The sequence below is a fragment of the Amphibalanus amphitrite genome, unplaced genomic scaffold (genome assembly GCF_019059575.1).
Source record: "Amphibalanus amphitrite isolate SeventyFive unplaced genomic scaffold, NRLGWU_Aamphi_draft 000165F_arrow, whole genome shotgun sequence".
Taxonomy (NCBI): Eukaryota; Metazoa; Arthropoda; class Thecostraca; order Balanomorpha; family Balanidae; genus Amphibalanus; species Amphibalanus amphitrite.
Genome location: NW_024881660.1, coordinates 335,736 through 407,824, shown reverse-complemented (window position 1 = coordinate 407,824; position 72,089 = coordinate 335,736). Strand labels below are relative to the sequence as shown.

The 72,089-nt window shown below is 49.0% G+C and overlaps 5 non-coding genes across 5 annotated transcripts; 2 read left to right on the top strand and 3 right to left on the bottom strand.

The window, feature by feature from the left end:
- Positions 1–31,482: 31,482 nt before the first annotated feature.
- On the bottom strand, positions 31,483–31,600 carry LOC122383514. The gene has a single exon (XR_006256850.1). It is a non-coding gene; the product is annotated as a U5 spliceosomal RNA (small nuclear RNA).
- Positions 31,601–40,158: 8,558 nt separating this feature from the next.
- On the top strand, positions 40,159–40,371 carry LOC122383517. The gene has a single exon (XR_006256853.1). It is a non-coding gene; the product is annotated as a small nucleolar RNA U3 (small nucleolar RNA).
- Positions 40,372–42,633: 2,262 nt separating this feature from the next.
- On the bottom strand, positions 42,634–42,845 carry LOC122383518. Its single transcript, XR_006256854.1, has one exon. It is a non-coding gene; the product is annotated as a small nucleolar RNA U3 (small nucleolar RNA).
- A 2,648-nt stretch (positions 42,846–45,493) lies between these two features.
- On the top strand, positions 45,494–45,610 carry LOC122383515. Its single transcript, XR_006256851.1, has one exon. It is a non-coding gene; the product is annotated as a U5 spliceosomal RNA (small nuclear RNA).
- Positions 45,611–46,326: 716 nt separating this feature from the next.
- On the bottom strand, positions 46,327–46,493 carry LOC122383512. The gene has a single exon (XR_006256848.1). It is a non-coding gene; the product is annotated as a U1 spliceosomal RNA (small nuclear RNA).
- Positions 46,494–72,089: the final 25,596 nt, after the last annotated feature.

Genomic DNA, 72,089 nt, shown 5'->3' with positions numbered 1-72,089 from the left:
CTCTCAAAAACCAGCTGAACGGGTGCATGTGAACCGCCTTAAGGCCTGTCCGCAAGCGCACTTGTATCGGGCTGCTAGGCAGGCACATGTTTTGTGCAGAGACGGTACGGAGGGCCCACATGTGACACCTCAGGGAACACACTCAGCAGACGAGGGGGATACGGACGGGGAAACCTCCCACTGGGAAGTCCCTCCTCTTCCAGCACTGAGCAGGTACAGCAGCGTCGGCGGGAGGACAAACAGTGGTGTCACTACCGTCCTGGAGACCGCCCGCACCGAGCAATACGCCAGTCCCAGTGACAGTGACGACCGGGCAGAGCAGCCCGACGGCGCCCAGCCTCCACCGAGGACCGAGTCATCGTCGGGTTCCGAGGACTCGGCCGACGCGGACAACGAGCCTATATATGAGGCTGTGGACGAGCCGGTCCCGACAGTAGGACCGAGGAGGTCCACTCGGGTCCGGAGACCGCCCTTCCGGTTCCGAGACCTCTAGTCCTTGTTCAGACATAGACAGCATAACGGTATCCAAGCCGGGAGCGGCTTGAGAAATAGAGTAAGAGTAGCAATATCGTATAAGGTGGGTTAAAGTAGAGTGACTGACGTCCCATAAAGGCCGTGAAAATGAGCTCCGAGCAGATTCCTTTTCATTCCAGTAGAGTCAGCTTGTGCTGGATTGATCAGTAGTCTGCTCAGAATGCAGCTTCTGACTGTCATCTCTGCTCCGGTGATTGCCCTGATAAAACAAGTTACCTTGTGTGTCATGTTTTTAATTAACATTAAATTCACTGTCCATCTCGGCTAGTTTGATGCCGTTGCTGTTGATTCGCAGCGGCAATGATGGTTGAGATAATGATAATTCACCCATCAGGAAAGACCAGCAAAAAATAATTGCGTCTTGATAAAATACCTTGAGATCGAGAGCCGTTTGCACAATCCCTAAATGATTCAATAGTTGCCCTTGTAGCATATCATGCATCCTGCCACTCTGTCGACATGCCCGTCTCAACCGCCGTGAGAGGCTGATGCCAACTTAATGTCATTGAGTAGAGCCCGATATAATTTAGTGCGGCTACTTGTGAATCGCCGAGGAACCCAATGCTTGACGTTGGGAGTTGTCAAAGCCTGTCTCTCCCCAGCTCACTCGCAAGTAAATGGCAATTTGGCCTGTCGTCCCTATCCTTACCCAGTTCGTCCCGAGACCACGCCTTACTAGTATTAGTCATGTCGAGCATTGTTCTTCGGGGTCGTAAAAAAAAGGACCAAAGAGGGCATACAAAGTGGATAAGCCATGGTGTGGTACACCTCGGACTACGACCCAGGCACTTGAGGTTGCATAGACAGCGCAGGCCAACCTGACCTGCGACATCTGTCAATCAGTTTTCTGCTGACCCATGGCAAGCCGCGCCTGCCTACAGCGAATGGTGTCCTCAAGACGCAATCGGGTTATGCGGATATCCCGAACCGGTGAAGCCTACCGGCTATCCCGAGCGGAGACCCGTCATCCACGTAGGCTGCCTGATTGCATATCAGTGGTTCGCGTCACTTACGAAACCGTCACCGTTGTTCTTGGGTATCAACATGCTCGGATCGTCATACGAGGTGCCATTACGCAATCGGGTTATGCGAATATCCTGAACCGGTGAGGCCTACCGGCTATCCCGAGCGGAGACCCGTCATCCACGTAGGCTGCCTGATTGCATACCAGTGGTTCGTGTCACGTGCGAAACCGTCACCGTTGTTCATGGGTATCAACATAATCAGATCACCACACGAGGCGCCAGCCTCAAAGCAGCGCAACCCTGGTCTAGCGCTGCGTAATATCGCAGCATAAATCGTTCCGCTCACGGCAACCCCACTACGCAGCCTTATATGAAGGTCCAAGTCACGGCGCTGCAGGACTGCTCTTAGCATGACGACCTATCATCCAACCACAGTGAGTTATTCCTCAGTATCCTGGCTGCTCAACTACCAACAGCGAGCTACTGGTGCACTCGGGACGCTCACAACTAGTTTGGCACAGTGAGTTGGATTAGCAACGGGCTGAGTTCAAAGGCAAAACAGTTCTCAACCTGGCGATTCCTTTTCAAATTTCATCATGTTTTATCCTGGTCTTGGCGTGCAGTGTCTGGCTCAGAAAAGAGAAGATGTATCAATACATTGATTTGTAACCTGGGCACATGCAGTACCAGATGACAGTCAGGGAGCAGCAATAAGGAGCCTTTCGGTCAATGTCACTGCCAGATTGTGTTTGATCGGTGCTGACTGTAATCTTATATGCCGGCAGAAAACAGAGCTACCTCATGCCCATCCCCCTATGGCGACAATCATTTGTTCTCCATATTGGTGGAAGGGATGTGGAAAACCTCGCGACGTCGCCGGCTCGCCTCGTCGTCCTACCAAGCCGATAGTCACCAGCGTCGGCATCAAGACAGCGCCACATGCCGGCACAAAACCGCGCGACCTGGCTCGCCTCACATCGTCATGTAGCGAGCCGATACCAATTCGACCCGAGCAGGTGGCGGCCTCGACTGCCGGCTACCTCCGTCACAAGGAGCTCCTCATGTGGCTACAGGCCGGCTCCCTGAGGGGAGAAGCAACAACAGCAGCCGTAACCACCACCCGGAGAGAACAAAAACTCCGAAGCAAGAACGCACGGCTGGCGGGATCTGATGTTACAGTGTGCATATTATGTTTTGCCAATATCCCACTTTAGCAATAGGTAATTTCTGTTCACCAGACGATATTTGCCATCGGTACATACTTTCTGCTCAATATTGTTGACCGGGTTTTGGGATTAGTTGGCGACGTTTGAGAGACGGGCGCGAGGGGAGAGCGGTCGGCTCCGATCGCGCTGACCCAGTGAGGTGACTGTTGTGACACCTTTGAACGACACGACGAGGTCAATGTGTGCAGAATCGGGCGTCACGGTCGCCTGACAGTGACAGACTCGGGTCAGGCGACGGGTATAAAAACCGCAGCGGGGAGAGGAAGAGAGAGAGACACGCACCGGCTCACTCTCAGACTCACTCTCTCAGTGTCGGCACACAGTGTCGGACTCAGAGTCGGAGTCGGGGACTCAGTGTCTGAACCCTGACCAGCGTGTACCCAAGTCGGGATGTAAGTACTGTAGTGAGCTCACCAGCTGCGCTGATGGCGCGCTGGTTGGGCCCAAGGTTTGTGAATGTTGGGAGTGTCTTTCCCTATCCTAAATAATAACACCTCTGTGTGTAAACGCTGTCTCTGGGGCTGTGGTGAGCGAGGGCTCTGCGATGGAGAGTCGGTCTGATGCTGAATGAGTAATTGAAATGCAGAGCCACACATCCATATAAGTAGGTATAGGGACATATTTTCACACCTGTCATAGCCAGGCATCTCCGGCTTGTCAAGGCCCAGGGGCACCACAGGTCTGTGAGGGGCACCAGCGACCTAGCAGGGGCACCAGTCAACACAGGTCTGCCAGGGGCGCCACAGACCTGCCAGGGGCACCACAGACCTGCCAGGGGCACCAGAGGTCTGCCAGGGGCACCACCGGCCTCGCAGGGGCACCTTGGGCCTGTCAGGGGCACCACGGGCCTGCCGAGGGGCACTTCAGGCTTTTCAGGGGCACCAGTCCTCTCCGGGCGCAGGGGTACCAGCGGCCTAGCAAGGGCACCAGAGGCCTGCCAGGGGCACCACAGGCCTAACAAGGGCACCACGGGCCTGTCAGGGGCACTCAGGCTTGTCAGGGCCCAGGGACACCACAGTCCTTCCAAGGGCACCGCAAGCCTGTCAGGGGCACCAGAGGCCTGCCAGGGGCACTACAGTCCTAGCAAGGCACCACTGGCCTGTCAGGGGCACCACGAGCCTGTCATGGCCGGGCACCTCAGGCTTGTCAGGGCCCAGGGGCACCACAGTCCTTCCAGGGGCATTACAAGCCTGTCAGGGGCACCAGAGGCCTAGCAAGGGCACCACAGGCCTGCCATGGACACCACAGGCTTGCCAGGGGCACCACCGGCCTTGCAGGGGCGCCTCAGGCCTATCAGGGGCACCACGTGCCTGCCGGGGACACTTCAGGCTTGTCAGGGGCGTTACAGTCCTGTCAGGGCCCAGGGGCACCAGGCCCGTGGTGTCCCTGCTAGGCCTGTGGTGCCCCTGGCGGTCCTGTGGTGCCCCTGTCAGGACTGTGATACCCCTGATAGGCCGGTGATGCCCCTGGCAGGTCTTTGGGCCCCCGGGCCTCAAGGGGGGGGGCCATGACCCATGTGACCCCCCCTTGGATCCGCCCCTGCTTGCAACACGCATTGCTGCAAGCTCCAAAAGCACAACTCGAAATGGCCAACCACAGCTGCAGCAGGGTCTCAACCTGAAGCAGGAGATTGAGATGCAGAAGAGAAGGAGAGGATCAGGAAGGATCATGGAAACAAGAGAGCAGAGGACCAAAATGAATCTGGGTGAGGGGTTTATATAGACTTGACTTCAGGTAGACTACATACTTCGTAGGATAGGTACCTACCTAATAATTCCGATGGCAAATCAATATAAAAACTATTTTGATTTGTATCTCAACTAACCACAGAAAAGAAACTTGACACAAATCCACCCCACCCGGCACAGATAAACTCACAATAAAAATACATTTCAAAATCCGTTTCCTGTTCCGTGGCCTATCAAAAACAAATCCAACCAAGGCCAAATCCAACCAAGGCCATATATAGTAATCCAACAAGAAAATTCAAAGAAAATTTGAAAATGTTTATAGCCTTGAGCGCCTCGAGTTGAATCATCCAAAGCTTGAAACTTAAAAGTGTTCTCAATCAGTAAAAGAAACGCCGTTAAACCAATCAAATACAAAAGCTGGCGTTTGCTAGCGATAGCAGTACAGAAAACTGCGCGCAACTGCGGGTGATAATTATGGTCGGCAGTTTTCAATACCATGTTTCGTAAAGTTCCCGCGTTTATTTTGTTTTAAAACCTATACCAATAGATACAAAATTCAATTTTGTTTACTATCATGCTTTAAATAGACCCCACATCGGTCTTGTTTTCTATTAATATGCCATTAACTCTCACCGTGTGACCTTAGGCGGCAAGGAAGACAACGCATACCAGACCAAAATAATGCATCTTTTCATTCTTAAACTGCAATAAATCATACATATTTTGGAAGAAAATTGAATTTTTATTTCAATAAAGGGTCTTTGTGAGCCCAACAATGACTAGTTCGCCATCTAGCTATGTTTTCGTCCAGAACTGTTTTGTATTCAAAATTCGAAGTTTTAGAATTAGACGTAAATCTTTTAAAGTTCCCGCGTTTCTTACGTTTTGACATTTTAATATGTTATAATGTAAGCGATTCTGTTAATTTTAGTGAAATATTTAGACCCCACATCGATCTAGTTTTTGAGAATCATTACATATAGTGGAACAGGGTGACCATGGACAGCAATGGTGGTTATGTATTGAACATCAACTAAACACAGTTTCCAACCTTTAAAAGGCAACAAAAGGCACATAATCTGATAGATAATTCAATTTTGATATTTTTTGACCATGTTGTAAGCCCCACATCACTGAAGTTACTCGACAATTCATGGTAGAGCATTGGCAGGTCCGGTAGGCTGAACAGCTCAGAACCATGGTAATTTCGAAATTCAACAAAAGGGAGTTGGCCTTTGATATTACTTTTTGTCCTTCAATTTTAATTTTTGATTGTGAAAAATTAATTTTGTCCGTGAACAATCCTTGCAACTTAAGATATATAATTTTTGAAATGGCGGAGATAGCCAACAATTTATTTTCGTTAATGCTTCACAGATTCATACATGGCGTGGTCTCTGATCATAAATCAAAAATATATATACAAATAATAAAACTCATTGAAATTTGTTGCTTAGTTCTCTTTTTTAGACTTAAAGGGTCAGCTGAAAATAGTGGTCAAAATACCTTAGTGTTGTAATTTCGAACCGGTTTTACCTAGTAGTCTATATACCGTGATGTGAACGTAGCGGCTCCTGTGGCTCGGTAGTCGGTGCGTCTGCGTTCTCGGTTAGTTGCGTTCTGTGTGTGCGGGGAGAGGGACGTGATCTAGCGGTGGTGTGCTTATTGCGTACTTATCAGCGCAATGATTGTCGCAGCGCTAGTGTTACAATTAATAACGGGTGCTAAAACATGGGAGGCAGTTCAGGTCAAAGCACGATCGATTTGAGAGGGTTGTCGCCGTTTTCTTCTTCGGTGAGTACAGCCACCCACTTTTATACATTTGTTTTTCTGTACGTTTGTCATAAAGCACAGCATTATGCCTTGTCCTTATCAATGCAGCGAGTTGCCGTAGGGTTTTGGTAGGATTACCGCGGATTGCACCTATGCTGGAACTTTAAAATAATCATCGTTACTTTACATTAAATATTTTGGTTGATTGCCAAAACTTAACGTTTTTTTATGGGCGGCGCCAATGCGGTGGACGGGGTAGGTGGGGGATGGGGGGGGGGGCGGTTCCCCGTTATCGAAAGTTACGGACTCGGAGTACGCAATCCCTCTCCTCTATCGATGAGTTCCGTTCAAGAGTTGTTAAAAAGTACTTTCTGGCTGCAATTATCCGTTGCATTCATGATTCATTACATCGTTGTTTATTCAAAAGCACCTTGTTGTCTTCTCTGGTAGTTACCTCCTGCAGGAGGTAATGGCTACCGCATGCGGTAGCCATAAAGCAAGCGTCAGTAGGTATACAGCCACACTGCATGGTGAAGAGGAAAGGCGAAAGCTGAGATCAACGATGTTACGTTGCTAAACCTCGTTTGTTTGTTTGTTTTGTTAGGTTAGGCTCTTTTGGTCTTATGAGACCATTGCGGAGCCGGGAGGATAATAGGAGTTAGGGTCTTTTGTGGGGATAACAGGAGCACTGGTCTGGGCGGCCAACTAGCCGCACCCGGCTACGGGCGTGACATCCAAGGGGAGCTTCCCGAATTCCGCATGGGAAAAAATGCCCGTCCATCCCTTTTTTTTGCTCCGCCAGCCTAAAGCCAGTCTGGAGCCGGGGGTCATTACATCTGGCAATTTTGGCCAGGAACAAAGTTTTACGTTAAGCCGGTTTATGTGAACCCGGAAGCAATAACAACGTGGGAGCCTATCCTTAGTGTGTGTGAGCAAATCTAATGGGGGAACTTACTTTTGCCGAAGTGCCGAAAAAGCCGGAACAAAACACAGATGAAGAAACGGTAACATTCATTTACATCACATATTCATACACTTGTGTAAGGTGTCAGTGTACTGGTGTGGGGTGTATTGGTCAGGGAAAAAGTCCTAAATAACAAAAAACCTGACGCCTATTGGGGCGTTCCACGACAAATCGACAAGTGCCCTGCACCCTCATATTTTATTTTTTGCTTAAAATTGGTCTAATGGGTTGTGATGGGCGGGGAAGCCAGCTGTGGCAAGGATTTTTTTCTTCGAACAACGGTTTCTGAGATATAGCCTCGGGCAATTCCAGCAGGTCGCGCTGCAGCCCTATGTTTGGCGGCCTATAACACAGAAACTATTGGTTTTTTACGATAAAAACTTTATATGGTTCAACTCACAATCAGCCAACAAACATTTTGGCTATCTCGGATTTTCAATTTTTGAAAATTTTGATCACGTGACCTTTTGACCTATTTTTCGAAGAGTGACCTTGATATTTTCCCCACTGAAAGTTGCAATTTTGTCTGATGACGATTAAAGCCTTATTAATTGTCATTCATATGCGAAAATAAAAAAGTGGATATCGCCCTGCGTTGACCTCAGGTCAGGTCATTTTTATGACCTGTCCATTATTACGAGCGGGAGCGACAGCGAGATCTCGAGAATAAAGCAAGATAGCGACAAGCAGTAAACGGTGCAGGGTACAAATGGATAAGGTCTATAATTTTTACTGAGGTCATTTTCAGGTCAGGTCAAAGATGACGTCACAGGAGCAAAAAGGAAGTCAAAATTGCGGCACTACATATATATGAAGTTTTTCTCGAATAACTTTCAAGGTATCCCAGCTAGGGAGAAACTAATAGCACCATCGTGATCCTCTCGTCGATCCGCATCGAAACATATGTATGTTGACGTCGAAAGGTCGAAAGGTCAAAAGTTGACCTTAGGTCACGTGACCTAAGGTCAACTTTTGACCTTTCGACCTTTCGAGGTCAACATACATATGTTTCGATGCGGATCGACGAGAGGATCACGATGGTGCTATTAGTTTGTTCCTAGCGGGGATACCTTGAAAGTTATTCGAGAAAACTTCATATATGTAGTGCCGCAATTTTGACTTCCTTTTTCCTCCTGTGACGTCATCTTTGACCTGACCTGAAAATGACCTCAGTAAAAATTATAGACCTTATCCGTGTGTACCCTGCACCGTTTACCGCTTGTCGCTAGCTTGCTTTATTCTCGAGATCTCGCTGTCGCTCCCGCTCGTCACGTGACCTAAGGTCAACTTTTGACCTTTCGACCTTTCGACGTCAACATACATATGTTTCGATGCGGATCGACGAGAGGATCACGATGGTGCTATTAGTTTCTCCCTAGCTGGGATACCTTGAAAGTTATTCGAGAAAAACTTCATATATATGTAGTGCCGCAATTTTGACTTCCTTTTTGCTCCTGTGACGTCATCTTTGACCTGACCTGAAAATGACCTCAGTAAAAATTATAGACCTTATCCATTTGTACCCTGCACCGTTTACTGCTTGTCGCTATCTTGCTTTATTCTCGAGATCTCGCTGTCGCTCCCGTCGTAATAATGGACAGGTCATAAAAATGACCTGACCTGAGGTCAACGCAGGGCGATATCCACTTTTTTTATTTTCGCATATGAATGACAAGTAATAAGGCTTTAATCGTCATCAGACAAAATTGCAACTTTCAGTGGGGAAAATATCAAGGTCACTCTTCGAAAAATAGGTCAAAAGGTCACGTGATCAAAATTTTCAAAAATTGAAAATCCGAGATAGCCAAAATGTTTGTTGGCTGATTGTGAGTTGAACCATATAAAGTTTTTATCGTAAAAAAAAACAATAGTTTCTGTGTTATAGGCCGCCAAACATAGGGCTGCAGCGCGACCTGCTGGAATTGCACGAGGCTATATCTCGGAAACCGTTGTTCGAAGAAAAAAATCCTTGCCACAGCTGGCTTCCCCGCCCATCACAACCCAGTTTCACCAGTTTTCAACTAAAAATAAAATATGAGGGTGCAAATTTAATTTTTTATTTGTCGATTTGTCGTGGAACGCCCCTATTGCAAAGGGGAAAACCCCGCGCTGCAGCCAAAGAGCGCGGGGAAAAAACCCCTACAGTTGTTTAATCTAATGTGTAGGAGGTAAAAGGGAAGGGATAATGACGGCCCCGTGCTGGGGAGGGGCGCCCGGCGACCACAGGCGTAAACACCTTGGCTGCCAGTCGGCGTTGGCTCTCAACGACTCCGCCTTAGCGGGTCGGAGAGCGCAATAGGGGGCCGCCAGTTACACATGCCAGTTACACAGTGCAAGAAACATCAATGGCTAGAGCGCGAGCACACGATGCAATCAAAAGGAAAATGTAAATAAATGACCGGGATTTAGGTTGTACGAGTAAGGAACTGGGCGCCGCGTTACTATCGTCCCCACGGCGCCCACTCATGCCCGTGCTCGGGGTTTCTTTTGTCTCAGTGAGGTGGTTTCTATATGCTGTTAATAAGACGTGCCTCCTGGAGAAAGATAAAAAGCAAATCATGAAGCTCTGGATGATGGTCGCCAAGGATAGTTGGCAAATCCAGACTGAGGCCATGTGTGGTAATGTGTCTAATAATGTGTCTTCTGTGGTGCTGTAGGCGTGGGCAGTGGAGTATGAAGTGTTGTATTGTGTATCTTGGATGTGTGGGGCAATAGTGACATTATTATTACATAGACGTATTGATATAAATGGGAAAGGCAATGGGAACGTGTTGTTTTTATATTAAAATTGGTTACACATGTGTTTCGGGAATAATCCCTTGGTCACACCATATAAAAATAACTACCTATATCGAAATACAATCGAGGTCGAACCTCGATTGTATTTCGATATAGGTAGTTATTTTTATATGGTGTGACCAAGGGATTATTCCCGAAACACATGTGTAACCAATTTTAATATAAAAACAACACGTTCCCATTGCCTTTCCCATTTATATCAATAGTGACATATTGGAGGTGGTACACGGTCGTATATATGCGAGTGTGTAAGATACGTGTGTCCTAGCCTCAGTCTGGCCAGCACGGTTTCTTTTTGTCTTGTAGGTTGATTTGAAGAAGAGAAATGAGAAATTGATGGTTTAATCGGATAGAGATGTGGATGTTTGATTGTGTCCCAGTCTCTTTGTCGAAGTTGCATAAAGGAGACGTAAATATGGTTGATGAAATCTATAACTGGAAGAGGAAGATGATTTCGAGACGAGAAGAGGAGTCCAGTTTTGGCAAGGTTATCTGCCCGTTCGTTACCTTGGATCCCCATATGTGCGGGGATCCAGAGGATTCTTACTTCTTTCTTTTCTTTCTGTAGAGCAATCAGCTGCTTTTTTATTTTGTATACCAAAGGATGTGTTTCCGTTTTTCTTGTCGTCAAAGTCCTAACAGAGGAAGCCGAGTCTGTGCATATCACTGCTTTCTGAAAATGTTTGCTCGCAATATATTTAAGAGCTGAACTAATCGCTATCAATTCAGCGCTGAATATGCTGTGGCTGTCGTGAAGTCTGTTTGTTTTTTCATAATTTTGCGAAGTTATAGCTGCGGCAGAGTGTCCGTCTTTCCGTGAACCATCGGTATAAATATATGCGTCTGCCTGATGTTCTTCTTTGTATTCAAAGAACAGCTGTTGTGCTTCCTCTTTTGTAATTTTTGTCTTTTTATCGGTAAATAGGAAATCGATTTGCTTGATTTGTTGTAAGAAGAAAGAGGAAAGTGGAGGTGAGGGCATGATGTTCGGATGGGATATTCGAAAGACGTTGAGTACCATTTGAATTCGAGAGGCGATAACCAGGAAGCGTCTTTGAGGAGCAGTCGGCTGCAGATCTTCAGTGTAACGGTTATTTAGTATTTTATATGTGTGGTGAGAGGGGAAGGAACACGATCGAGCGAAGAACCGAAGGAGCTGGTATTTCCGACGCTGTACAAGTAGAGGCAGATTTAGTTCAATATGGAGACATATTATGTTTGTCGTAGACATCGCGCCCGCAACTATGCGGAGTGCTTTGTTCTGGATTATTTGCAATGACTCAATTTTCTTAGAAGCTATATCATCAAATAGAAAAGCATTATAGTCCAAGATAGGGCGCATTAGGGAAATGTATAGTCTGAAGTGTGCTTCTATCTGCGCCCCACTTCTTACCAGCTATACATTTAAGTATGTTTATACGTCTTTCGCAGCGTTGGGCTATATCTTCGAAGTGTTTATTGAATGTGAGTTTATTGTCTAGGGTGACTCCCAAATATTTAAATTGGTTTACATATTCAATAGGTATGTTGTTTATCTGTAGTCTAGGGGGGTTAGTAAAACGGCTTCTAGGGGGAGCGAATATCATTGCCACTGTTTTAATTGGGGACACGGTAAGTCCCCATTTGTCGCACCACTTTCTAATATCATCAAGTGCTATGTTCATGTAAGCATACGCCGTTTGTACAGATGAATTAGTAACCCAGACGGCTATGTCATCGGCATATATTGAAAATTTAAAGGAAGACTGCCACCTTCAAAAAGTTTTCTCAGATCGGCCTATGATTTATTCCCTGGACAAAACAAAATTTTAGAATTCACCTGACAAAGTATCATCACGTGAATCGCGAAAAAAATGTCGATTATCATACAATTATCAATCGGTTAATGTCTAGCGACAATGTTTACACATCACTAGACTTCAAGGTCATAAGATTATTACATTTTATTTGAAAAAGTAAGGTATTTTATTATTTACTAATATATGATTTCATAAGAAATTGGCCATGTTTAATTTATTTTGCATTTAAGTTCGTAAAACATTTTTAAAAATCATGGCTCATTTGGAATGGGTCTAGCCCATGTTAAACCCCATTTCCCACACTTTTTTGGAAAAAATGAACTACTGAATATATAAGTTTAACTTTTATTTTGACACTCCAAAATTCTTCTCTGATCTCGAAACAATCAAAGTTTTGACATATATTTACCAAAAGATAAGAAAATTCGTGTTTCAAAGTTATCGATAAACAGTAGAGATGTCGGTTTTCTTGGACTAAAAAAATGGCATCAAACTGAACTTTGGTCTCCGATTTCTCGCAAACGGGTTCGGATTTCGGAAAACCGACTTCAGTCTGGGACATAGGTGGCTCAGCTCTAGTGAAAACCGTTTTGTGGAAAAAAGGTGGCAGTCTACCTTTAAGTTTAGCATTATGTGTTTCTATTATGTCATCAATCATTACAAGGAAAAGGGTCGGGGACAACACACCGCCTTGTGGTAGCCCGTGCTCCTGTCGGAAAGGAGGTGAATATGTGTTGCCGCATCTTACGTTAAAAGTTCGGTTGCTCAGAAAGTTCGTAATGTATGAGGCCATTCTGCCCCGCAATCCTTTTTTATGAAGTTTTATTTGAAGGGCAATTTTATTTACTTTATCGAATGCGTTTTGGAGATCAATAAAGACAGCAAGGGTATATTTTCTTGTTTGAAAACCACGTTGGATATCATCTACAATGTATGTTATATTGTCTGCAGTTGATCGGCCGTGACGAAAGCCATTTTGAAACGGAGAGAGAAGGGAGTTCGTTTCTAGGTAAGCCCTAATTCGCCCATTGACCATACGTTCCATTATTTTAGAGGCACACGTTAGGCGGCACGGGCGGACATCGATAGCAGCGCCTCTATCGGTCACTAGGGAAAGCTGGGCTGTAGGCGACGAAATACCGGCTGAGTTGTCACACGTTGAATAGGTTTATAGACATCCGTCTTGTGAAAAAGTTCAACTTTTGCCTTCAATATTTCTACAGGCAATTTTAGAAGTGTCTTCACATAGATTACAACACCGTTAAGATTATTGTATTCACTTCAAGCCTTCCCTATTGTTCTTGATGATGCGGGAACTATTTCTAATTAGTGTTTCTATTTTAAAAAAGAACATATTGTGCAAACGATGAAAAAACATAGATGGAAGATTTTAAATGCAATTTTCTCTAGCAATTAATGGTAAATTATCTACAGATCAAGGAAAAGATGCATGCTAACTGATAATTTAAAGTTCTTGGGGCCAGTTGTTTTCTTCTTTTCTTACGTCGCCCCAATGACCGCGAATACACTTGTGATAACGCCTATCGAACTAATTAGAGAGATAGGACGATAGCTAGATGGGTTAGAAGGTGGTTTCCTAGGCTTTAGGATAGGTATAAGGGTGCTGGTGCGCCAGGGTTCTGGGTAGCTGTTGTTCTCCCATAGAGAGTTTAGGCAAGACAAAAAGGTATTGAGACCGGATTCAGTCAGATTTTTGAAAAAGGAGTAAGAAATCTGATCCGGTCCTACTGATGTGTTGCCACACCGCGAGATGGCATGTGTAAGTTCGTGGTTCGTAAATGGTGTGTTGTACAGTTCACGGTTGCTTGAGTGAAAGTTCAGTGTAGACAGTTCGTGTGCGAGTGTTTCGGTGAGCTGCGGTGTGTATTGTTGTGCTGAGGAGATGTTCGCGTAATGCTGTGCGAAGAGTGTTGCAACGTCTGAAGGGATAGTGTAGTGGGTGTTGTTGATGTGAAGATGAGGGATTTTGTAAGGGTTGCTGCGTCTTGCCGAGAAACATTTTATTAGTGACCAAATTTTGGACAAAGGAGTAAAACGATTAAAGTTATTTGAAAAGTTTTGCCAGCCGGTGGTTTTAGCATGGTTAATTATCAAAGAGGCTTCATGTTTTGCTTTGCGATAGGCTTCCGCATTTGCTTCGCACACGCGGCGGTGGAACTGGCGGAGTGCGCGTTTCCGAAGGGCTACGGCGCGTTGGCAGTCTGCATTCCACCAGGGAGCTCTTCTATGTTCTTTTGGGGGGCCAGTATGGGGGATGTTTTGATGCGCAGCGGCAAGAATGACGTTAAGAAATGTGTTTATATCTGGTGGAGGTGTAGACAATGATTCGTCAATATACTTTTGGAAAGACGCCCAGTCGGCCTTCTTAAAGTTCCACCTTGGCAAAATATTAAAGTTTGTCTGTCCTGAAGGGACGTTGAGTAAATAATGTATGGGGTAGTGGTCACTGAAAAGAGAGTCATCTTCAACGTGTTGTGTAAAAAGTGTCGCGGTGTTTGTGTCTGTAATGGCGAGATCTAGGACGGAGTGTACGACCTCTCCATTGCGTGTGCGTGTGAATGTGGGCGTGAGATTGTTAATGAGTATTAAATCGAGTGAGTTAATTACGTTAAGAAGTTTTGTTCCGCGCGAGTTTGTTTCTGTGCACCCCCATGTGCGGTGGTGTGCATTGAAATCCCCCATGATTATAAAAGGCGGAGAAAGTTGGGAGAAAAGGTCTAGGAGTAGAGGACAGGAAAGTGGGAGGCTAGGTGAAAGGTAGATCGAAAGGACAGTGAGGTCTAGTTGTGCAATTTTAACTTTGACTCCGACTGCGTTAAGCGTAGTTCGGAGGAAAATTTCATGATGCAAAAGTTTATTTGAAACGTAAAGAGCCGAGCCGCCCCGGCGGTGGGTTTCATTTACGTTATTTGTATATAAAGAGAAATCACGAATGTTGAAATTGTAATTATATGTATCTGAATCTTTAAAATGGGTCTCTTGGATGGCGGCTAGTAACGGTTTTTTATTTAACATATAGTTCTTGAATTCCCCCCAATGGGATACCAACGAGTTCGTATTCCATTGGAGAAAGAATTCAGAAAATTGAGTCATTTACCGTGTGTGTGTTTGTTTACTGGTGTTCTTGGGTATAAGCGTGCGAACGAGTAAGTCGTCTTCCCGTCGAAAGGGAGCGAGAGCTGGAGCGAGATGAAGACCTTTCTCGAATACGAGCGGGAGAGGGTGCTCGAGAAGACATGGGCCTGGGTTTTGGGTGGTCGGCGGAGACGAGGCTTTCGAAAAGTTCCTGTGTGAACTGTGCCTCAACGACAGTATCGTTGGGCGAGTCAAGAGAATCTAGAGATTCTGCGGAGTCAACAGACGTGCTGGCAACGTCTGGGGTCTCTGGGACCGCGGAGCCTGCGGGAAGCGGAGCCTGAGGGGTTTCAATGGGCATCTCCTTGACAGGGGTCACCGACTCTGAGTCGTCGAGAGATGCCTTGGCTACAGCGACCGCGTCAGTTTGTTCTGCTGCAGGGGTCATGTGGACGTGGTCTGGCTGGGTCTCAGTTGGCACCTCGGCCAGAGGCTGAGCTGCTCCCTTCGGAGTCTCTGTGACCGTGTCCGTCTCGTCGAGGGTGGGGACAGTCTGGGGGACTGGTGCCGTGACAGTTTCCGTCGACTCTGTGTGCGACGGACGAGGGAGCTCCACTGCCGTACTGAGCGGCGGGGTCAGATTCGGGTCGGAGCGCTGCCCTGGTCCAGCCTGAGGTCCCGAGCAGCGGGGGTTAGTCCCCCGGACGGCGTCGGCGTATCGACGCTCGCTCGGGATAGAGTGCCCGGCCGGGCGGGGTGGAGGGGCGGAGGGCGACTTCCGGTTCAGTTTCTCCTTGTGGAAGTGCCACGCTGGGCACTTCTTATCCCAGGCGGGATGAGGGCCGCCACAGTGGGCGCACTGGACCTCCTCACTCTGGCACTCATCCGAACTGTGTCCCAGTGTGGCACAGCGGAGACAGTTTGCCTTTTTGGAACGGCAGGTCGATTGGAGGTGCCCGTATGTATGTATGTATGTATGTATTGACGATCAAGAGCAATCCACAATCGGCGTGGCGATTACACTCCGAGTCCGAGCTGGTTGAAGATAACACAAGAAATACCTATACAAGAAAACGCACACACTTACGGATACGAAAATGCACAACGCGAATGCCGAACACGCACAATACTTGGTGTAACCCGCACGAAGCCGCGTTCATAACTATACACACAGACTCGTTTGCCTTTCATAGTCCAAGAGTCATGAGGCTAGCTACTATGGCTACTCTGGCTAGGCTTAAGCTCCTTTTTTACAGCACGGGCAAATCTGGCTGGAGGCAACTGCGTTAGCTCGAGGGGGAGAGTATTTAGGAGCGCCGCGGCACGGTAGGCGAATCTACGTTTTCCGGTCTCTAGTCGGGGTCGCGGTAAGTGGTAGAGGTGGTCTTGGCGAGTAGACCTTGCTCGTGTTTGGGAATTTTTGGAAAATAGGGTCGCAATCTCCTCGGGTTCACCTCTCTGGATGGCCTTGTGCGCCGTGATAAGGGTATGGTATTCAGCCATTGTTTTAGGTGCCATCCAGCCGAGTTGGTCCCGGAGATGGGAGACATGATCAAATTTACGGCGACCGAAAATGACTCTAGCGGCAAAGTTAAGAATTTTCTGAATGCGATCGAAGTTCTTTTGGCTACCATTACCGAATACGGAGAGACAGTACTGGATCCGTGACATGACGAGAGCCACCACTAGTGTCTTGGTGACACCGTCGGGGAGATAGTGGCGGACATGGGAGAGGCCAATTAGGAGACCCGTGCACCGGCGACTGAGCTCGGACACATGCGCGTCCCAGGACAGGGTGCCGTCGAAGATAACGCCCAGGTTGCCCACCTGCTTGCATGGCACTAGTTTGGTGTCGCGAAAAGAAACGGTGAAAGCAGGTATGCTTCTCAAATTTTGCCGACTGCCGAAAGCCATGAGCTGAGTTTTAGCAGTGTTTACTTTTAGAGCATTTGCACTGAACCAATGGTCGAGAGACGCCAGTGACGCTTCCAAGCGCGAGATGAGTCCCCTAAGGTCGTTTAAAGGGCCACTCACCAACAATTGAGTATCATCAGCGTACTGGAAGACTGCTGCATCCTCAGAATAAAGTGATAGATCATTGGAAAATACCGTGAAGAGTAAGGGACCAAGTGCCGAGCCTTGAAAGACGCCCATAGAGTTGGGGAGAGGTTGTGATAATACCCGGCGACCGGACTCGTCCTTCAATGACACACTATGTGTGTGACCCTGGAGATAAGCGGCGAACCAGGATGTCTCTATGCCGTGCATTGCCAATTTAGCGAGTAATAACTCATGGTTGATGACATCAAAACATTTGCTTAAATCAATAAGGCATAGCATAGAGACATCCCCCCTATCGGTGGCGGCCAGGATTTGGTCACTGACGGACAGAAGTGCTGTCTCAGTTGAGTGCCGGGGTCGGAAACCGTGCTGGGTATTGGCCAGAAGATGGTTTTGGGAGAGATAGCGATAGAGCTGTTTGTGAATGACTCGCTCGACCACCTTCATAATGACAGGTACTAAGGAGATAGGTCGAAAATTAGTAGGATCAGATGGGTTTCCAGACTTGAAGATGGGGTGAACTATAGAGTGTTTCCAATGAAAGGGGATATCGGACCTTGAGATGCAGGTGTTAATGATGTGAAGGATAACGTCACCTATAGATGGGAAAGCAGTTTTCAGCATGCGAATGCAGACGCCATCAGACGCACAGGCGGCAGAATTGCGCATATTGAAAACTGTGTGACCGAGTTCACCGAGAGAGATAGGTCTGGGCTTAAATCTACCGGTTACGACACGCGGCAAACGGCCAATTTGCTCAACAACTGGATTTTGGTCACGGATCTCTGTAGCGACGCGGGGACCCACAGAAACGAAAAAAGAATTTAAAACGTCAGCCGATACATCAGGTTGAACACTAGGTCCGTCTTTCTTACCAGCCACAACCGACCTAATACTTTTCCACACCTTGTTGGGACCCCGCCCACTTATCTCTCTGTGAAGTTCGCCGCGTCGGTCTCGTCGCACTGCGGCCCGGACAGTTCGGTTTAAGTCTTTGTAAACCTCCGACTTTCTACCGAACTGCTGTAACGCGGTACGACGTTGATCCATGATTTTAAGTGTGGCGGGGGTAACTGGTGGTGCAGTAGGATTACGGATGGTAATATTCTTTATAGGTGCGTGATCGTCAAAAATCGGCAGAAATTCGGTCAGGAAAGCATCCCACTGGTCACTTACGTTCGTGGCTCTAAACACGCCCACCCAATCGGCAAACATCAGGTCAGAGTTCAGGGCATCGACATCTATACGGTTGATTGAGCGGGATTGAACAACTGTACGATTTTTGCGTTGTTTCGGAACGTTAATAGACACACGAAGGAGTTTGTGTGGGCTGAAGTGGCAAAAGGATGCAGAGCAATCACGCACAAGCTCTCTATTTTTAACCATACAGACGTCTAGCAACGAGCCGGAAGTGTACGTTGGAACGGTTACAAGCTGCTCAAGAGAATAATTCGATAAAAAGTCACTGAGGTGTACACGCGCACGAAACGTCCGCAGCGCCGGCAGAGTCGCGGGTTCACCTCCCACGGGCTCACAGTCAGGACCTCGTAGCCGGCGTACACGGCAGGGGGACACTCGAGGCCAAGGAACCTCAGCTTAAGCAGCGGGTTTGGGTTAGGCCCCTTAGATCGGAGGCGCGTCACCTCTACTACTCCTTGTGAGCGGAGCTCCGCCTGAATCTCGGCCTCCTCGATGTACTGGAGTGCTGGGGAGTAGCAAGTGCCCGCCACGGTGTTTAGGCGGGTAGCCGGGGCGGCCGTAACGGCCGTGCCACAGAAGGTGGTGATGCTCAGGGCGAGCCGAGCCTGGTCCTTGTTAAAAACCCGGATCAATATGTTGCCTGACCGGATCACTTTTGCGTTTACGCACGGGCCGATTAGTAGGTCCATCTCCCTCTGCAATTTAAATGGGGAGAGGCGGCGGAACGAGCCATCCGGAGTCAAATGGATGAAGGACTGGCCCTCTGGAACTTGGTCCATCATCGGGTCAGGGAAGGGTTCGGGGGTAGGCTCAGATGGAAAAGGGCCCATGAGAGGGAGGACAAGAGGTGGGCGGGGGCGAGACAGCGTGGGTGCCATCCTTGTTTTCTTAGAAATAGAAATTAGAATGATAAAATTCAGTTGCAAAAATAGAGGGCTTCACAAATTATTACGGCCAAAACAGAACTGGAATTACCCGCGAAGATGTGCCCAGGCCCCAGGCCAGTGGCGGCGCCACGAATTTTCGCCAGTGGGGGCAAGCTTGAGACTGACCCGACTGTAGTCTGATAACGCCGATCTGCAAAATCCATTAACACCTTGTCCCTAGATGTTGTCATTCAAAATTATTTTGGTTTCAGGTTTCATGCATAGGCGTATTGAGTTTAACCATTAACCCTCGCGGGCCCGGAAGGGGAGGGGGGCGTTTTTCGCCTCCCCTGGTGAATATTTGCGATACCTCACGAACGCTTAGGGATAGAAAGACGAAACTTGCTGTACCTTATCCCCCATTAATTTGACATCTTTTGAAGCAAAAAAATTGGAGCTAGCCTCCTTGATAACGTCTCAGGGCCGATTTTTCTAGACTCCTGCACGGCAAACTTCGGCATCACAGACGTGAACTTCAACCAGCTGCCAAAAATTGAGTTTTAGAGATAAAGACAAATTACGAGCACGGTTGCGTAGCATTTGACCTAGAAAAAAAATACTTAAATAACTTTGGTGACCTGAGGTCAGAGGTCAGGGCAACGACCCCGAGCTGGGGCTTTAGTTTCTTTTTTCGCAAATAACTTCAACAAAAATGGTCCTGGAGCTACGGCAGTGGTACATTCGTATTAGTCTTGTCGAGATGCGTCGAATGACATATATATTGTTTGGAAAAGGTCAAGTTTTATGTTGACCTCATGTAACCTCGAATGACATTTGGTTGATTTTTTACACATGGAAGGTCATTTGTGATGATTTCGTAGCCGCTGATCACGATTCTGGGCCTCTGGCATCCATTTTGCTGTAAGCATTCATTTAGAGCCTCAGTATGGCAAAATATGTCTTAATTATTATGCCTGACTTGAATAGTGAAATAGCCTCTAGCAAGGATACTCTCTTGTGACTTTGACCTTGTAGCAGCCTTGTATCGTAAGCTGAAGCACAAATAGGCCGGTCCGCTAAGCTTGACAACATATCAAAACATCTCGGAATTTAGTATACAAGATATAAGAAAAAGTGCAAAGTTTGTGGTCAATTTTGAGCATGATCGTGACCTTGAATTTGAATGTTATGCACATCATCGGAATCCACGGATTCTCTTCTTTTGTTCAACATCCCTTTTAGCCGATTTTATGCACCATGCCGTCCTCTGGAATACGTACTTTGAGACCACTACAAAAATGCCGGTTTTTGCCTTGAATCCACGGAATCTCTTCTTTTGTTCAACATCCCTTTTAGCCGATTTTATGCACCATGCCGTCCTCTGGAACACGTACTTTGAGACCACTACAAAAATTACTACGGTTTTTGCCTTTGACCTTGAATTCTGACCTTGAAAACTGACCTGAGGTCAAAAAGTTTAGGTGCTTTAGAATCTTCTCATAGATATAATAATTTCATAATTTTATAATTGTGCTTACGCTTTATGTTGATGTTAGTGATAAATCCTTGATAAAGTAAATCGATGTGATATTTAATAGAAAAATAGCAAACTAACGCGCCATTCATTCGAAAGCTGGTAAACCTACTAAAAAGAACTACTAAAATTCCTGAGGAACCAAAGGATTATATTGGTATCAAATAGATGCCTGCTATTCCGTCGTGAAAACGGCCATAGATACTTTTTGTTTGGTACCATTTTTTTTTGTTACCGTAGCTGCCTTATTAACGGAGTTAAACAGGGGGGAGGGGGAGGGCTACCCCCGGGCTGCGGTGGTTAGGATTACCCCCGGGCCCGGCCGAAATAAAACTATAAAGCTAGATTGCGAGACACAAACCTGTGAAAACGTTATGTTGTTCGTTGAGATGTAAAATGGTGTGTTCTTCAAAACTATAGTCAGTACCTATTTCTCCTTTTCCCCGTAGTACGTATATATGTACCGGAATGTACGTATATATGTATGTACGTATATATGCACGTATACTATATATGTATGTGCGATTCTCTCACATACGATTGATATAGGTACGAGAATAAGCTCCATTAGGGCGACCCACATACAATTCCAGATAACCCGGGATATACATACCTATCACATTTTGTCATACCTCTCTGAGCTCAGTCTCAGTCTAAGGGTTCCCAAAAGAGGGTGATCTCTTCTCTGGCCGACTTTTGATAAACTGCTTCTCAAACTCCTCGAGATCAAGCTCGAGGGCAGCCTTTTGGTGAATGAAAATGAGTAGAATGAGTGGGAGTAGGAAATATGCGACAGACGGTCCGAGAACGAACGTTCTGCTGACGCACTTGATGCGAGGACCGTCAAAAACAGGCGTACTATTATAACCGCCTATAATGAATGTTGCACCGGTCTTCTGTTCCCATATATCAGCCAAATTTTGTGGGGGCAAAAACATAGTCTTGCCCCCACGGCTTCCTGCCAGTGGGGGCAGTCTGCCCCCACTGCCCCCACGGTGGCGCCGCCCTTGGCCCAGGCGCGCCTGCGGTTAGAAAAAAGCGCGCCAACAAACCGCGCCAACAAACCGCGCGAACGCCGCTAGCCGGCGGGCTGACGTCACGATCACGTGACCGGTGTCGGCCAATCACCGCGGCCGGCCGCAACCGACGAGGAATGGAGTGGAGCCGGAAACCGATGGAGGGAGAACGAGAATGTGAATATTAATGTTATAATTTAGAAGACAAAGTGAAATATAGACTTGAATAAAGCAAGATGACGGAGAAGGGAGGGAAATGCACCGGTCTGTTGTCTGAAACAAACCAACCAGCGCACAATTCGGATCGGAGCAACCTAACTAATGCGGACCTTGGCAGAACACGTCCGCACCCGTCGGAGCCTAGTCGCCGAATGCCCGTCCATCCCGGAGCAAGAGATTGAGGCGTAGAGGCGATGGATTTGACTGGAAACGACCAGAGGTGAATAAAACTCAAAAGCTGTCACCTACGCGATGTCTAGCTGTCGCCAATTTTTCACAAGTCATCTTGAAACAGTAGGTACCATTTTTGCCGTTTTCTCATCACCTTTGAGGCCTAAAAAGTAAATTTGAATATGAGGCTAGAATGTTAGAAATAAACTGATCTTTCAAATTTCAGCCTCTGGGCATTACAACGCATCACCATATTTCAATAGTTACACACACACAAAAAAAAAATCACTATCATTAAACTTACCCACGGGCGTAGGAACGTCATGAAAAGTGGGTGGGCCACCCTGTCAAGGGGCCTCCTTTTCCAGGGGGCCTCCTATTTTCAGGGGCCTCCAACTTTTGCCTCGTCCTGCTGGCTGCTTTCAAGTATGACCTCCAAATCTAGCTTCTGAGATCGGTTAGATGTACCCAGGGGCGTAACCGCTTAAGCGAACAGTGCGGAAAGTCCGCACCATTTTCAAAACTTATTCCCCCTCCGATTTTTTTAGAATCTATTTGCCGCAAACGGCGCATGACCCCTGAAAACCCTTACACAAATGTCTTCCTCGTTTCCCAGGTGCCCCCATTAGTTTCATAGGCGCCCTCTTTGGCATATAAGCGCCCTATGTATAGTCATCAGAGACATCCCTATATGTCCCACAGTCAATGTCCCACAATGCGCTGGTTGTCGCATATAATGTGCGCTTATCATAGCCCATAGGCGTCTCTCTTTTATGGACACTTGAAGGCGCCTCTCTTTGCCATGCCGGCGCCCCTGTTTCTTATGAATAAACCCCCATGGCATTGATCAATTGCAGTCGCAGACCTCTATTGCATGTGGACACCCGTATCTCGCGCGTCTCGCTGTTACAATTTTCGAGTGACCGATAGCATAGTATTCGCGTCATTCTCGGTTTTGTCGGAAAAAGAATACCTACCACGCAGTTGCAGAGGGCTGTACCTATAGAGCCTTGAGATGCACAGGTGTGGTGGCCCACAGAGGCGCCGGTGTGGGGCCCCCAGAGCCACCGACATAGGGCCCTAAGAGACACTAGTATGACCCTCAAAGGCGCCGCTGTGTGGCGCTCATAAACACTTGTGTGGAGCCATCACAGGCGGGTGGAGCCGTTAGAGGCCGGAAAGGGCCCTTAGATGCCTACAAGGAGCCTTCAGAAGCCGGCGTGGCACCCTTATGGGGGTAAGCGTGTCTACTTAGGAGCCCTTGAGGTGCTCTCACGAGCTCTGTGGGGCCCTACCGAGCCGAAATATGGCCACGGCCAGCTGCCGCCGCATGGCTCTTCGGACTATCATTCTCAGGGACCTCATCTGCCTAGTTTGAATAGAAGGGCCTCTCAGATCATCAGTCTCATGGGCCTCCTCTGGCTAGCATAAATAGAAGGGCCTGTTAGACCATCAATCCTAGGGGCTTCCTCTGGTTAGTATAAATAGAAGAGCCTCTCAGACCATTAACCTCAGGGGGTTCCTGTGGACAGTATAAATAAAAGGGCTTCTCAGACCATCAGTCTCGGGAGCCTCCCTAGAAAAGTGTAAATGTGGATAGAGGGCCCCCTCAGATTCATTAGGAGTGGACCTCTCTGACTATCAGTCTCAGGGGCCTCCTGTGGCTAGTATGAATATAAGAATATAAGAGCCTTTCTGATCATCAGTCTCAGGGGCCTCTTCTGACTAGTGTGGATAGAGGGCCCTCCCAGAACACCGGTTTCAGAGGCCTCCAGTGGCCAGTTATATGAACAGAAGGGCTCACAGCCATCAGAATCGGGGGCCTCTTCTGACTGGTGTGAATATGAGGGCCTCTCATGCCATCAGTCTCAGGGGCCTCCTCTGCCTAGTGTGAATATAAGGGCTTCCCAGGCCATCAGTCTCAGGGGACTCTTCTGACTGGTACCGGATTGAGGGACCTCCTACACCGAAAGTTTTGGGGGTCTCCTGTGGCCAGTATGAATAGAAGGGCCTCTCAGTCCATCAGTCTCATAGGCCTCTTCTGCCTGGTGTGATTATAAGGGCCTCTCAGGTCGTCAGTCTCAGGGGCCTCCTCTGACTACAGTGTAGATGGATAGCCCTCCCAGACCATCAGTCTCAGGGGCCTCTTCTGACTATTGAGGATAGAGGGACCTCCTCTGACTAGTGAGGGTAGGGGGCCTCGGCTAGACCGCCAGTGTCAGGGGCCTATTCTGACTAGTGTGGATGGAGGGGCCTCCCAGACCACCAGTCTCAGACTTCTGACTAGTGTGGATAGAGGGGCCTCCCAGACCGCCAGTGTCGGGGGCCTCCCCAGACCAGTGTGGATATTGGGGCCTCCTCAGATCCACTAGGGCCTCTCAGCCATCAGTCTTAGGGGCTTCGACTGACAAGTATGAACAGAGGGCCTCCTTGGATCCATCACGGCCCCTTGGAGTCCGTGCGTGGGGATTCGTGGAACTTATTTTTACCGAGTTTGTTTATTCTGGAAGGTGACGACGTCCTCTCAAATCGAGACGAGGGGCCTCGAGTAAAAAGTGGGTGGGCCAAAACACATGGTTGGCCCCCCCACCTCGAAAAGTGGGTGGGCACTTGCCCACCTGGCCCCCCCTGTTCCTACGCCTATGAACTTACCTATAGGTCTGATTGACTTCCTAGCTCGTCCTGGCTTCCTGATCCAGTTCAATCAGAACTCACGAAAGGATAGTCAGTTGTCACTGATTCACTTGTCTTTGCTTCAGTAGTCAAGACCAAGATTCTTACAGATATAGTCAAGATAGTCAAGACCAATTATCAACGCTCCCACCAAGTTTCTAGGACCGATGGTCATGGACCTCGCCCCAGTTGTGGCCCAGATGTGACGTCCCCCGTCCCAGTCGCCCGGTCCCTCCCTACTCCGTCGGCGGCCAAGGCCGCGCCGGTCCCCGCCACCGCTCAACCGGCGACGAGCGGGGACGAGCTGTCGCGCTGTCGCCGTTTTTCCTGCGTTGTCTATGGCGCTTCACAACGCACCGGCTGTCGCACCGGCGGGATTTTTCAGCCCCAGCTGTCTACAAAGAGATGACGCTGTTAAATTTTTGTGCCGTGGTCCATAGTGGTCTTCTATGGGAAGACAGCTCTGATTGTAGCGGAAACGGCCTAGTTACTCTACTTTAAATGCATCAACTGAGATGCTCGCATCTGTCTGTTTTTATTCCTATGGCTGTCGCCTACGCACGCAGGCGAGTAGCAGGGTTTTTCACCTCTGGAAACGACGGAACGGATGACCAGACATCGAAAGGGAACTGGGAAGTCTAAACACTCATGAAATGCCACCGTTCCGTCGTTTCCATCCTCAGGACATTCAAATCCTTCTACTCCACGCCTCAACCCCTGTACCGGCTGGATATGCAACTTCATTGCATGCGCATGGGTGGAGAACCTGCCCCGGCCACCCCGGCCGTGGCCGGGGTAACTTTCAGCCTACCCCGGCGCGGCCGGGGTAACTTTTCTATTCTTGTAAATCCTAAAAGCTGTCTCCATACGAGAAAAGAAAACTCACGCTCTTCGAATGTTGACTTCCATGGGCGTAATATTGCAAATCAGGTAGGTAGGTATTTACCATTTACTTAACTTGCCATAATCTCCAACCCTAAGACCCGCGTGTGGTCGCCAATGCCAAGATTGCTCTCACATCCTGTTCAGTTTCGAAATTTTGGCGCGCCTTCGGCGCACTTTTTCAAAACTACTGTTTGACCTCATTGCCTTCAACTGACCTGCCACCAACCGCAACCACACCCGTTTATGAGCGTACCCGTCAGGGTGCTCATAAACACCGAGCGGCCATCATGCTTCGAACTCGGACTGTTGTAACCGGGCCGCGTGCTCTCGCCACGCGGAATCCAACGCTCTAGCAACTGAGCTACGAGACCGGGACCGGTCGAGACCGGGACTGGATCGACTCCCTGTTTGTATTATAAGAGCCGTCCAACATTGAAAAAGGCTACGCCCGTGGATGTCAGTGACCTATTTTAGTGCTTTGCTAATTGCTTGGTTCGATCTGTCAATTTCTCTGTAAAGCTTCTACTATGGTGAGTTGTCTTTTTGTAGCTATTTTGAGACACAATAAAACGGTGCGAGCGACTTTAGCGAGTGTCATTTGAGCGAACGTCATTTGAGCGAACCACTTTCAGCGAATGGCAATTCAGCGATTATCAAGTTCGTCGATTATCAAATATAGCGATTATCAATTTTAGCGAAGGCTGTGTTTCAGCGACATCTATTTCGTCGACTACAATTTGAGCGACTGTCAGTTCAGCGAAACATTTCATCGTCCTGTAACGGTGGATTTTTTTCTTTTGCGAGCGTATCCGTACGAATGTTTCCGGAATTTCTCATGGTTATCCGGAACTGGATGGCGGATGTCGCGCGTTCAAAGGTCAGACATTAAGCTCCAAATTTAATGCTACATTTGTCCAAAATTCCAACGGTTCAATTTCACCCCCCCCCCTTCCCCACCCTGCTCTTTGTCAATAATGGTGACCGAACGTTTGTTCAGAGATCAATATTGCTTGTGCTTTTTTTTTTCTCGCGACATTGCCCCGCTTGAATTTGGATCAGTTCCCCATGTTGTAAAATTTGTTCTTGCCCCAAGCACCGTACGAATTTCCAGATATTTGGGTGAGATCCCTGAAACATAGACTGGATTCTCCTGTGCCATCTCTCTAGTTTATTATTGGTCCTTGGCATTCCTTCCGTCGCCCTATAAGGTATCTCACATTCCACATTCTCAATTCAAATTTTGCATAGGCGCGGGAGCCGGGGGGGCAGTGGGGGCAGCTTGCCCCCCCCCAACTCTGGGGCCGTGGGGGCGGTGCCCCCACAGCTTTGAGACGGAATACCACATTTTTTTGCAAATGTTTTCTTTTTTTGTTGAAAAAGCCGAGGGGTGAAAAATAAGTGGCCTAAAACCGGTGAGAAAACTAGATTTGGGGGTACCCTAGGTTAATATCTATTATGGTGTGCCCCCCAGTCGGAAAGTAGTTCCCGCGCCCCTCATTTTGCCCGCCTCCTTCCCCTCCCATGCACCCGTTGTTGGTCGTCCGATGTACATATGTGTCTTCAAAATTCAAATGATGCGTAAAGAGGTGCAATAATTGCCGAACAATAAAAAGCTGAAAACGCAACATTTAGGTACTCAAAATGGCATATGGTTTGGTTTGGGTTCGGTGTGAAATTGGAAGTTTAAGTAAAAAGAAATAATAATTTAAAAGGAAATTGCCTTTTCGATCATTCCAAAAATTTTATGAATAATACGGTGTCGGATACAACGCTCATCCTTGAGCAAACACAGCATCCTATTCCATGCGTCAGAATAGGGGTTTGATGATGACCGTTGAGAACAACGTGAGTATATCGTCTTCCCGCGACTATCGGTCGCCGGCCGGGGTAACTTTTTCAAACATTCTCCACCCATGTGCATGCGGGCGGCTCCCATTCTAGGGTGCTTGCCCAGACCAATGTCTCCCCCTAATTCCCATTATTCTCCCGGCTCTGCAATGGTTTTAATCGACCGAAAAGGCCATAGGCGCGGGAGCCGGGGGGGCAGTGGGGGCAGCTTGCCCCCCCAACTCTGGGGCCGTGGGGGCGGTGCCCCCACAGCTTTGAGACGGAATACCACACTTTTTTTGCAAATGTTTTCTTTTTTTGTTGAAAAAGCCGAGGGGTGAAAAATAAGTGGCCTAAAACCGGTGAGAAAACTAGATTTGGGGGTACCCTAGGTTAATCTCTATTATGGTGTGCCCCCCCAGTCGGAAAGTAGTTCCCGCGCCCCTGGAAAAGGCCTAACCCAAGCCCAACAAAACAAGCAAAACAAACTCGTGCAATATGATTCTCTGGATAGGTCGCGAGTTTCACAAACCACCGATAGGTGGCAGTGATGTTGCTCGTTATTCCGCTGTCGCTGCTCATAATCGATATCCCACCAACGTCCTATAGATGGCGGTGGTGTAGCCCGCTAGAGCTCGCTGTTAGTAGATATACTATCTGAATGAGTCATGCTTGTGCTTATTGTTGACTTAAGTAGCTTCAAATAAGTCGATAATTGCAATAATTAAGGTAAAGTTAGAGAACTAACTTGACCTACATGTGGTGTTATGACGTATGATCTTGGATCCTGGATTTCTCAGGCTGTTGGGCTAGGACTTACACTGAAGCTTAGCTTCCGTTACGCCTCATAGAGGGCGTGTTGTAGGGTACCAAATTCTCTGCTCTCTTATTCTACGGAATTTGCTAAGTGACTTATGACAAATCTATAATGCACATGGCCATTAGAAGGCGGGATATTTGAAAAATATACCAATGCAGCTTGCGTTGATAGTATCCTGTATGAGCTTCAGGCTACCCAATGTTTGTGTACTTGGAAAAAGGTACTCATCAGTGACAATGGGATATATACGGAAAACTCTGCGGCGAAACTCATACTTACCTGGCTCAGGGGATACCCAGGGGGATGTCGTCCCGGTTCTTCCCATGCATTATTCGCCAATCAGCTTAACACTACCGGTGACGTCACTGGAGGACCGCCAATCGGGGCCGGTGCGGCCGGCCGGCCGGCCGGGCCCGTAGAACGCCAAACGCAGACGTTTTCAGAAAAGCGTAAGCCGTATAGATGCAGTCGTGGGTGGATTTTTTTGCTGTAATTCGGCTCTCCAAGAGTGCGTCAGGGTACCAGGAACCGGACAAAGGTCATGGTGAACCGGCATCTGATAAAATCCGCTCACCACTTAGCAGCCGACTTCGACCCTTCACTCTCGTAAAACACAAAAGCTTGCCGGTCATCAATCCACCTGCATCTCTGCATCTGCTTACTACCTATATCGATTAGTTACTGCAGCCGTTTTGGAGCGGTTCACGGCCGATAACACACCGGACGTGCGCTAGCCGTCGGTGCTAAGCGCTAACCATTGAGTGCGCGTGGCCGACTGCCGCCCCGATGGCGCTGGCCCCCGGCACCGGCGCGGCGCTGCTGACCCATGGGGGGGGGGGGGACTGCTAATTAGTTGAGCCGGAATTGGGATAGAAGCCGGTATGGGATTGGGATAGAAGCTCAGCGAGACTAAGGGATTGTGTGATGCCTTTGGTAGGCCCCTCAAAATCACCTGTGTAGGGCCCTCAGGGCCGCCGGTTATGAAGCCTTTGGAGGCACTGGTGTGGGCCCTCACAGGTACCGGTGTGAGGCTCTCAGATGCATTGGTGCGGGGTCCCCAGAGTTGCCACTGTGGGCCCTTAGAGGCGCCGGTGAGGGTCCTCACAGTTGCCGTTGTTGGCCCTCAGAGACACTGCAGTGTGGGGTTGTCACAGTCGGGTGCGGGACCCTTAGAGCTGCTGGCTCGAACCCTTTACAGGCCGACAGGGGCTCTCAAGAGGTTTGCGGTGCCTTCGGGAGCCCTGTGGAGTCCTTAGAGACCAGCAAGATATATTCAAACGCCAGTGGGGCCCTCAGAGTCGTCGGTGTGGGGCCTTCAAAAGTCACCGGTGAGTGGCCGTCCGATGCGCAGGTCCCGTCTGAGGCCGTCAGAGGCTCCGGCGTTGAGCCCCCAGAGCCGCCGATAAGAAGCACTGGTTTCGGGACCTCATTCAAGGGTGCCGGTCGCACTCAGAGGTGGCAGTGTGGGGCCCTCAGCTAGGCACCGGTGTGAGGCCTTCACAGCCGCCGGTGAGGGCCCTCGCAGGCGCCGTTGTGGGGGCCTTCAACCATTGGTTTAGGGGGTCATCGCAGGCGTTTGTGGAACCCTTAGAGCTGCTGGTCCCTGATAGGCCGGTAAGGGCCCTCAGAGGCCGGCAAGTAGCCCTCAGAGGTCGCCAATAGGCCCTGAGAAGCCGGCAAGGGGCCCTCAAAGGCCGACAAGGGACACTAAAAAGCCGGTGTGGGGCTCTTATGGATAGAAGTGTGGCTCTTCGGAGCACATAAGGTGTTCTTCAGAGCCCTGTGGGGCCCTTCTGAGTCGAAAGATGCCAGCGTAGACCCTCAGCCGCCAATTGGCGTCGCAAGGCCCCTCGGGCCCGAGAGGCCCCCTGATCCGATGGGGGCACGTGCCCCCTGCTCCCCCCCCCCCCGATGCAGATAGAGAATGCAATCGGCGGTGCGGGCACAACAATTGCAATTGTTCCTTCTCCCGTCGCGAGGTCGCCCATCCGACCCATATCCCATGATTGTCAACCCTGGGGCTCGGGTCGGCAATGTACCGGCAAGGAAATCAGCTTTAGTTGAGTAAAAAAGTTATTAAGAGTCATTAGTTGTCATTACGTTCAGTGATAACAACTATACGGTGCCAAATGTACCCGACGTACAGCTTGGAGCCGGGCGCCGCCCGGTCTCCACCACCACCAGTGACGTCACGCTAATGCTTAGCGACCGGTCCATTGGAAATCGCGGGACAATTTTTGTTAGCGGGGTAGGTTGCGTTCGCGCTCCAACCCATTTTAAGCAATCAAAAGTGAGGTGCGAAAGTGGGTTAAAAATTGAGTGGACAAGCGGTTCCTTGAAGAGGGAATCGTTCGTTCACGAAGCTTAGAGACAGGTCAGAGAGATCGGCATATTCAGATGGGTTCGTGATTCATGAAGGTATTTATGTATTCCGATGGAGATCCGATGCGGTCCGGGGACCTATGAATGTGCTGTTCCGTAGGACCCTGCCGCACTGGCGATTCTCGTTTTTCTATTTTCGGAGAAGTTCATAATCTGTGAACTTTCTGCATTCCGAAGGCAGGCGGACTAGAGCGAATCGTCTTTTTCTTGTTGGTTTCTAAGATCTTCAGGTCTACATAGACATGCAGTGGAAACTGATGATCACGAGATGAACTATATATATATACATCTTATATAGCAGCCTATATACAAGCAGTGCCGCTTTAGACACAACCTGTGTTTTCATTTATCGTTGCTACTAACCCACAGGGTATCTATATGTTAATAGACATTGTTTTAGTATAATCACGATCATCAAATTTGCCCTAAAAGTTGTGATAGTTTGGACAATACCTGTGCGGACTACCGACCACTTTGCGTCGCAGTTCCATTGTGACGGGTAGTAAAGGAATCTTGGGTGGGACGGGTCACGGGAGTGCCCCGCTGGGGCAAGCCCGCCCAGCATGCGTGTTTGTATGTAGGTATCTGTAACAACAAAAACCTTTGGCATATCGACGCGTTTTTTCCAAACCCCACATCAGTTCTTCAGTAATTTCCGGGAAGCACGAAAGATCCATTTTAAAAAGCGTGCAATCATCCGATCCTGATCAAATGTGTGTCCGTAAGCTTTTTCTGGCATCGCCGGACCTGCCAAGACACTGATTGACCTGACCTGCCTTGAGAAAAACCGAGTGTCTACCTACCCTTTTTGAAATTTTCTATCCAGCTTATCGGACATTGGCAGGAGAACAGATGTGAGGTTTGGAAAAACGCGTAACATCTTAATCCTGGCAACGTTTAAACTCACGACGCGAGATATTTTGGAAATATACAAGTAACTAGAATCGCTCGCTGACCGTGCCCATCTGATATTGTACTAGTAGGCCACCATTGTGGTGGCCGTAAGAAATTCGGCGAATACTCATTTGAGTGTTCCCCTCCACGGAAATCTTTAGTAAAAGGCGAAAGATTTGTACGTTTTGAAGGGAAACCAGAGATGTCTTAGCTGGCGAATTTTCAGACTATATCATGTATTAGTGAAGTTTCCATAGTTAGTTTCAGGTCGATAGTGGCTAGTACAGCTGAATTTCGATGGTCTCTAGCATAAAGTGCATTGTAATATTATCAAATGGGACCCAAACCCTTCAGAAGATTAAGTCACTTAGAAATTCTTACATTCCCCTGTCAACAAAGCACCATATTTCTCCCGAAATTTGAGCCCCTCATTTTACCCCATCTAACGGGTGTAGACTTCACTGCAGCTTACCATACCTGCCACTCACTCACACGAACCTGCCCACTCGGGCTCATATGGCCACAACGCTGGTTCTAGAAACTTTTGCGTCCTGTCTTTTCATCATGCTTTGGAATATGCTACAACACTGCAAGAAAATCGCGTTAAGTACTTGTTAAACCACTCCCTATTTCACCGTTCAACCATAATGACCTCCCCTGAACCGCTCCTGGCGTCGCCCCTGCCGGACGCTCCCGGCGGTGACGCCTATGAAGGGAGCGGCAGTCGGCCGGCCGCCGCCGGGACGCGTATTCGCCAATTGTATTACACGAATCGGCCCATCAACTAGCGACATCTCTAGTGCGACGTCATAGCCAATAGCCATCCGCCGCGACAATGCATGCATTGAGGCTAGATTTGAGTTGAGACTATTTTTGCATTGTATATGGCTATCAGACATGAATGGGCGCCGTAGCCGAGTGATTAGAGTCTCGGTGTGATGAACGACAGGTCGGTGGATCGATTCTTGCTTCAGCGGTTCTTTTCTCTTAAAAAGAAGTCGGTCGTAGACGCGCATTTTTGGCCCCTACGTTCGCACGCCAATATCGTACGCCCAATAAATCTCTGACAAGTGTTCATCTGATTAAGGAATAAGTTGCAAAAGAACTGCAGTTGCAGTCTATACCTGAACTACCAATTTTGTTACGGCACTGTCGATATTCGTCAAAGTCGGAAGAGCTATTATGAAACACACTCGAATGACAACGGATTCCTGTATTATTTCATCGATCAGATAAGACATGTATAGAGATAAATTGATGACAGCCCGCCGTGAGCATGCAACTTAACAACCAGTCCCAAGTTATCTTCATAAACGTCTAATATAAATCTTTTGACTTTAACTAGATTCCAAGTAAGAGGACTTAGGTATCCCCCTGGCGGCTGAAATGTAAAAGTTATAGTTAGGGCATAGCTCCTATAGATGACGCTCTGACGGCTGGAAACTGATTATCTCGTCCCGTGATTACGCTAACAGCTATGCCGAACCTTTTTTTGTGCATGGTGATTCTTACACGAAAAGCTATCTAATAGCCTGCTTACCAGCGTGCGATTTTTACTTTTCATCTTAGGTTTCGCTACTTTTAGGTACTTTACCTTGCCAAGTGCCCACCTACTTTCAAAAGGTCAGCGCCGCCCCTGTCAATGCTGCGTGCTATCACCCATTGGCAGTGAGAAATATTGATCAATGAATGGCCATCGCCCAGCACCATTTGTCTTTCCATTGGCTACGTTCGCATAGTATGCACTATGCATTAGTGATGTCAATCACAGAAAATCAGAACACCGCTACCAAACCAAATACAAACAAAGACCATTGGAAAACACCGAAACCGAACCAATCGGTTGGACTGCAAATATCTATCTTATGCAACATATTCATTAGAAGAATGCCTACGTCTGATTTCTTAGGTGCACGCCGTTACAAATGTATAAAAAACGCACAATGACAGATGACACGAAAATCGAAGTCGCCGAGTGGATTCGAACCACCTACCCCTGAATCACCAGTCCGATACTCTAACCACTTCGCCACGGCAATAATGTACCTCATGTAGCTTAAATGTCAATAACTTAAAACCTAGCTTCATTAGACGCTACCAGGGCGAGGACCGAAAGTATGACGCCACGCTGACGTCACTCAGGAGGCAAGCTATTGGTTGGCCGATTCGTGTAATACAATTGGCGAATACGCCGCCGGGACGTGGCTTGACGACGCCGGGGACGTGGGGCTTGAGGCCCTCTGAGGACAATGTGGGCCCTCTGAGGCCGGTGTGGGCCCTAGCTGTGGCCAGCGTGGGGCCCTCTGAGGCCAGCAGCATTGGGCCCTCCGGTGCCAGGCCAGCGTTAGGCACTTTGAGGTCAGCGTGGGGCCCTCTGTCCCTTGACGTCTGAGGCTGGTGCTGGACCATCTGAAGCCAGCGCTGGACCTTCTGAGACTGGCGTCGAGCTATCAGAAGCCGCCTCGAGGGCCTCGACAGTCAGACTTCAGCCACTGCATGTTTGAGTCCTCTTATGCCGGAGTGTGCCCTTCCCTTAGAGGCCGGTATGAACCCTCAGCTGGGTGCGGGCTAGCTAGCAATGGGCCGGTTTAGGGTCCTCACGAGCCCACCTAAAGCCCTCAAGAGTCTGCATAGTGCGCGGACTATCAAAGATCCGTAGGCCCGCATCCTGCTGGGGTTCCTGGCTTTCCAGCTCCACGCAATGCTTGGGGCTGCTTGAACATCTCATTCAAGCTTGGCTCATGGGTCATGTAGCGACATACGGTAGGCGGCATTCTGAAGCCAACGTCGAAAATCACGAAGAAATTACTTCAGTCATGTTTCAGAATTCAGGTCAATTGAAAGTTGAACTCTTTGCACGAGGAGCTGATCGACGCATCCCGAAAACAAATGCTCAGAGAGCAGGATAATGATTGTGGCCTAGACTCCCGTGCCATTAACCCTCGCCCATGTAGGGGGGGGGTTGGTGCAACCCCCCCTGAGGTTTTTCGGAAATAGTGCAAAAACGGCGGCGCGCAGCGCCGCCAGATTTTGGGTACCTTATGGGGCAAACCTTGCGCATCTTTTGATAAAAAAATTTTGACCGGGTCATGTCAGGTCACGGAGTTATGACGTCACAAAGGGAACAGCCTCCGGCCGGATTTTCACAAACTGAGTGCCAACGCCCGAGGTTTCCTGCCGGTGGTACGGACATCTGTTGATGGATCGTGATGAAACTTCACATGCATGTTGGGGCAAGTATTGGCTATCATATGGTATAAGAAACTTGACCGGGTCAGGTCAGGTCACGGAGCTATGACGTCACAAGAGGAACAGCGTCCGGTACTATTTTTGAAAAGCGCCCGAACCACTATTTTGCTAATTCTTGTCACCTCAATGGGAATATGTAGCAATATTAGCTTCCATAGGGAGCAAATGGACCTCCCAAATCCAAAAATACAATCAGATTTCAAAAATTTAAATTTTGATTTTTCGAATTACTGCCGCCGACTGTGACCTTGCCGATTTCCGGCGCTCCCAACGCGCCATTTTTAGAGCTAGGGAAACGAAATACATACCAAACGATAGAGAATTAATCAAGGAACACGATAGATAAGTTTTCAAGTCGATATCTCCCACCGTTTTGCCGCAATCGCCGCGGAAAGTTGAAAAAAGTCTATTTTTCCGAAAATTTGACCTTTGACCGGTCAAAAGTAGGTCAAATGTTGACCTAGGACCATAAAATATACCACCAATCGCGAGATCTCGGCGAGAGCAATCCGTTGGTCTTTTCCGCTAAGCTCTACGACGCTCCGTTTTCAAACGCCAAGGGGGGGGGGTCGCACCAACCCCCCCCCCTGCATGGGCGAAGGTGGCAGATCGCCGTTTACGGGCGAGGGTTAAGCTCCTCCAGGACGACTCCCAGAGCAGCAACCAGTCTCCGATCTCGAACCTGTTCGGGGGCCAGTACAAGTCCACGCTGCGCTGCGTCAGCTGCGGGAACCAGTCAGCGAAGTTCGAGGCATTTTCACACCTCTCCGTGCCGATGCCTGCCAGGGCCAGTCAGTGCTCGCTCCACGAGTGCATCCAGCTTTTTGTGGAGGGCGACACAATCAGCGGCTGGACTTGCCCGGAGTGTCAAAACAGTGACGGGGCCACCAAGCGGCTTGACATCCGGCGTCTTCCACCAGTACTGATCATCCACATACAGCGCTTCTTCAACGACGGCGCGTGGAAGAAGAATCAGTCCAGTGTCCTGTTTTTTTTTTTGAATTTTGCATCCCCGCTAGCACAAGGCTATAGCAGGGGAAGGGAAGTTACTTGCTGGCAATTAGCCAGATCTTTTGTTTTACGTTAAGTTAATTGCCGGCTATTTTATTCCGGCCCAAGAGGCAAAGCAAAGACAAACTTTACGTTAGACCGGCTCATGTGGCGTCCGGTGGGTTGCAAAACAAAGGGAAGGCCGAAAAGGTGCCAGACAGGCGAGACCGATAAATTTGGTTACTTACATAGAACTTGCTGCTGTGACTTGCTGCTGATTTGTGTGCTGTTGTTTGGTGTGTGTTGTTGTGGGGTGAACTTTACCAGGAAAAGTCCTAACTAGAAAAAACCTGGTGCCTAACCAAGAGGGCAAAAACCTGTGCTTTCAGCCAAAGTACACAGTAAAAAAGCCCTTTCTTTAATTACGTTATATTACGTTACGTTATATCGCTAATGTGTATGTGTGTTTGTGGAGCTATCACCTTCATCCACTCCCGGGGGCCATGGATGCAAGCCACCTAGGCCGCGCCCGGGGTGTCCGGCCAGATAGCTTCTGTGTCTCGAGTGGGCCTCAACCTTTAAGAGGGATCCCTGTCGAGAACCGCGAGCTTACACACACATATGTATATACACTTGGAAAAGGCGGCGAGAACGAAAGCGAATGGAGGCAAAAACGAAGCGGATGGAAACGAAGCGAAACGAAGCGGATGGAGACGACGATGGGAGATCATAGGAACATCTATATACTGTGTGCAGGGTTTCGATCATATGCTATTTAAAAAAACCTGGACATGTCACCGCACTTGGCTACCAAGGATGCGCACCAACAGCACCACAGGTATCACCTGTACGGTGTGGTGAACCATTTCGGTTCCATGGACAGTGGCCACTACACAGCCTTCTGCCGCGCACCCACCACGGACAGATGGCACAAGTACGACGACCGTCAGGTGCACGAACTGGGCGGGGGGAGCGTGCGAAGCTCGGCCGGATACTTGCTGTTTTACTCGGCCATCGACCAGCGGCTATAGGCTCTGCCACTTCCCGCCCGTAGCCGAGCGAACGTTTAGTTCGTCCTCCATTCTTGAGGGCACTGTGAGTTTGTAACGTGACTGCAATGATTGTGTTACGAAAATATATTTATCCTCATGAAGCTGGAAAAAATTGAAAGTTCATGTCACCAGAGTCAAATCAAAAGTTAACCCGCGCCCCACTGGGGTCTGCGTATAACACGCCCTACTGGGGGGGGGGGGGCTATTCATAGCCCCCCCCTCCTAACTCCGAAACTACTGGGCCGATCGTCAAAATTCAAACGGTGTCTGATAGCCCCGGAAAAACTGTCGAGCGAAACCTAATTTCATTGACCTCGAGGTCACCGATGACGTCACAGGTCAGGTCAAAGTAAAAATTATTAGCATTTTGGCTTGTTCACGTTTTGGGCTCTGGCCGCCGACTTACAAGTCAGATCAGGCTCATTTTTGGTTCACACACTCGTGAACAGATGCTCTAGATACTCTGAGGGTACCAAACTTGTACTTTGATTTTCAGGTCAAGGTCAGGTCATCACAGGTCACGAAAATATTATATCATCCATCGGTCACGTGACACATGTTTTATGGTCCATTTAGGTCAGAGATCTCGAATTTGATGTCGTCTGTGTCATTCGAGGTCATTTTGAGTCAAATTTAGCTCAGGTCAAGTCACTTTCAGGTCAAAAAAGGTCAAATTTTGAAGTTAAAATTTTTCAACAAAAAAGGTGTCTATTGGATGCAGTTTGAGCTCAGGAACACGATGGTGCTATTTATATTGGCGTACGATGTCAAATTCATGCTGAAAAATTGATTTGAAAAATTAATAATTGTTAATTTTTTGCAATAATGCGTATAACTTGGCCATTTTTGAAGATATTTAGCTAAAACTTGCTAGAGTTAGTCATAATAATGCGTTCTATCACATATATTCCGGTTTTTTCGAAAAGTCAAAAATTTTTCGAATAAAATGTAAAAATATAAATTTTGAGTTTTATTATATAAAATTTTCGAAATTTTCAAAATTTTGAAAATCCGAGATAGCAGTTTGATAGCGCAGTCTATTTTGAGTCCTCTCATGCAAAGAAATTGGATCTAGCTTAAAAACTGAGCTCTTGGGAGCGATTGCCGCGGTTCAATGTTTTGCGTCGAAATCGGCCGAACATGACGTCACTCTGACGTCATTTACGGCCGACCTATGGTAGGTACGAAGTTCAAATTTTGACACAAAGTGTCAAATTGATGCAGCCGAAGTTACTGAAAGTTTGGCGTCGATACGTTAAGCGGTTTGGAAGTTATTGCAGAAAAACGGGAGGGGGGCTATAAATAGCCCCCCCCCCAGTGGGGCGCGGGTTAACTTTCGCCTATTTCGACTTTTTCGACCCTCCCCTCCCCCACCATGGCAAAGTTTGCCCTCGAGGATCTCAGGGCGGATATAGGACCCACGGGGCCACTGGGCCTCCGAAGCCTGCGTCATGTCTGGGGTCCTCAGAAGTCAACGGCATGGAGCTCTTACGAGAATGGCGCGGAAACAGCGCGGCTCCTCGGTGACCAGCATGGCTCCTACCGGTCTGTCAGGAGCCAGTGGAGGTCATCAGAAGTAGTTACGACAATTACTTTTGATGGAGACACGCTAGAGTGATAGAAGATCCTGAATGCATTCAGCTCAACAATACTCTTCGACTTATGGGCAGCGTGACCTTTTTCTGACAGAGCATGAGCTTGACCTTGGGTCAAATTATTGACCATTCAGCGTGTCTCGGCAAGAGAAACATCATAGTGGTAATTTAAGCAAGATCTTCCGAAGGCATCACTGACGGAGGAGCGGGAGCAGGCGTGTTAATCGAGAGGCCGGACGGCGAGGTGACGGAGCTCCGCATCGCCGCTGGCCGCCTCTGCTCCAGTTACAGAGCGGAGATGATGGCGCTCCAAGCAGCTACCGACTACCCAACAGACGACCCCGCACACGAGGAGGACCAGGTCATCTTCTGCGCCGACTCCATGGCGGCACTCGCGCGCCTCCGTGAGGGACCGGTGGCGCATTCGCCGTCGACCTGCATCAGAGCCGTGCCGGTCACATGGGCAGAGGCCGTCAACTATCCGCACCGGGTGCCAGGACAAGATGTGTACGGCAGCGTGTGCAGGCCTCTGCCGAGAAGAGCCGGTCTCGCCAAAGGCTGCTGTTTGCGACTTCCGGTCCCATGTTTGTGGCATACGTCTGGTCCAGCCCCGACTCCCAACCTCGTGGACCGTGTCCGCCCACGACGGCGGCTGGCCGACAACTGGCGTCCAGGGTATATTGAGTGAAGGGTAGGACGAACTTTGGTAGGAATTTCTAGTATAACTACTAGAAAACTTACTATATGTGGTCGGGACTAGCAAAAAGTTAGTCCAAACTAGAATATGGTAGCGCTTATGGTTGGCAGTCGTGACGCGCACGTGACATTCATTTCTTAAATTTCTTAAATAACAGGTTTTAGGGGCCGATTAGTGGGCAGATACATTCAATTAACTATTAATAATTGATTATGCAAACATTCAAGAATCTACATCATTCAATTCTAGCCAAAATCACGCGGCGCTCCCAGGATTCGAACTCACGACCCTCGGATCCGTAGCCCGATACGCTACCGACTGCGCTACCGAGGACCGCGCGTGGACGATCGGAGAGGCGGATCGCGGGTGCTGGCGTGCAGAGAATTCTTTACCCTGTACGCCGTAGAAGATCGGCTGGGTTTCGTGAAAAATGGTAGAGGAATTGTCGAAAGAAAATTCATCGATCTATCATTTGAGACTAAGAACCATTGATTCTTTCAAAGGTTGACCGAGATATCGCTCGCCGAAAACAGGCCATTTAACATGTAAACCCTATGGGCTGGTAGGAAATGTACGCCGTGGAGCAGCAGTGCTACCAACCAACTTCGGCGGGGGCCGACTGGCGTCCGCCGCCGACCGGCACACAGTGAGCGGGCCACGCGCCACCAGCGGAACAGCGCGGATCGGTGGCGCAGTGGCGGCGCCAGGCACACCGAACAAGGGGGCGGCGCCTCCAGCCGATCCATCGGGAACAGTGATACTTGGGAGCAGTTTTGCTCAGTGCGCCGTTCAATGTTTGTTAAATTTTTAAAACGAGCAAGCAATGAACATGATCAGTTAAACGCCGTCGATAGGGAGGACCTATAAAGCGATAGTTGTGCCAGGTCTACTCCTCTACCAAGTAACCGTCACTAGAAACTGTAGCTGCCATAGTGATAACAGGTGGCGCTTATTCAACAGGACAAAATATGATCAGGTTTTTATGGATGAACGCTTTAAAAAATAACTTTTCATGGTCGCAAGTAGCACAATGGTGAGAGTCAATACAAAACGTAATTGAAAATAGGTCTAAACAGCCAATATATTTTCAGAATCACATGTTATGTGCGACGAAAAGTCGTAACTGACAGCACAGTCCACTCAAAGCATGCATATAGGTGCAAAAATCCGCGGCCAATCCAAGACCTTACTTCTACAGGATCATTTCTATAGGTCTTATCGCGATCATTCACTCGAATTTTCGCGTATCTCAAACCGCGATGAGGAGTTGTGGTGAACTCTCTTGAGCGGGAAGCGGATCATTAGTTGCCATTTTGGGTGATTTTTGATCATTGAAGACCGTTCCGTCATTTGCCTTGGTAAGTGACGGGGGAGAGTTCACGTTCTGAGTGGTTTGACTCATTATCATTTGAACGATGCGAGATGGTGGAAAGTTTGCATACTTAGACATCTTACATCCCATGTCGGGAGGTGATCTTGAAGTGGAAATACGATAAACTATCTGAACATTTAACCCGAACCGAATGTGTCTTTCGATAAATTCCTTCGATATTTTGTGGTAGACTAGCGTCTTATGTCGGAAAACCCAATTTTTAGTTGTTCCTGGCCTGTCGGTGGAATCAGGTCAGGACGCTTTGGAACTTGATTGATGCTTATCGTGAAATTAAGCAACGTTTTCTGACTCTCATTGGTGTCTTGCCGTCTCGCTACCTCATTTTTCTTTCTTTCAGGAAGACGCCGGAAGGATACTGAGTGAGCGTGCAGAGACGCGACTCAGCTGCTCCCGAGTCATCAGCTAAGTGGGAGCAGAGTGACTCGGCTGCTCCCGAGTCACATACTGAGTGAGCGTACAGGGACGCGACTCGGCTGTTCCTAGTCACCACGTCACCAGTCACCGTGTCTGGGCGACTGTGAGCGGCACTACCTGAAGCCGAGCCCGGAACACCGCTGTCCAGCCATCAGGTGACCAAACAGTGACACATTGAGGAGCAGAGGTCCGCCGGAAACTATAACAACAGCTACCGAAAACGGCTCCTTCTCCGGACCGGAGTGACGGGGCTGCCCCCGCCCAGGGGCACCTGAAACCCCGTCTCCACGCACGGCCATGGCCCCAGCGCGGATCCCGATAGGCGGCGGAGCGGCGCTGGCACCTGGGACTCGACTGGCGCAGACCGGAGCAGCGACTCCGGGCGCCGCACCCGCCGCCCGGCGGCCAACGGATGGAAGATGGCGCCGGAAAGATGGCGCAAAATGCTGATGCTGACATTCAGGAGTAATTTTGCCAGTTTTTCTCACGATGAGGTGATAGTCATTCAAACCACGCTGTCCTAAAGAGGTTGGTGTGATGGAAAAGTGATGGAACATATAAGCTTTATTGCTTAAAATTCATTTTGCCGAAATGACCACTCAACGGCTAAAACTAACAATCTTAAAACTATGGCAGATGACATAAGCCGAAATTTCCCTGGCAGAGATGGTTTTGCCAGCGAAATTTCGGCGGTTGGAAGGGTGGCGTTGGATCCAGAGCTTTATTTGCTTCCCGCAACCATTCTTCATCATCAAAAGGAACCAGTGTCCCTGTTCGACGTATCTGACAGTCATACAGTCTGATCTGTATGATCTGACAGTCTGATCTGTCATGTGGAAATATGCTCAGCGTTGGCAGACGGCCTTGCTCGTAAACCATCCTCTAAGCCACGGTTCCACGGTATCGGATGCTCCGCCGGTGCTAGCGGTTCCTCCGGCGCCGTGCCTGGCGTCGCCCCTGCCCACAGGGACGCGGCGGCGGCGTGTCCCGTGGCAGAGGCACGGCAGTCGGCCGCCGACCGGCCGGGCGGCGGGTGGGGCGCCCGGAGTCGCTGCTCCGGTCTGCGCCAGTCGAGTCTCAGGTGCCAGCGCCGCTCCGCCGCCTATCGGGATCCGCGCTGGGGCCATGGCCGTGCGTGAAGACGGGGTTTCAGGCGCCCGTGGGCGGTCCGGACTCCGGTCCCCGCATGACTCGGGAGCAGCTGAGTCGCGTCTCTGCGCGTTCACTCAGCATCCTTCCGGCGTCTTCCTGAAAGAAAGAAAAATGAGGTAGCGAGACGGCAAGACACCAATGAGAGTCAGAAAACGTTGCTTGATTTCACGATAAGCATCAATCAAGTTCCAAAGCCTCCTGACCTGAATCCGCCGACAGGCCAGGAACCAGGGCTGCGGAGTCGATGCATTTTCGGCGACTCCGACTCCGGCTTTCAAAAACCAGCTCCGACTCCGACTCCGACTCCGGGCAGAAATGTCGACTCCGACCGACTCCAACTCCCGACTCCGACTCCGCAGGCCTAGCAGGGCTGCGGAGTCGACAGATTTTCGGTGACTCCGACTCCGACTCCGGATCGGGTTTCTAAAATCGACTCCGACTCCGACTCCGGTCACAACTGTCGACTCCGACTCCGCAGCCCTGCCAGGAACAACTCAAAATTGGGTTTTCCGACATAAGGCGCTAGTCTACCACAAAATATCGAAGGTATTTATCGAAAGACACATTCGGTTCGGGTTAAACGTTCAGATAGTTTATCGTATTTCCACTTCAATATCACCTCCCGACATGGGATGTAAGAAGTCTAGGTACGCAAACTTTCCACAATCTCCCATCGTTCAAATGATAATGAGTCAAACCACTCAGAACGTGAACTCTCCCCCGTCACTTACCAAGGCAAGTGACGGAACGGTCTTCAATGATCAAAAGTCACCCAAAGGGCACCTTATGAACCGCTTCCCGCTCAAGAGAATTCACCACAACTCCTCATCGTGGTTTGAGACACGCGAAAATTCGAGTGAATGATCGCGATAAGACCTATAGAAATGATCCTGTAGAAGTAAGGTCTTGGTTTCGCCGCGGATTTTTGCACCTATATGCACGCTTTGAGTGGACTGTGTTGTCAGTTACGACTTTTCGTCGCACATAACATGTGATTCTGAAAATATATTGGCTGTTTAGACCTGTTTTCAATTATGTTTTGTATTGACTCTCACCATTGTGCTACTTGCGACCATAAAAAGTTATTTTTTAAAGCGTTCATCCATAAAAACCTGATCACATTTTGCCCTGTTGAATAAGCGCCACCTGTTATCACTATGGCAGCTACAGTTTCTAGAGACGGTTACTTGGTAGAGGAGTAGACCTGGCACAACTATCGCTTTATAGGTCCTCCCTATCGACGGCGTTTAACTGATCATGTTGATTGCTTGCTCGGTTTAAAAATAAAACAAACTTTGAACGGCACACTGAGCAAAACTGCTCCCAAGTATCACTGTTTCCCGATGGATCGGCTGGAGGCGCTGCCCCGTTGTTCCGTGTGCCTGGCGCCGCCACTGCGCCACCGCGCCGGTCCGCGCTGTTCCGCTGGTGGCGCGTGGCCCGCTCGCTGTGTGCCGGTCGGCTGCGGACGCCAGTTGTCGGCCAGCCGCCGTCGCGGGCGGACACGATCCACGAGGTTCAGAGTCGGGGCTGGACCAGACGTATGACACACACATGGGACCGGAAGCCGTAAACAGCAGCCTTTGGCGAGACCGGCTCCTCTCGGCAGAGGCCTGCACACGCTGCCGTACACATCTTGTCCTGACACCCGGTGCGGATAGTTGACGGCCTCTGCCCATGTGACCGGCATAGCTCTGATGCACGCCGACGGCGAATGCGCCACCGGTCCCTCACGGAGGCGCGCGAGTGCCGCCATGGAGTCGGCGCAGAAGATGACCTGGTCCTCCTCGTGTGCGGGGTCGTCTGTTGGGTGGTCGGCAGCTGCTTGGAGCGCGATCATCTCTGCTAGATGTAACTGGAGCAGAGGCGGCCGGCGGCGATGCGGAGCTCCGTCACCTCGCCGTCCGGCCTCTCGATTAACACGCCTGCTCCCGCTCCTTCGTCAGTGATGCCTTCGGAAGATCTTGTTTTCACTACCATTTCACTACCATTTTTCTTTCCCAGTTTCACTCTTGCCGAGACACGCTGAATGGTCAATAATTTGACCTCCGAGGTAAGGGCACAGCACACTCCGACATAAGATGACTCAAACAGGCATAATGGCTGAAGTCTGACTGTCGAGGCCCTCGAGGTGCCCTCTGATAGCTCGACGCCAGTCTCAGAAGGTCCAGCGCTGGCTTCAGGTGGTCCAGCATCAGTCTCAGACGTCAGAGGACAGAGGGCCCCACGCTGACCTCAAAGTGCCCAGCGCTGGCCTGGCACCAGAGGGCCCAATGCTGCTGGCCTCAGAGCCCAGAGGGCTCGATGTTGGCCAAAGCTGGGGCTCACGCCGGCCTCAGAAGGCCCACATTGTCCTCAGTCAGAGGGCCTCAATCTGGTTTCAGAAGGCCCCACGTCGCTAGGCGGGGACCCCACAATGGCCTTAGGGGGCCACACGCCGGGGGCCCATGAGGGGCTTGGCCTCGGGCCCTACGGTGGCCTCTTATGGCCCTCGAATGGCAAGTTTCAGATACCGTAAGGTGGGGCTATTTGAGACAGTGGGGCTATTTGAGACAGTATTTAAAATCGCTATGAAATGAAGAGCGTTCTAAATTTATGCTTAATTTTTGCTGAGGCGATTTACTGCTCGATTCCACACCTTCCTGAGCAAAAATATCACATAAAAATCAAACGCTCTTCATTTTATAGCATAGCGATATTAAATACTGTCTCAAATAGCCCCACTGTCTCAAATAGCCCCACTTTACGGTACTTTGTGCGTCGTTTGACTTTATAGATCCCTGGGTCAGTATTTCGGATGAGGCCCTGCCCTGAACGTCGTTGCTCTTGACACAGTCAGCTGGCCCACTTGTGTCTAAAGCCAAAGGGGGAGGCCATGACCACCCCCGGATACGTCACTGCTACTGGGTATGCTGTCTAGTGTGTGTCCCAAGCATCACACCGGACGACATTTCGCAGACACACAGACAGTCCCCAGCCCACACACCGCGCCGACCACCAACGCTCCGCCCTGGCGGTCCCGGCGCGGCGGCGGCCGGCCGACTGCCGCTCCCTTCATAGGCGTCACCGCCGGGAGCGTCCGGCAGGGGCGACGCCAGGAGCGGTTCAGGGGAGGTCGTTATGGTTGAACGGTGAAATAGGGAGTGGTTAACAAATACTTAACGCGATGTTCTTGCAGTGTTGTAGCATGTTCCAGAGCATGCTGAAAAGACAGGACGCGAAAGTTCCTAGAACCAGCGTTGTGGCCATATGAGCCCGAGAGGGCAGGTTCGTGTGAGCGGCAGGTATGGTAAGCTGTAGTGAAGCCTACACCCGGTAGATGGGGTAAAACGAGAAGCTCAAATTTCGGGAGAGATATTATGCTTTGTTGACAGTGGAATGGAAGAATTTCCAAGTGACTAAATCTTCTGAAGGGTTTGGGTCCCATTTGATAATATTATAATGCACTTTTTGCTACAGACAATAGAAATTCAGCTGTACTAGCCACTATCGACCTGAAACTAACGATGGAAACTTCACTAGTACATGATATATTCTGAAAATTCACCGCCCGAACCATCTCTGGTTTCCCTTCAAAACGTACAAATCTTTCGCCTTTTACTAAAGATTTCCGTGGAGGGGAACACTCAAATGAGTATTCACCGAAATTCTTACGGCCACCACAATGGTGGCTTACTAATACAATATCAGATGGGTACGAATGGTTAATGAACGATTCTAGGTACTTGTATAATTCCAAAATATCTTGCGTCGTGAGGTTAACGTTGCCAGGATTAAGATATTGCGCGTTTTTCCAAACCCCACATCTGTTCTCCTGCGAATGTCCGATAAGCTGGATAGAAAATTTCAAAAACGGTAGGTTTGAACTCGGTTTTTCTGAAGGCAGGTTAGGTCAATCAGTGTCTTGGCAGGTCAGGCAATGACAAAAGAAGCTTACGGACACACATTTGATCAGGATCGGATGATTGTACGCTTTTTAAAATGGATCTTTCGTGCTTCCCGGAAATTACTGAAGAACTGATGTGGGGTTTGGAAAAAAACATGTCGATATGTGAAAGGCTTATGCTGTTACAGATACCTACATACAAACACGCATGCTGGGCGGGCTGCCCCAGCGGGGCACTCCCGTGACCCGTCCGTCCCACAACGGGACAATGGCACTACGGCGCACAGTGGTCGGTAGTCCGCACAGATAGTGGCCAAACTATCGCAACTTACCAATATCGGAATACCTGAATGCATGTACTGAATATTGAATACATGAATAACGAACCCATCTGAATATAATTCTTGTCTCTGAGCCTCGTGAACGAACAATTCCCTCACAATGTTATTCGTTCTCTACTGCATTATCTAACCACTTTCTTATCGCATTCATGATTATTTAAAAAGGGTTGGAGCGCGAACGCAACCTACCCCGCTAGCAAAAATTGTACTCCCGAGTTATCCACATTTGGGATAATCGCAGGGGTCAACCCAACCGAAGTGCAATGGAAGGGCCTCGCCCTGGGGGAACCGCCTTCATGATCACGGTATCCCCTGAGCCAGGTAAGTATGAGTTTCGCCGTCGAGTTTTCCGTATATATCCCATTGTCACTGATGAGTACCTTTTTCCAAGTAGACAAGCATTGGGTAGCCTGAAGCTCATACAGGATACTATCAGCGCAAGCTGCATTGGTATATTTTTCAAATATCTTGCCTTCTAATGGGCTTGTGCATTATAAATTTGAGATAAGTCACTAAGCAAATTTTCGTAGAAGAGAGTATAGAATTTGGTACTCTACACCACGCCCTCTATGAGGCGTAACGGAAGCTAAGCTTCAGTGTAAGTCAGAGGCCAACAACCTGAGAAATCCAGGATTCAAGATCATAAGTCATAACACCACATATAGGTCCAGTTAGCTCTCTAACTTTACCTTAATTATTGCAATTATCGACTTATTTAAAGCTACAAAAGTCAACATTGATTGATTGATTTTTTGAATTTTGGGCATTTCGGCCATACTGACCATTTCATGCCCTTGTTGTGTTATTCTATACTAAACTGTGGATTTCTTATAGTCTTGTGAAAAGATCTGTGTTTCGAAGAAAATGGAATAAAAGATCTTGCAAACCGTCTTCTGAGTCTCCAAGAATTGTAGCCAATGTGAATGGTAAACCGTGCCTGTTGCAATGGTTCCGGAGTTGGTGCCTTTCCCTTTCGTATTTTGGACACTGGATGATTATGTGATCGACTGTAACCGGGGTTCGGCATACATTACATGTTGGTTGAGCATCTTGTTTGTAAATGTAACTGTGTGTGTACCAAGTATGTCCCAAGCGGAGCCGAGCTAATACCTTTTCTTCTTCCCTATTGTTTCTGTTTGAACTCTGCCATTCAGTAATATCTTTTTTAATACGACGAAGTTGCGTTGCTCGAGTTACCTCCAACCATTGTTTTCTCCAAAGACCAAGTGTTTTTTGTCTAAGAACTGTTTTAATGCTTTGATATTCAATTGGAATATTTGTGATATGTGTAAGTGCTAGTGCATTTCTGGCGTATTTGTCGGCTTGGACATTGCCATGTATGCCGCTGTGCCCAGGGATCCAAATAAACTTGATTTGTACACCATTCGTTGATAATGTTTGATGTAAGTTATATATGTGTATGTGCAATGGCGATGACGGATGCTCGTTTTGTAAAGATTGAATAACCGATCGGGAGTCGGTGCATATTACTACTTTGTTCCATTGTTTGTTTTGTGTGAGTTTCAGTGCTTCAAGCACCGCGTGCTGTTCTGCGGTGAATATACTTGTTTCATTTTGTAAGCGGATTTGAGATACTATTTGCTCATCACCATTGTAGAAAATTGCATTGGACGTGCGATGACCACTTTTCGAACCATCTGTGTAGATGAAGTGGAAGTCCTGGAATTGCTCACGTACTTGGTAAAATTGTTGCTGTACTTCTTCTACTGTCATATGTTTTTTCGAGCAATCAAAAAGGAATAAGACTTCCCTGTCTTTTCTACGCCATGGTACTATGTTAAGCTTCGGAAGTGGTAAAATGTTTGGTTGGATGTAGTTTAAGTCAGTAGAAAATTTTCTAGCTCGAGAAGCAATCGTGAGGCCGGATCTTCTCTCTGCCGGACCTAAGTAATTGTGATGTATGAAGGGTAACACACGAAGAGATGGGTATGTGCTGTGATATGGATGATATGAAAGTTTTGCTATAAAGCGTAATGATTGTTCCATTCTTCGAATTTGCAGGGGAGGCACGACCGCTTCAACCTGAAGAGATGGAATTGGAGTGGTCTTCATGGCGCCAATGGCGATACGAATAAAGGTGTTCTGTATGGTGTCTAATTTTTTAAGTGTATTTTCACTGGCCCCTGAATAAATAACTCCTCCATATTCTATGATGGGCAAAACTATGGCCTTGTACAACCGAAGCATGGTTTTCCTATCCGCTCCAAACTCCGTGCCTGCTATGCACCTGAATAAATTCAGAAGTTTGGAGCATTTGGCTTTAACATGTTGTACGTGTTTTACCATGCTAAGTCGAGAATCCAAAACCATTCCGAGGAACTTAAATGAAGCTACACGTGGAATAATGTTGCCAGAGAGCCGAAGATGGGATGTATCACGCATATGAGTATTTTTCGTAAATGTCATGACAGCTGATTTGGCTGGTGAGAAAACGAAACCATTTTTTCGAGGACCATCCATCTATGTTATTCAAAGCTATCTGTAATCTAGGAATGGAGTGTTCAGAATCAGAATCTGTACACCAGATAGCACAATCGTCTGCGAATAAAGAGCAGCTAATACCTTGAGGAACTGTGTCGAAGAGATCGTTAATCATTATATTAAACAAAATTGGAGACAAACAGCTTCCTTGCGGCAAACCATTTTCAAGTGAATAGATATTGGAGTGCAGGGAACGACACCGTAATCGAAAGTAGCGCATACCAGAAAGAAATCCTACTAGATAGTGAGCCAGGTGTCCTCGTAAGCCAAGACGATGTAGTTTCCAAATCAGTGCAGGTCTATATACCATGTCATATGCTCTGGATATGTCTAAAAATACTGCAGTTGTGTGTCTTTTGTGTTTAAATGCCTTCCTGATGTCTGTTTCTAGTCGTACAATATGGTCACATGTGGAATGATTTTTTCGAAAACCACTCTGAAATTTTGAAAGTAAATTATTTGTCTCTAAAAACCATTCAAGTCTTTTACCCACCATCCGTTCAAATATTTTTCCGAAACAGCTAGTCAACGATATCGGACGATAATTCTCGGGATTTCTCCTATCTTTCCCAGGTTTGGGCAAAGGGATAACATTTGCCGATCGCCAGTCTTCTGGAAAAATACATCTTGTCCACAACTCGTTCAAAGTAAAGAGCATGAAATTCAAAGTATTGTCGGGTAAGTGTCGGAAGAAAGAGTAGTGTAACTTATCTGGCCCTATTGATGTGTTTCCGGTGGAGGAGATCGCATCAAGTAGTTCCGATAAGGAGAAAGCGTCGTTATAAGTTTTCTGTGTTGTTGGACCTAAATGCATTCGGAGGTAGAGTAGACGTTTCTTCTGAATTCTTCAATAAATCCCGCTCTATAATTCGTAGTCGAACTGTAGCGAGAAAATGTCCTCTGCTATTGTATTTACCACTTGTTGTGGTTCCGTAATGGTTGCATTATTTATGTGAAGTATTGGAAGGCTGGAAAATGTCCTTTTCCCGGAAAGCGATCGGACCAGTGACCATATTTTGCTTAGTGGCGTCTGTGTGTTGAATTGTGATAAAAAGGATCGCCAAGATGCCTTTTTGCTTCCCTGATGATTCTTCTGCATTTTGCTCTTTCTCTGTTACGTAAAATTAAACTTTCCTCGTCGCGGAGCCGCAGGTATCTTCGAAAAGCCCTTTTCCGTTTGGCCAACGCCCTAGCTACTTCCGAAGACCACCATGGAACTCGTTTCCTTCCTGGTGGCGTCGTGGTTGGAATCGAGTTGTTTGCGGCTGACAAAATTGTGTTTGTTAAAAAGGTGATCCCTTGTTCTGGAGAATGAAACTGTTCGTGGTCAACCGCACAAAACTCTTGAAACTTAGCCCAGTCTGCTTCTTCAAATTCCACCGAGGAATAAAAGCGGAAGTAGCATCGTCATCAGATCGGAAAGTTGTACACAGCTTGATTAGATAGTGATCACTGTGGTGAACATCTGTATCCACTATCCAATCAAAAGGGCAGCGATTTGTGGAGAACATATCGAAAGATCGATTGCAGATTCACTGTTGTGTGCTAAAGAAAAATGTGTGTTTTCTCCTGTGTTAAGGAGAACCAGGTGATTCGTGTCGAGAAAGCGTTCAACTATTTCACCGCGATCATCGGGTACTCTAATGTTACGGCCCCACATCGGACTGTGGGCATTAAAGTCTCCGAGTAAGAGAAATGGATGTCGGAACTGTGCTATTAGACGGTTGAGATTTCTTTCAAGTGTGTGGTTATCTGTGTTCGGAGGAATGTAGATGGAGCAAATGTCTAAATTCCGTCCGTGCAAACGGATAGTGCAAGCCACCGCTTGCAATGGAGTGTTGAGCGTTATCAAATCATGTACGTAGTCATTGTTGATGTATAGAGCGGAGCCGCCGTGGCGCCGCTCTCCTTCAGTCTCATCGTATCGATATAGCGAATAGTTGAACAGCGAAAAGTTATATGGATCGGTTGGAAGTAACCATGTTTCTTGTAGCGCTATTACTATGGGTGCTAGTAGAAGGAAGATCATTTTGCTTTCGGCCCAGTTCGAAACTAGGCCTCTGCAGTTCCACTGGAGTATGCTGTTTATTGTTGTTCTAAGAGAGAGTACCTGTTTGTTACACCACGACGGGGCGAAGCCCAACTAGACGCACGGTTGTGGCCCATTGCTACTCGGATAGGTGGACGTGACGTGCGTGTGCCTGAGGACTGTCTATCCTCTGATGGAGGCTGGGGGCGGGGTCCCTTCGTGCGCTGGACCCTCATCCATCCTGCAGTGGAGCGACCGGCTCCGGTGGAGGGCTTTGGCTGCTGACCGATCTCCTGTGAGACCTCGGGCTGTGAGTCGGGAGGGGAGGAAGGCATTGGGTCACCAAAAATGGTCTCGGTTGCGGCGTTGGTGTTCGTAGATGTGGTCGTAGAGGCAGTCAGGGGTTTCAGACACTGAAGAGGAGGGAGTGCTGAGATCGGGTCAGTCTGAGTACTGCATGAGGTGGTCTCTGTACGGGCGGCCTTGGCATAAGACCGACCAGGAGCCGGAGTGGCTGTTTCGGCTTCCACACGGCGACGAGCGTCGGGGTACGAGCAGCCGGACTGGGCTTTGATCTCACAGATACGCTTTTCCTTCTTCCACGTGGGGCACTGTGAGGACGAGACAGAGTGATCGGGGCTACCACAGCTCAAGCAAGAGACCGGCTTAGTACATTCGGAGCTTTCATGAGGAGCCTCACCACATCTCTGACAGCGAGCAGCCTGGCGACAAGTGGAGCTACCATGTCCAAATCGTTGGCACTTGAAGCACCGGAGTGGGTTTGGGATGAACACCCGGACATCTTTTTTGAGCCAGCCGATGGCTATCTTTTCGGGCAGGGTCGTGGTGTCGAAAGTGAGGACCAGCAAGCTGGTGTCCCGTCGCTGGCCATCACGGAAGGTCGTCAGTCGTCTGATGTGGGACACTCCCTCTCCTCTCAGCTCGGACAAGATCTCAGCTTCGGACATGTGGCGCAGTTCGGGGGCGAAAATCGTGCCTTTAGAGGAGTTGCGAGCCTGGTGGAGAGAGACTGTCACCTTCTGACCACAGAACATGGTTGTCTTCAGGAGTGCTTTGGTGTCCCTTCGATTGTGAGTTTTGATCACGAGAGTGCCGTTAGCTGGAGCTTCGATGTCTGAGCCATGCTGCCCACATATAGCAGCGATCTGCTTCTGAGGCCAAAAAACGTTAATCTTCCGGAAAGAGAAGTCACTATCGCTAGCCTTCACTACCAGATAAGAGCCGTCGAGAGACAAGTACGGTTCGAGCGGAGAGCGATCGACAGAAGCACAGGCAGGTGCGTTGGCCAAGTTCGTGCGCGGGTCAGAGCTCCGGGAGTGGTCGGTGGACGGGCGAGGGTCATGGCTCCGGGCGAGGTCGGTAGACGAGCGAGGGTCAGAGTGCCGGGCGGGGTCAGAGGTCAGGTCAGCGGTCAGGGCGTGGTCAGTGGACGAGCGAGGGTCGGTACCGGGTAGATCAGTCGAAGGGTGGGTAGAGGAGGGGGGTTGACGGTCGGGCGGGAGTCGGTATCCATGGCAGAGGGGGAGTAGGGTCAGGAGTAGGATCCGGAACTGGAGGGGAGTCGGAGTCAGAGTCGGTATAGGAATCGGATAGCGCGCGCTGACGGCGCCGCTTCCCCATGATGGGCAACGGGGTGCGGTTGTGGACATAGAGATCAGGATTGGACGATTGGAAAAACTGATGTGAAGTGGGTGGTGGGTGCAGGAGAAGCTCTCAAACAACCCGTGAAATGCCAACTGCCGGAGCAAGTTAACGATCACCTTAGCCTGTGAAAAGTCAACAATCCTCACAAGCATGACTTCCTTCAGATAGTACAATAGTACATCTACTAACAGCGAACTCTAGCGGGCTACACCACCGCCATCTATAGGACGTTGGTGGGGTGGATAGATTATAGCAGCGACAGCGGATTAGCGAGCAGCACCACTGCCACTAGTGGTGGTTTGTGAAACTCGCCACCTATCCAGAGAATCATATTGCACGAGTTTGTTTTGTTTGCTTTGTTGGGCTTGGGAGTTGGGTTAGGCCTTTTCGGTCCATTAAGACCATTGCAGAGCCGGGAGGATAATGGGAATTAGGGGGAGACATTGGTCTGGGCAAGCACCCTAGTGAGTCGCCGGGGCTGAGGCCTGAGCCCATCAAATTAGACAGGCCGACCTGCCCCTGCCCCCAATGTATGTTTTCATTGCACCCGGCTACTGCCTACTGGTGTGCTCCCTTGGAGCTGCGGTGCGCTCCAATGGGAGCCGCCCGCATGCAATAAAGTTGCATACCCAGCCCGGTACAGGGGTTGAGGCGTGGAGAAAGGATCTGAATGTCCTGAGGATGGAAACGACGAAACAGGTGGCATTACATGAGTGTTTAGACTTCCCTTTCGAAGTTTGGTCATCCGTTCCGTCGTTTCCATCCTCAGGATAGTCAAATCCATCGCCTCCACGCCTCTATCTCTTGCTCCGGGATGGACGGGCATTTTTCCCATGCGGAATTCAGGAATCTCCCCTTGGATATCACGCGGCACGCCCGTAGCCGGGTGCGGTGTTGAGGGGCTGGGTAGCCGCCCAGACCAGTGCTCCTATTATCCCCACAAAAGACCCTAATTCCTATTATCCTCCCGGCTCCGCAATGGTCTCATAAGACCAAAAGAGCCTAAGCTAACAAAGCAAACAAACAAACGAGGTTTAGCAAGTAGCAACGTAAAATCGTTGATCTCAGCTTTCTTCTTCACCATGAAGTGTGGCTGTATTTCGAAATTGGGTACTCGCGTTGCACATTCTTTGCTTGGCTATTCTTAATCTTGGCCTTGGAGACCTGTAAGATTCTGACAATCAAAAGCCCACTATTAGATCACATAAGCCAAAATTTAACTGGCTAAACATCTGTTGTTTCGCTTTAACCACATATTTTCGAGGAGGGAAACGCTCAAATGAGACAGCAATGAGTACACGTTTCAGTGCACTTCAAGCACCGTCAAAGTCAATGTGTCAAATCAAATTTCATAAGAAACTAGATGGCCATGATTGTTCGATAACTGTACCTACGTTTCGATAGATATTGTTGATGAGGCCATTAGTTTGGTTATCAAAACTTGAATGCTTATATAAGTAGGGTTGAATTGGGTTGTTACTTCATTAAACTGTATGGTACGCATGTACGGCTTTTCGAGGAGCGCTGTAGATCCGAAGGTTGGGACTTTGAATTATTTAAGAAAAACGGCCGCCCGCCGACAAACGCAAACACCGCAAAAAAAACGCGCAAAATGGACGCCCGAAACACCAACGCAAACATCGCAAAAAATAAAAAACAACCCAAACGCACGACCGCCGCAAACCGCAAACAACACCGCAAACGCCGCAAAAAATGAAAACTGCCCGCATCGCACGCACGACCGCCGCCAACCACAAACGCCTCCAAAAATCGTGGTGAGATTACGGTTAGTTAGTTTTAGGTGGAAATTGTTGGTCAGGTTAACTGGATGACACATTATTGTTACTAAACGCGAGTTTCTCTATAGTCAATGATGTCTATATTATAGGCATTAACTAATGTCTGAACCGGGACATATGAGAATGTGATCGGGGGACCCCCCCCCCCATCCCCCACCTACCCCGTCCACCGCATTGGCGCCGTGGCCGTCTATAACCAAAAACATGTTAAGTTTTGGGCTTTGGCAATAACCAAAATATTTAATGTAAAGTAACGATAATTATTTTTAATTTCCAGCATAGGTGCATTCCGCGGTAATCCTACCAAAACCATAGGCGGCGGAACGGGGAGGGTACCGGGGCACCGTGCCCCCCTTTGATTTTGGCATTTTAACATTAGCCCTATGGGCGTTGCATGGAAAGAATGGGACCAAAAGTCGGCAGTGCCCCCCCCCCCTTAATTGAAGGTGTTCCGCCGCTACTGACCAAAACCCTACGGCAACTCGCTGCATTGATAAGGACAAGGTAATGCTGTGCTTTATGACAATCGTACAGAAAAACAAATGTAAAAAAGTAGATGGCTGTACTCACCAAAGAAGAAAACGGCGCTAACCCTCTCAATTCGATCGTGCTTTGACCTGAACTGCCTCCCATGTTTTAGCACCCGTTATTAATTGTAAAACTAGCGCTGCCACAATCGTTGCGCTGATTAGTACGCAATAAGCACACCACCGCTAGATCGCGTCCCTCTCCCCGCACACACAGCACACAACTGACCGAGAACGCAGACGTACCGACTACCGAGCCACCGGAGCCGCTACGTTCACGTGAGACGCCCGCCGGCCTCCCCCTTCCCCTCCCCCTCCCTCAGAGACGGCCGGCCGCCCGACCAATCAGCACGCAGGAACGAGATGCGTCGCCGGCGGGCAGAGCGCGGGGGTGCCCCCGGGCTGGGAAGCCTACCAGCTTCTCACGGCTGCCAAGGGAATGTCCCCGGGCTGGGAAGCTCCCGAGCTTTCCACGGCTGATGAAAAAGTTGTGTGGATGTTTGGTGTTATCGTTTGACTTGTAACCTGGGCCTCGTTTCATAAAAGGAATAACTTACGGCGTTCCGTCAACTATGCCAGATTCGGCGTATTTGATGCCAATTCGGTTTCATAAAGCCGGAGACCGGAGTAAGTCACGCCATCGAAATTACGGAGCATCATTTACGGCAAATGCTCGATTCCGGACCAATTCCAATTGATGCCATTTGGGTTTCATAAAACGACGTAATTAACGCCAAATATTTTATCAAGCTCTTAACCCGCGCACCGACGGGGGGGCGGATATCCGCCCCCCCTGAGGTTTTTCGCGAATAGCGGGAAAACCGCGGCGCGTAGCGCCGCGAAATTTGGTATGACTATTCCCTTATCAATTTTACACATGGTGTGCAAGTTTGAACCTCCTACCTTTCAAGGTCAGGTCACCAGGTCACTTTGAATGACCCAACCTCAAGTCACTTTTTTGCAACTTTGTCACCGTGCCAGAGCTACAGTAGATGTTGGAGGCCTTTGAAAGTCGCAGGATGTTATTAGGTCATTAGTAGCTACAATTTGTATATCTCGGAATTTTGATATCGGTGACCTAAGGTCAGGTCAATTTCGCGACCTCCCCATTATAAGTCAATGGGGGAAAAATCAACTCCCTGTTTTTACCACTAAAACGGGTCGGAATGGCCCCATATACCATACATGACTTCATATACGATCAACCTTCACTACCTTGAGGTCTGTTTTGCTGTTGGGCAGCTGTGAGGTCATGTGACGTCATCAAAGGTCACCAAAGGTTTTTGGCCAATAACTCCGTACTGACACTGGCGGATCCAGACTTGCGTTTTGGGGGGGGGGGCAACTCGTGCAAGGAGCCAAACCTAGGGTACCCCCAAATCCTGTTTTCTCATCGGATTTAGGCCACTTATTTTTCGTCACAGCCCTGAAACGATAATTTTTTTAAACTAAAAAAAAATAGAGAGAGAAATGGTAGCCCACTCAACCCGTGCCTTAATATTACTTTGAAAACACTTCAAATTGCTTTTGTCGACCACCGCTCCGGGTCGGTGCTTGGCGCAGCCTTCGCGGGCTGGGAGGTGTCGGTTGAACCTCTCTGCCGTTCGGCCCCTGATCAAGCTAGAGCTCGCGGAAAAAAACGAGTGTGTTGCCTGTGAGTGACGAGAGGAAGCCGATGATACCCGATTTTAAGGTCCTTGGTCATTGGTTGACCTTCCAGGGCGGTGTTTCACGGTCGCGCTGCCAGCCGCTGCCAGCGCATTCCGCGAGCTAAGGTCAACCTTCGGTAGTGTTGTAGGTATAGGCTAGTTGATGTCTCCATGGAAACCAAAAGTGCCAACAGCGCTGGCAGCGTGCCGTGAAACACCGCCCAGGTCAGGTCACAGACCCAAAAGACGGGAAAATCAGGGCCTGTCAGAACCTCCTAAAGTAAGGCTGTAATAGATTTTTTTTGTGCTGATCACGAATTTCATGTTAGTTTGGATCATAGATGATGTCTTCATGCCTTTAGGCCATGTCGGGGCAGGCCAGGTCAGGTCAACTAGGTCAACCAGTACTTATGGGCGTCCGTGTAGCAGGTGTCCGACTACCACTGGCAGCTACGTAACATGATACGAAGGCATCAAAACTACTTCGTAAATGTTCAAATGGTTGCTAAATGCTAAATTCAAAATCAGCTAAACGAAACTATCCTAGAAACATGTTAAACTCGGAAAAGTGCACCGAGGTCATCAAAGGTCAATAACCTGACTTGACCCTAAGGTGACATTGACACCTACCACAATGGTTGGGACCAACATCATTTCACATGTTTGAGCGTTTTAAACCACGAAAAGACTGTAGGTAAACGAGCGGATAATGTGAGCCGACATACACGGAATCGCGATTCCGGCCAAACATGGCCTCAAACATGGCCAAACATATGGTGCGTTCGGAGAGGCACATTCCACGTGGAATCCGTGGAATACTCCATGCGCGCGGAACATTCCCGGAGATTGGCCGTTCAGAGAGATACGCCTCCGAACGCGGCACGGGGAATATTCCAGGGGACGGTGAATATTCCATGCTCTCCGAACGCACGGATAGTCTCGAGAAATAGGCCACAGGTCAAAGGTCACTTGGGTCAGGGTCATGAAATTTTCAGACTTTGTCAACATGAGGGTGCTAAAGTTTCGTCGCGATCGGATTCATGATAACTTACACGATAACTTCACGCGTCGATCGAGAGGTAAAGTATGCAATAAGAACTTCTTGGGTGAAGACGAGACCAACACTCAAGCTCACATATTTTTAATGATACGGTAGTTTCTACCTACTACGCTACTTTCTCACATTCATATTTCTTAAGTGTTTTTGGGGGCCAAAATACATGTTGCCCCCTTTCAGGCTTGGGGGCATGACCCCGTGGCCCCCCTGGATCCGCTAGGCCGAAACTAACTAGGCCGTTTTCAAACGGTCTGATATTTCAGGTCATGGTTTGCAAACGGCCGGTGTTTTCAGGCTGTTTCATATGCCCTGACTGGGCCAGGCCGTTTGCAAACGGACAATTTTCATACGGCCTGTAACATATATTCATATTTCACCATCTGTCGCAGCATCAAATGCTGATGTGGTGCACTCAAAAGCCGGAATTGGTCCTTGGATGCCGTAAGGACCCTTTTAAGAAATAAGTGACCCGACTGACCCCTTAGAGATTGGCCTGAGCTCTGACCGAAATAAGTCTTTTACCGTTTCACGGGAAGGGACAAAAAGGTCCCTGATATGCTTCTTGTACAATTACCAAACAAAACAAGCTTTTCAACGCCAACTCAGTGAGTGTTCCCGAAATTATTGCGCATATTCCGTGAATGAAAAATTGCCGGGTCATGTCAGGTCAGGCTGCCAGAGCAAGTTTGTTAACTTGACAGTTCAATCGATATGTATGCAATAAGACCTTCTCGGGTGACGACAAGACATGACGACACTTAATGAAGGAAGCTAGTAAACCCGGTGGTTTCTCCATAGGCGCGGGAACCGGGGCAGTGGGGACAGCTTGCCCACCCCCCAACTATGGGGCCGTGGGGGCGGTGCCCCCACAACTTTCAGACGGAATACCCCATTTTTTGCAAATGTTTTCTTTTTTTGTTGAAAAAAGCCAAGGGATGAAAAATAAGTGGCCCAAAACCGGTGAGAAAACTAGATTCGGGGGGACCCTAGGTTGATCTCTGTTATGGTGTGCCCCCCCCCCCAGTCTGAAAGTAGTTCCCGCACCCCTGAGTTTCTCTACGCTATTGAATCACGCCGGTGATTCTAACTTTTAGGTATCTACTACGCAACCTTCTCACATTAATTTTTCTTCAAGCGTTTTGGGAGGGGGGCCAAAAGATATGTTGGCCCCCCTTTCAGGCTTTTGGGGGGCCATGGCCCCGGTGGCCCCCTCCCTGAATCCACCAGTGGGGGGCGGTGCCACCACAGCTTTCAGACGGAATACCGCCCTTTTTGCAAATGTTTTCTTTTTTTGTTGAAAAAGCCAAGAGATGAAAAATAAGTGGCCTAAAACCGGTGAGAAACTAGATTTGGGGGGACCCTAGGTTGATCTCTATTATGGTGTGCCCCCCCCCCCCCAGTCTGAAAGTAGTTCCCGCACCCCTGACTTTCTCTACGCTATTGAATCACGCTGCTGATTCTAGTAGGTATCTACTACGCAACCATCTCACATTAATTTTTCTTCAAGCGTTTTGGGGGGGGGGGGCCAAAAGATATGTTGGCCCCCCCTTTCAGGCTTTTGGGGGGGGCCATGGCCCCGGTGGCCCCCCCCTGGATCCGCCAGTGTCCGTACAGGAACAAGATACAGACGCGTGGATGGTCTCATTGTGTTTAGCTCGTCAAGACGCATCGAATGATATACATGATGACCTCGAGGTCACGTGACCTGAGGTCAACCTTTGACCTTGACCTTTCGAGGTCAACATATATATCATTCGATGCGGATTGACGAGAGGATCACGATGATGCCCTTAGTTTGTTCCTATCTTGACTAATTCGAAAGTTATTCGAGAAAAACTCTCTCCATATTTAGCGCCGCCATTTTGACTTTTTCGACCCCTGTGACGTCATCTTTGACCTGACCTGAAAATGACCTTAGTAAAAATTGTAGATCTTGACCGTGCGTATCCGATGCCGTTTACCGCTTGTCGCTATCTTGCTTCGTTCTCGAGATCTCAGGGGGGGCGGTCATCCGCCCCCCCCCCCCCCGTCGGTACTAAGTTGGCGCAGACCCCCGTCGGTGCGCGGGTTAATATCAGTGGTGTTAACTACGCACAAATTTGTTGCGTGAATTTGAATAAATGTTAAGCTTCGAAGCTAAAGTTATGGATATTTTTTTTTTACAATGTTGACTGTTGAGCCCGGTGACGAAGAAAGAACAGAACAGCCGATAGAAGAAAAAGAAACTGGAGATCTTCCGTACGCTCCGTACCAATCGCTTTTTGTGGCCAGTGGCCACTATCGGAAATTTGTTTATTCGCCACGCCGCGGCACTGCCACAGCTGGCTTCCCCGCCCATCAGAACCCCTAATACCAGTTTTCAACGAAGAATAGAATATGTGGGTGCAAATTTAATTTTTATTTGTCGATTTGTCGTGGAACAAATCGACTTATAATAGAGGTCGCAAAATTGAGCTGACCTTAGGTCACCGATATGAAAATTCCGAGATATAAATGTTGTACATGCTGTTGCCCTTATCAATCGCTGAAAGTTTCAAAGCGATCGGTCACTCGGTGTAGCTATGGCATACATTGAAACATTTTATGAGGTGAGGTCACTTGAAGTGACCTGGTGACCTGATCTTGAATGACCTTGGTCTGAAATTCTTACAACACGTGTATAATTGATGGATGATGGAGCGCCGCCGTTTTTTAGATATCCGCGAAAAACAGCAGGAAAAACCGCAAGTGTTCAAACATACAACCCCCCCCCCCTCCTCCCAGCAGGGCGCCAACACACTTTGACGATTTGCCCCAGTAGTCAAAATTCCTTAGCTGATGCCCTGAGTTGTAGGTTTATGAAACGGCTTCATTTGCGCTCCGTAGTCTGAGAGGGTGTGAATTACGGAAAGGTGTAAGTTACGGCAGAGCTTTATGAAACGAGGCCCTGGGCCCAAACTAACCAATGTCGTAATTAGGATTTGGCAGCACCGGCCGTAGTTTACGGCATTGATGTAAAAAATATCCTTTTTATTTACATCCAGTTAATCTTGTCCAATGATTTTGATAGCGTGAATGATTATGAATGTTGCCCGAGCGAATGAATAAATGAATAGTAAATAGTTTTGAATGTTACCAAATGCCGTGAATGCGCATATTCACGGCAATTGGTAAGATTGCGCCCTGGTGAGTGGTGAGTGTGTGGCATTAGGCCGATGATTTTGTTCACAGTTTACAAACATAGAAAGATAGCTTATTTATCAATACCTTGCGCTTATCAACCGAAATTGACAGGAATTTGAATAATGCGCCCTGTTCTTAACCAGGTGATCGATATAGTGTCTGTTACGTTGTGCTGGTTTCAGAATACTGATGCAAGTCGGGCAAAGTCGCAGGTCATTACTTCAATTTAGCCAAGTTGCGCTAATACAGCGTTTATTTAGGTATGCTTATCATTAGAATCAGCAGAGCCTGATCATTACAACAATAGCCAAAACAAGACGATTCCTGTCAACTTTCAAATCTTCCACGGGCGTAGGAACGTCATGAAAAGTGGGTGGGCCACCCTGTCAAGGGGCCTCCTTTTCCAGGGGGCCTCCTATTTTCAGGGGCCTCCAACTTTTGCCTCGTCCTGCTGGCTGCTTTCAAGTATGACCTCCAAATCTAGCTTCTGAGATCGGGTAGATGTACGGTCCAGGGGCGTAACCGCTTAAGCGAACAGTGCGGAAAGTCCTCATCATTTTTAAAACTTATTCCCCCTCCGATTTTTTTTTTAATCTATTTGCCGCAAACGGCGCATGACCCCTGAAAACCCTTACACAAATGTCTTCCTCGTTTCCCAGGTGCCCCCATTAGCTTCATAGGCGCCCTCTTTGGCATATAAGCGCCCTATGTATAGTCATCAGAGACATCCCTATATGTCCAACAGTCGCCCCGTTGTCGCATACAATGTGCGCTTATCATAGGCGTCTCTCTTTTATGGACACTTGAAGGCGCCTCTCTTTGCCATGCCGGCGCCCCTGTTTCTTATGAATGCACCCCCATGGCATTGATCAATTGCAATTTGCAGACCTCTATTGCATGTGGACGCCCATAGGCCATATATGTAGGCCTCAGAGGCGCCCCTCTTTCGCATTGAGGCGCCCCTATGGGCTTCATAGGCGCCCCTCTATTGCACGGTAGGTGCCCTACTGTCTCAGAACCGCTCCCCTTTGGCATGCAGACGCCCATCTTTCGTACGGAGGAGCCGCTGTGGTTCTTAGAGACGGCATGGTGCTCCCAGACGCAGATGGAGCTCTTGGAGTCGACAGTGTGGGACCTTCAGTCGCTGATGGGTGCCCGCCGGATGTGGACCCTCGGAGACGCCGGTATGGGGCCCTCAGAGATGCCGGTATGTGGCCCTTTAGAGACACCGGTGTGGAACCCTCAGATACTTCAGTGTGAAGCCCTTACAATTGCTGGTGTGGGGCTATGAATGCGCTGGCTTAAATCCCTCAGAGGCCGGTACATGGACATTAGAGCTCAGTGAGAGTTTGTGTGGTGCCTTCAGTGGCCTTGTGGAGCCGTTAGACATCAACATGGTGCTCTCAGGAGCCGTTAAGTCCTCAGAGTCACCGGAGCCTTCAGAGCTCCGAGATACTGGTATGGGGCCCTCAGAGGTGTCGATGTGGGTCCTTCAGATGTACCTATAGAGCCTTGAGATGCACAGGTGTGGTGGCCCACAGAGGCGCCGGTGTGGGGCCCCCAGAGCCACCGATATAGGGCCCTAAGAGACACTAGTATGACCCTCAAAGGCGCCGCTGTGTGGCGCTCATAAACACTGGTGTGGAGCCATCACAGGCGGATGGAGCCGTTAGAGGCCGGAAAGGGCCCTTAGATGCCTACAAGGAGCCTTCAGAAGCCAGCGTGGCACCCTTATGGGGATAAGCGTGTCTACTTAGGAGCCCTTGAGGTGCTCTCATGAGCTCTGTGGGGCCCTACCGAGCCGAAATATGGCCACGGCCAGTTGCCGCCGCATGGCTCTTCGGACTATCATTCTCAAGGGCCTCATCTGCCTAGTTTGAATAGAAGGGCCTCTCAGACCATCAGTCTCATGGGCCTCCTCTGGCTAGTATAAATAGAAGGGCCTGTTAGACCATCAATCCTAGGGGCCTCCTCTGGTTGGTATAAATAGAAGAGCCTCTCAGACCATTGATCTCAGGGGGCTCCTGTGGACAGTATAAATAAAAGGGCCTCTCAGACCATCAGTCCCGGGGGCCTCCCTAGAAAAGTGTAAATGTGGATAGAGGGCCCCCTCAGATTCATTACGAGTGGACCTCTCTGACTTATCAGTCTCAGGGGCCTCTTGTGGCCAGTATGCATATAAGAGCCTCTCAGACCATCGGTCTCAGGGGCCTCTTCTGACTAGTGTGGATAGAGGGCCTCCCAGACCACCGGTTTCAGGGGCCTCCAGTGGCCAGTTATATGAACAGAAGGGCCTCACAGCCATCAGCCTCGGGGGCCTCTTCTGACTGGTGTGAATATGAGGGCCTCTCGTACCATCAGTCTCAGGGCCCTCCTCTGCCTAGTGTGAATATAAGGGCTTCCCAGGCCATCAGTCTCAGGGGACTCTTCTGACTGGTGCCGGATTGAGGGACCTCCCAGACCGAAAGTTTTGGGGGTCTCCTGTGGCCAGTATGAATAGAAGGGCCTCTCAGTTCATCAGTATCATGGGCCTCTTCTGCCTGGTGTGATTATAAGGGCCTCTCAGGTCATCAGTCTCAGGGGCCTCCTCTGACTACAGTGTAGATGGATAGGCCTCCCAGACATCAGTCTCAGGGGCCTCTTCTGACTATTGAGGATAGAGGGGCCTCCTCTGACTAGTGAAGGTAGGGGGCCTCGGCTAGACCGCCAGTGTCAGGGGCCTATTCTGACTAGTGTGGATGGAGGGGCCTCCCAGACCGCCAGTGTCAGGGGCCTCCCCAGACCAGTGTGGATATTGGGGCCTCGTAAGATCCACTAGGGCCTCTCAGGCCATCAGTCTCAGGGGCTTCGACTGACAAGTATGAACAGAGGGCCTCCTTGGATCCAGCACGGCCCCTTGGAGTCCGTGCGTGGGGATTCGTGGAACTTATTTTTACCGAGTTTGTTTATTCTGGAAGGTGACGACGTCCTCTCAAATCGAGACGAGGGGCCTCGAGTAAAAAGTGGGTGGGCCAAAACACATGGTTGCCCCCCCCCCCACCTCGAAAAGTGGGTGGGCACTTGCCCACCTGGCCCCCCTGTTCCTACGCCTATGCTGATTAAGCTTCATTACTTGACCTTATCCTCAAATTAAAGGAACTATCCCACCTTCTAAAATGTTGTTAAAACCAGTTAAATTGTGCCCGACTTTATAGATTGGATGACCAGGAACACGGTTCTGGCATTTATTTTTCATTAAACATCTTAGGCTTCCGATATTCCAAACACAAACTTTCAAATATGTGACGTCACAGCCCAAAATTACCTCCTTCCCCAGGCCACATTACTGTCATAAAGCTGATTCTTTTTACTATGTAGGCACCACAACAAAGTTCAGACCAAGTTTTAAGCGAATTTTCAACGAACAAACCATTTAAATCAGAATGACTAAACGAGGTGACGTCACACTAACGGTCGCTCCATGTTAAAGATAGGGCCTTGCGCAAGGCCCATTTTCAAATGAAGGGAACGAATTTCTTCAACACCAAGAGGCGGCGGGGGTTGCAACCTAGATAGATAGTGGTTTCTGAACCTCGCCGCAAACTTGGCTATCTCAACTCAAACCCCATGTTAAAGGTGGGATAGTCCCTTTAAGTGTGCAAAGTTTTTATCGGGAGTTTTTTAAATTTATAAATTAACCAGAAAACACTGATATATTACGAGCACTGCTCTTCGTCGGTCTTACAAGGTAAAAATGATCACACCAAAAATACACAGAATGCACAATGCACATTAGTGAAGGATTTGAGACGAATTGTGCATTCTGTGTATTTTTGGTGTGATCATTCTTACCTTGTAAGACCGACGAAGAGCAGTGCTCGTAATATATCAGTGTTATTCTTGTTAATTTTAAAATAAAAAAAACTTCCGATAAAAACTTTGTACACTTAACTATTTGAGGATGAGGTCAAGTAATGCAACTGTATGTCATGATTTTCCTCATAACGCTTAGTATAATCATCCTGATAAAGCCTTTAATTTCAATTACCAACAACCAGCCAGTCAACCGCCCCCGGCCGCAGTCCCACCCCCGTGTCTGTCCTACCCACCAACCCATCCCCCGCGGCCGCGTCTGTCACTCCCACCAACCTGTCCCCCGCGTCTGTCACTCCCACAAACCTGTCTCCCCGGCTTCTGCTCCGGTGTCTGCGGGACTGACCTGTCCCACCAAACTGTCCCCGGCCGCTGCACTGTCCCACAAACCCGTCTCCCCGCATTCTGCTCCGGTGACTGCGGGACTGAACTGTCCCACCAACCTGTCCCCGGCCGCTGCGCTGTCCCACCAAACTGTCCTCGGCGGCTGCGCTGTCCCACCAAACTGTCGACCGGCGGGCCGCCGCTCCAGCCACCACCAGCCGCAGTGGAGACCAACAGCCACTACCAGCCGCAGCGGAGACCAACAGCCACGCCAGCCGCAGCGGAGACCAAACAGCCACGCCAGGCCGAGCTCAACTTGTGAACAACGTGTATTGAAAGGTTCAATCTCCGAGACAAAGTAACTAGTACCTACCCACCACAGAACAGAAGGGAACGTCGCAACGATCGGCATCTCTGCATCGGCCCCTGGCAGAATCGGTATTTATCATCTTCAATTACGTACACCCATAGACCCCTTTAAACCCTTTTGTTTAAAGGGGTCTATGGTACACCGCTTCAGTCAACGTTCCAGCGGAAACAAGTCCGATCTAGCACGGCCCAACTGCTCACTAATCAACTGCCGTCTCCAGCCTTTTTTGGGTTCATTTCCCAGCAGCTCGCTCCTACTAGCTGACCTGTACGTTCAAACGTCGGCTCACCGACTCCCACCCACGGGCCCGTCAGTCCCTGAAGCCTCTGAACTGGACCAGCTAACCCGTCCAGTCGCTGCGCCTGCATCTGTCAGTCCCCGGACCTTTGGGCGGACCAGCAGACTCGTCCAGTCGCCGGGCGTGTGGACCACCGACGCCCACAGGTGGGGGTGGGGCTCTGGTCGCCCCCGCGCCCCGTCTACGGGCCGGGGTGGGACCCGGGCGGCGTGTACCCGGCTCCGGGCGGCGTGGGGAAGGTCTCGTGAGAGCGCAGGTGCGCCCGCAGGTTGCTGCGGTTGCTGTAGATCCGTCCGCAGACGTGGCACTTGGTCTCGCCGCGGTGCTTGGCCTTGTGCTGCGAGTAGCTGGACGAGCTGCGGAACCGGATGCCGCAGTCGGGACACACGATGACGGCGGCGTTGGTGGACGGCGGCACGGTGCGTCCAGCGGCCGCTGCTCCCGGCGGGACGGCGGCGAGCGGCCACTGCCGCGGCGGCCAGCCTGAAAACGGCGGACAGAACAGTTAGAACCAGCGGGCACCTGTCAGTCACACTGACCCCAGAGGACAGTACCGTCAGAGCCACTCTGAGACCGGCGGACAGGACCGTCAAAGACACACACCCGGCGGACAGGACCGTCAGAGACAATGTCAAAGCCGGGAAAATTCGACGGGAATGTACTCTTTGATGACTTAAAGTGACCCCAGCGTTGATCTGACCAAAAATTATCAATATAGCTACTTTAAAAAGTACCTACTAGTTGATACCTACCTATCGATTGTTTTTTCTCGTCTTTCTATCCTTTTTTAGATAAACGGGAGTGGCCACAGGGGCGAAACTCATCGCCTGCAGGCGGGTGTGGCCTGCAGGCGGGTGTGGCCTGCAGGCGGGTGTGGCCAAGATAAAATGTCTACCATAGCGAGGTTCACAGGAGACTCATACCTGGAGTGAAAACTGAAACGGAAACGCCGTGGAATGGATATGGCAGCACTGCCTGAAGTTCAGCTGCAGAAAACTGCCATCAGATGCAAAATGGTTTTCACGCATTTCATTCCATCGTATGTTGACGGCCCAAAGAATCATTTCGTTGACTCGGATAACGTTTGTCAGCACTGGTATTGCAAATGTTACCAAATGCCGTGAATAGAATGCTACGGCATTTTATAATATTGGGCCCTGAGAGCGGTATAATATATGAATAAATGTGTTGAATAAGATAAGCATATCAATGTCCTAAGCTTTAATATATACCTACTTAGGTATTGTGCAATGTACATTGTTTAAAGGGACCCTCCCACCTTCAAAAAAGTTAATGATTTGGCATGAAAGTGATGTCGCTCGGTTCAGAAAGAGCAAAAACGAATATCTACCAAATTTCATCGAAAAATATTCACCGATTTTCAAGATATTAGACTTTTACTTTTGTTTACTTTTTGGGATCTCCGCTGTTCCTAGCGACTTTATTTGAAAGTGCGGCATTTGTTGCGCGCAAAGCAGTATATACCACCGCGTGCTACAAAACGTTTTAGTCAAACATTTAAAAATCGTTAGATATCTGCGCTGACGTCACACATTCAGAGGGGTATTCCTATGCATTAGCCCCTCTGAATCAAAATGCTGCAATTTTGAAATTCAATATTTCCGATTTAAGGCATTTCTCGATATTGTGAGTGCCGAAACCGGTAATTGTGAGCCAGGGACCCCATTTTGGCTATCTCAACTCAAATCTAATGTTAAGGTGGGAGGGTCCCTTTAACTATTCCCTATGTGTGGGGACCTCCACTGGCGTCCAACTGGCGTCTAACTGAGCAAACGTTAAAGTTGGCGTCTAACTTGGTGTCTAACTGTTGGACGGAGACTTCCATATAGACGCGTCGAAAGTTAGCCGTCGCAAGATAGACGCAGCGGCCGTCGAGCTAAACGCGTCTAAGACTTGACACGTTTAGCTATACGCGAAATGGAAGTATCCACCCATTATGTCACCAAGGCTACATGGCGAATGGCGATGTATGCGGTGAATACAGCACACCGCTACGCAATACGCACACGGTTTTTACCGGATCGTTTGCTGGACGTCGCGGCCCAACCAGCCAATAGCAGTTGCACAGCGCGGACGGCCGCCTGAGAAGGTAGGGTAGACCGGGGCAAGTCGCCCCGCCGAGGTAAAACGCCTCACCGATGTTTCTCGGAACTGGCAGAGTTCTGGGGAAACATCATCTCTTCTATAAAACGTGCACTATATGATCATTATATGAGCAGACTGGAAAGAAATTGTGATGACTCGTTCGGGAGATATAGCCAAAAATGTGTTTTTTGAGTGATTTTTATGTTTTGTTGTCAGATTATGTAGCACGGCGTTCTTTTATGGTCCACATCAGGTTAACGACTTTTATGTATTTTGAACAACTATTGTCTAACGCTTATCATGCCGGGTTGGTTCGTGTTAAATTATGTCTTGCTGGAGTGCAAGGCGTTGTTCTCTGACCGAACTACGTGATGGGGTAAAACGCCCCAGTAGGTCGCGGGGCAAAAAGCCCCTGGGGCGTTTTACCTCATGTGTTGTTCGAGCTACCCACTTTCTAATGTTCGGTAGCTCAGGGCCTCGGCTAAGGAATTTTGACTGGTGGGCCACTTGGGCAGCCACATGGACTGACCTTCGTAACCATGCCCCCCCCCCCCTCCCCCATTTTCGATTTCTCCCCAGATTTCGGCCACTTTATTCTGCAAAGAACGTCAGGATGGCATTAAAAAAATGTAAAAAAAAAAACGGGGCTGGACCCCCCCCGACTCTTCAGAGAGAGGAGAGAGTAGTGACCCACAAACCTCTCAGTGGTGATACTCCGGCGGTGCACATAAAATCGCACAAGTATGCACAAAATATTGACGCAGATTATAAAACTTTGGACGATAACTTACGGCCGGTCGGATGTTAAAAATCAGCGAGCCCTGAATGGATCGCACGCCGACTGGTCGGTGATTCGGAAGCGGTCGGACGGGATCGGGCGTTGTCGGGTGGATCGGGAGGAATTGTGAACAGCACGAGTGCAACTTTATATATAAAGTGGGTTGTAGCAGGAACCCCAAAAGGGGGTTGTAGCAGCAACCCCAACATCTCTGAAAATGATCATTAAGCCTATTGGTGTCGCATGGAAAAGAATTGACTCAAAAGCCCAAGCGCACTGCGCAACCCTAATATTTTCTAAAAAAAAAAAACTAAGTGATGTACACTTCTGGTGAACAGTGTCCCAAACTACAGATTTCTCTTGGGTGTCTGAGTGGAAAATTCTAGCTACCCAAAAGGTGAGAGTGAAAAATTATCCATTCTTATTCTTGAGTGTCATCTTCAGCCCAAATGAGAATTTTTGGAACGCTGACTGTGAACGGTTCGAAATTCGTCCGACTGGTCAGATGTGCGACTGCAAGCATCATACCGGTCGTGAAGACGCATAATATCGCTTGCAGACTTCAATCGGCTGGAAGTTGCCGACACTACCTCTAGTTTGACTCTGGCTTATATTGTGTCTATCGGCGAGCCGTCCGAGATCGCTCGCAGGCTTATCCCCGACCGTCTGAACTGGTCTGTTCTTTATTCGTAGTTTTTCTTGTAACCGACTGGTCTGCGGCAGATGCTTATGTGACTGCAACCACACGATCGATCGGAAAGCTTGCAAGAACTCTCGCAGACCTCGATCGGCAGGAAGCCGCCGACACTATCTGTAATTGACAGAGGCAGACGTCTTTCGCGATTATTGCATACAATTTAAAGCCTCGGTCACACTTCACCGGATTGGACCAACGGACGAGAAACGGACGAGAACTGTCAGCGTCCGGTGATGTCCGTTTGTTTCCGTTGGACATTCGTTTGTCATCCGTTAATATCCGTTCCATGTCCGGTGGTGTCCGGTTGAGCACACCGGACACCACCGGACATGGAACGGATATTAACCCGCGCCCTGCTGGGGGGGGGGGTGTTTGAACACCCCCCCTTGTGGTTTTTAGCAAATATCTCAAAAACGGCGGCGCGGAGCGCCGCCGTTTTTGGTACACCTTATCATACATCAATTCTACACATGTTGTGAAAATTTCAGACCAAGGTCATTCAAGGTCAGGTCACCAGGTCACTTGAAGTGACCTCACCTCATAAAAAGTTTCAATGTCTGTCATAGCTACACCGAGTGACCGATCGCTTTGAAACTTTCAGCGATTGCTAAGAGCAATAGCATGTACAAAATGTTGATCTCAGAATTTTGATATCGATGACCTAAGGTCAGGTCAATTTTGCGGCCTCCCCATTATAAGTCAATGGGAGAAAATTGAAATGCGCCTCTTTTGGACGAAAGACATTATAAACACTCCCAAACACCGAATTACAAGTGGTTTAGACACACAGAACATGAAAATGGTGTCCGTGACCCTTGTTTATGCCCTGAGGTCATCTTAGGTCACGAATGGTATCTAACAGTTTTTCGCAAATAACTTTTGATAGAGGCATGCTAGAGCGATGAAAACGCCTTAGATGTGTTCAGCTCGACGATACGGATCGACTGATATGCAACATGACCCTTTCCGGTCAGGTCATGACCTTGACCTGAGGTCAAATTTTCAAGTTGACCTTTCAAGGTCAAGTTATAGTTCATTCGATGCGTCTTGACGAGAGGAACACGATGCCGGTAAAAGTAAGCTCGTACAAGGCTTGGGTCAAAAGTTATTGTAGAAAGACTATTTCCGAAAAAATCGGCTATTTTTGCAGTTTTTTGCCCCCTGCAGGCAAAACCGTTGACGTTAGGTCAAATCTGAGAGAATTACTCAGAAAGGGCGTTAATAGGGCTATCGAATGCGCTTTCCCGCGGCGCTGTAGCTCTATTGGTTCCCGAGTTATGCGGTGGCTTCTTGGAAATTTTCGACATTCGACCTGGAAATCGGCGAAATTTTGCCTTCTATGACCTCTAGTGACCTGACCTTTGACCTGACCAAAAAATTGACCGAGGTGATTTCGTCATTATTTTTGACGCTCTTTCGAACGCTGCCTTCCGCGTATCGCTACGTGGCCCAGGAGGCGAGTTACAAGGAGGGGTGTTCAAACACCCCCTCCCCCAGCAGGGCGTGGAAATCCAGGACCCCCAGCCGGGCGCGGGTTAACGGATGAGAAACGGACGTCCAACGGAAACGAACGGACATCCCCCGGACCCCGGACATCACCGGACGCCGTCCATTTCTCGTCCATTGGTCCAATCCGGTGAAGTGTGACCGAGGCTTAACCTACGGCTGTCTCAAGAAACCGGGAATGGTGATGGTATTAGGCGGGCAACGACGATCAAGTTCTTACTTTTAATAAATGCAACAATGTAGTAGGGCCTCTGTCTCTGTCTGTATCACAATGTTACCTACGTCGTGATGTAAAATGTGAAAACTTAGATTTTTCGGAAAATTACTGGTGGGCCAAATCTTTAAGGCTGGTGGGCCATTTCGGGTGACTGGTGGGCCATTTGGCCCACCAGTTAACATGTTAGCCGAGGCCCTGCGGTAGCTGGCGAACAGTAAGTTTCTATGCCTTTATGTGTATTTTTCTCAGCAACTGGATGGCAAAGGAAGTATTTTGTTAACATTTGCATTGCAATAATTTATTATTTGGTCATATGAGGTAGGTGAAAAACCTGCTCATACAACAGTGTCATAGCTGAACACCTGACAGGATGGAATGTGCTAACTTCAGTGCCGTGCCTCCAGAGGTCTAACGGACCTCTCACATAAGATTTAGCCAACTACCATGTTAAATCTTTAATCTAAAGTAAGGGGCTACTTGCCCCAGGCCGTGGGGCGTTTTGCCCTGGGGTTGGGGCAAAATGCCCCATTTGCAGTTGCTTCACAAATCACTTCCTAGCTTGGAGTCCGATCATAAGTGAATAAATTTGAGGGGTGCAATTTAAAGTAAAATGTCCATAGAACGCATTGAGCACAAATTTGGCCTTCCAGGTGATGTGGGACAAAATTTATGTAGCAAAATAAATTATCTGGGGCGTCTTGCCCCAGGCTACCCTACATATATTGTGTACCGACCGAAGTCGTACTGACGGCGGGCGATCGGTCACACACGGTGGGGACCTGTCAGCCCCGGAGTGTGTCCTCGCACAGACCCAGTGTGGGAACAGACGGACCCCCCCCCCCCACACACACAGACCCAGTGGCCTCCCGTGGGGACAGCCGGACCTCCACACCCACCCACACAGACAGAGTGCCCCACCGTGGAAACAGCCGCGCACCTCCACACAGAGTGGCCCCCTGTGGAGACCTAGCCGGACCTCCTCCCTCCCCCACCACACACACAGAGACCCAGTGACCCCGCACACCCTTACCCACCCAGTACCCACTCAACGGCCAAAAGACAAAAGACGGCTCCAAAAGACAGCGCCTCGACCGCGCTCCCTCAATCGTAGCGGACACAACCAGTGTTTGTAATAAGAGTATCAGAGGTGACAGCACATGATACATGAGTTAGGTGCGCCGGTATGTTCGCCCCATTCGTAAGGTGCGGTGCACCGCAGGAATGAAGGATCTGTAGGAACTGTCGGGGCTTTGATAAACCCCTGGCAACGCGTGACGTCATTCCACGGTCGGTGACAGGAAATGAATGTGTTACTTGACAGATCGGTGCAGCCAGAAGCCAAAGAAACCCTCTTGAAGAGATCACTCCTCAATCGTGTCCACTGGAC